At 35.7% G+C, this 72,089-nt stretch overlaps 4 protein-coding genes across 4 annotated transcripts; 2 read left to right on the forward strand and 2 right to left on the reverse strand.

Moving 5' to 3' along the window:
- The first annotated feature begins 1,190 nt into the window (after positions 1 to 1,190).
- Positions 1,191 to 6,805, forward strand: LOC145072148 (TPR repeat-containing thioredoxin TTL1-like). The gene is made up of 7 exons (XM_079018534.1): positions 1,191 to 2,394; positions 3,096 to 3,291; positions 3,387 to 3,574; positions 4,911 to 5,244; positions 5,391 to 5,595; positions 5,686 to 5,792; positions 6,290 to 6,805. Exons 1-7 carry the CDS (start codon positions 1,529 to 1,531, stop codon positions 6,440 to 6,442), a joined length of 2,049 nt encoding a protein of 682 aa, XP_078874660.1. The 5' UTR covers positions 1,191 to 1,528; the 3' UTR covers positions 6,443 to 6,805.
- A 28,049-nt stretch (positions 6,806 to 34,854) lies between these two features.
- LOC145074547 (ubiquitin-conjugating enzyme E2 36-like) lies at positions 34,855 to 37,044 on the reverse strand. Its single transcript, XM_079020901.1, has 8 exons — positions 36,890 to 37,044; positions 36,728 to 36,755; positions 36,298 to 36,384; positions 35,685 to 35,743; positions 35,522 to 35,563; positions 35,354 to 35,427; positions 35,153 to 35,250; positions 34,855 to 35,056 (listed from the first exon to the last, which is right to left on the reverse strand). The coding sequence occupies exons 1-8, from the start codon at positions 36,923 to 36,925 to the stop codon at positions 35,019 to 35,021; spliced, it is 462 nt and encodes a 153-aa protein (XP_078877027.1). The 5' UTR covers positions 36,926 to 37,044; the 3' UTR covers positions 34,855 to 35,018.
- A 2,798-nt stretch (positions 37,045 to 39,842) lies between these two features.
- Positions 39,843 to 42,121, reverse strand: LOC145077213 (AAA-ATPase At3g50940-like). Its single transcript, XM_079022971.1, has 3 exons — positions 41,993 to 42,121; positions 41,402 to 41,553; positions 39,843 to 41,301 (listed from the first exon to the last, which is right to left on the reverse strand). The coding sequence occupies exons 1-3, from the start codon at positions 42,022 to 42,024 to the stop codon at positions 40,034 to 40,036; spliced, it is 1,452 nt and encodes a 483-aa protein (XP_078879097.1). The 5' UTR covers positions 42,025 to 42,121; the 3' UTR covers positions 39,843 to 40,033.
- Positions 42,122 to 43,057: 936 nt separating this feature from the next.
- Positions 43,058 to 46,199, forward strand: LOC145076324 (protein FAR1-RELATED SEQUENCE 5-like). Its single transcript, XM_079022245.1, has 7 exons — positions 43,058 to 43,175; positions 43,432 to 43,500; positions 43,726 to 43,831; positions 44,053 to 44,508; positions 44,571 to 44,829; positions 44,907 to 45,332; positions 45,582 to 46,199. The coding sequence occupies exons 1-7, from the start codon at positions 43,058 to 43,060 to the stop codon at positions 46,197 to 46,199; spliced, it is 2,052 nt and encodes a 683-aa protein (XP_078878371.1).
- Positions 46,200 to 72,089: the final 25,890 nt, after the last annotated feature.

The following is a 72,089-nucleotide window of genomic DNA, read 5'->3' on the forward strand; positions in this document are numbered from 1 at the left end:
AAGGCCATTTACTTTATGTTATATATATATATATATATATATATATATATATATATATATATATATATATATATATATATATATATATATATATATATATATATATATATATATATATATATAAAATGATCGCCAATCACCACCAATCATCAATCACCATCACCAATCATACCAATCACCACTCACTACCATTCACCAATCACCAATCACTAATCACTACCGATCCCCACCAAATTAACCATTACCATCACCGGTTACCACCACAAAACCCTTAACACCCACCACCTACTTGCCACACCAATCAATATCATCACTAATACTAACACCACCATATCACCACAAGCCACCTAATGTTGTAAAACTACCACAACAATCATCATCACCACCTCCAATTTCAAAATCCCTAAAAAACTAACCTTAAATGTGAATGAAAACCATACCTTCTAAATTAAATCAACATCAAATGAAGGATGAATGACGACATCTTGGTTGGAGCTGCAGGGGATATATATATATATATATATATATATATATATATATATATATATATATATATATATATATATATATAGATTACCGGGTTCCATGGGGTTGCCAAGGCGATAAACAACAATCGTTATGGCCTATGAATGGAGAAAGAAAAAGTTTATGTGTGAGGAAAAAAAAAAGAGAAACTTACAATAGAAAAGCATAGAGAGGAGAAGAGAGAGGTGTTAGAAGTCAAGAGAGACGTTGGAGGAAAGAGTGAGAAAGATAGAGTCGTAGAGAGGTTGAAGCCTCTTTGTGTTGATATTTCCAATAATTTACAGAAATGGTCCCTGAATTATCAATAAATGTCAAAAATAACTAAGAAAAAAAAGGGGAAATCTCGTCATTTTACACCTATTTAACGGAGCATCTTGGACGGAGTTAGCCCCAGGGACCACCATTGCAACTTTTGGAAACTACATGAACAACTATGTAAAAATCCAATAGTAGGACCAAATGTGTGAATTTGGGAAAACCATAGGGACCAAATGTGTAATTTACTGTAACTTTTTTATAACATACATGGATGTCGACTAGTATGAGACATCAATAAGGGAAGGATGCTATTTTTTATATTTCAGTAAGAATAGAGATACATTATATACAATAAAATTAATAAAAAAATATATTTTGATCGGATATTTTTGCATTTAAAACTCTCTTTAAAAGCTAAAACCGGTTCGCCGTGAGCTGGTGTCTGCCGGAGTTATCTCATCTCCATTCTCCATCTCCCTTCCCTTTCATTCCTCCCTGTAATCTCTCTCTCTCTCTCTCTCTCTCTCTCTCTCTCTCACACACACACACACACACATACATTCTTTTAAATCACGAGATCCTCTCCCTTTCTTCCATGGCTCTCTCTGGTGTATCACTATCCCATCCTCGGTGGTTGTATTTTAATGGCTATCACCCACATTTCTAGCATCACCACTTTTACATACTTCCTCTCTCTGCTCTGCTGCTTTTAATTCTAAAGAGAGGAAGAGAATCAGGCTAAAAAATGGCGCATTCCGTTAAGCGAATATCCGATAGCCCAAAATCAGTTACATTCGACGTCGGCAATACCAACAAACCCGACTTTCGTGAACTCAATTTGGGTTCACCTGTTTCGCCCTTAAGACCTGGACCAGCGGCTAGCAGTAGCTCGAGTTCATCCGGGTCAGTATCAGGTCGGAATGAAAATAGAATTCACTTTCGATCAGCTTCTAGAAGGGCAGATTCAGGTGGTAGGATTAAAAACCACTCCGGCGAGTTGTCGGTTAATAGTTCTCCGAAAGCTTCAGCAGGTGGAAGTGGCTCATCTGCATCAAAAAAATCGGGTCACACCCGGTCAAATTCCTGTGGAGGAACTAGCGGCCACCCACCAATCAACTCTGGTGGAAGCTCCGCTACTTCTCCTGCCGGGAATGTACTTCCAACCGGCAACATTTGCCCGACGGGGAAGATATTAAAGACGGGTATGATGACATCCCGGAGCTCCAAATCAGACGTATTAAGTCTCGGAACCAGCAACTACGGCCATGGCAGCATATTGCGAGGCGGCTCCACCACTAAACCGGCCGGAATTGAACCCCCTGTTTCAATTATTTCAAATTCCAATACTTCAAGGAGATTATCGATGGACCCTGAAGAGCTGAGAAAGGTAGGAAACGAACACTACAAAAGGGGAAACATCAAAGAGGCCCTGAGTTACTACGATCGCGCGATAGCGATCTCGCCGGAAAAACCTGCCTACCGTTGTAACCGTGGAGCCGCATTGATGGGTCTGAATCGGTTGAATGAGGCTGCGAAAGAATATGAAGAAGCCCTTAAAATCGATTCTGGATACATGAGAGCTCATCGTCGTTTAGGATCTCTTCTTATTAGGTGAGAATTTAAAAACAATCAATCATTTTCATTATGCGTAAATTATCAAGAAAGTTCTCTCATCTCCATTATTGCTCACTAATACTATTGTACTTTTCTTGTTTAAGCTCAAAATTCGCCTAATATAGAACATGATTGAATATTTGAATCACATTAATTACAAACAAAAAACATAAATTCTCAAAAATCTTGAAATTGTTAGTAAATTAAAGTTCTCATGACATCCACATCGTCGCTTTGTTCTGTGAATGTCTTTACAGTTGTTCAATCAGTTTCTATTATTGGTTTTTTGCATAAATCTGGATTAAAGTTTAATTCTGTAAAAGGATGCTGCTTTTTTCTTTGGTGGGGTTGCTTTAGATTTTGATGTATGTATATATGTCATAATCTTGATAATTGGTGTTGTTATTTAATGTTTTTCCATTGTCACCTTATGTTATTCTTGATCTTGAATTCATGAAAATGAGTCGGCAGTGAATTAATGATTAATTTCTAAAAAGTTTAGCGCTTTAGGAAAGCCTCTTTTTATAGTAATGACTTTTTATTTTAACTCATTCTTTCTACATTAATTAATAACTTTCTATCTTTAACTCGTTATTAGTAAAATAAAACAACTGATTAAGTCGTTCTTTTTATATTAACTCAAAATTAAACAACACATAAAAAAGAAAGACTCTGATTTATATAAGCAATAATGACAGTTTAGGGCAAGTGGAAAATGCAAGGAGACATCTTTATTTTCCAGGGTTTCAAGCAGATCCAAATGAGCTGAAGAAATTACAAGCAGTTGAAAAACACTTAAATAAGTGCACAAATTATAGAAAAGTTTGCGATTGGGGTAATGTTTTAAATGAATGTGATGCTGCAATTGATTCTGGAGCCGATTCTTGTCTTCAGGTAATTAAAAAAAAAAAATACTTTTGAATAAAATTATTAATCTTAAATTTATGTTTGGATGTTGAAACTGAATGTGTTTGAAATTGAATTGACAGCTATTTGCATGTAAAGCGGAAGCATTGTTGAAGGTGCATCGATTATATGATGCTGATGTCAGCATGTCTTATGTGGCTACATTTGAAGGATCTTGTAGTCTTTCGTGTCCCCAAATAAATTTCTTTGGGATGCATCCGGAAGCATACCTTTTGTTTGTTCGTGCTCAAATCGACATGGCAATGGGAAGGTACCTAAGCGTTTCTTAGTAGGGGCAAATTTGTAAAAACAAAACTATAACCAAATATTTACACACTAGGGGCAAAATTGGGAATTGGGTCAAGGGTCAAAATCTTTTCTTATGTCAGAGGTCTCATATAGAAGTAGCTTGTTCTAACCTCCACCTTAACCCACAACCATGTGGAAATTTGGGTATATAATAAAAAGTTTACAAAGTTGGGGCAAAATTGGAAATTGGGTAAAATCAAATATTTACACACTAGGGGCAAAATTGGGAATTGGGTCAAGGGTCAAAATCTTTTCTTATATCAAAGGTCTCCTATGGAAGTAGCTTGTCCTAACCAATGTTTTAAAAACCGATTTTTTAATTGAACCGGTCGGGTGACGTTTTCCGGTTCAACCAGATGGTTAAATCGGTTCTATATTTTTATATGTTTTTAATTACCTTGCATACATTAATTACAAAACTTGTCATCTTTTTAGTATTATAAACGTAAATAGAATCCAACATATAAAAACAATCATTATAAAAGTCAAAATCAAACAAGAAGTCCAAAACAAACACAAAAATCCAAGAATGTCCGGTTCAACCCGGTCCATTCGGGCTCAATTCAACCGGTTGAACCGGTTTTTTACCAAAACCGGCCGGTTCAATCCGGTCAGGAAATCATTATAAAACCGGTCCAAATTGAACCGTCCTCACCTCCGGTTCCCGGTTCGACCGGTTCAACCGGCCGGTTCGAACCGGTTTTTAAAACACTGGTTCTAACCCCCACATTAATACATTATACACTACTATGTGAAAATTTGGGTATAATAAATTTTTTGCAAAGTAAGGGCAAAATTAGGAATCGGGTATAATCAAATATTCACACACTAGGGGCAAAATTGGGAATTGGGTTGAGGGTCGAAATCTTTTCTTGTGTTAGAGATCTCCTATAGAAGTAGCTTGTTCTAACCCCCACCTTGTCCCCACTACTATGTGGTAATTTGGGTATAATAAATTTTTTACAAAGTAGGGGCAAAATTGGGAATAGGGTATAATCAAATATTCACACACTAAGGGCAAAATTGGAAATCAGGTCGAGGGTCGAAATCTTTTCTAATGCGGTGGTCTCCTATAGTATTTGTTCTAACCTCCACCTTGTCCCCACTACTATGTGGTAATTTGGGTATAATAAATTTTTTACAAAGTAGGGGCAAAATTGGAATAGGTTATAATCAAATATTCACACACTAGGGGCAAAATTGGGAATTGGGTGGAGGGACACAATCTTTTTCTATACCGGAGGTCTAGAATTGTCGTAAAATTGTCGTAACCATTTGTTTCTTTTTTCTTGTTAAAGATTCGAGAACGCGGTTACAAGTATTGAAAAATCAGGACAAATTGACCCACGAAATGTCGAGATTGCCCTTCTGCTTCAAAACTTTAGGTCAGTGTCTAGAGCTCGGGCACGTGGGAATGATCTTTTCAAGTCAGAAAGATTCACAGAAGCTTGTTCGGCTTATGGCGAAGGGCTTCGGTTTGATCCTTTGAATCCGGTTCTTTATTGCAATCGGGCAGCTTGTTGGTTTAAACTGGGGCAGATGGAAAGATCTCTTGATGATTGTAATCAAGCGCTTCTTATTCATCAAAATTACACCAAAGCACTTCTTCGTAGAGCTGCTACATATAGTAAGGTATACAACAATACAATTTTTTTGATTTATGACACGAAACATTGGTTAATTTGCGTTGATATTTAATAGAGGTAAGTACGTTGCAATTATAGGTATTTTTTTTTGTGTTTTCAATTTGTGATCATGAAACCTCTTTGATACAACAGCTTGATCAGTGGGATGAATCTGTGAGAGATTATGAAGTTTTGAGAAGAGAGCTTCCTAACAACAACGATGTAGCAGAATCTTTATTCCATGCTCAAATTGCTTTGAAAAAATCACGTGGTGAAGAAGTATATAACATGAAATTTGGGGGTGAAGTTGAGTTAATTACAAGTCTTGAACAGTTTAAATCTGCAGTTGCTTCAACCGGTTAGTTATAGTAAATCTTTTATGCTGTTAGTTATATTTTGATTCATCAATTCAAATTTTATATTAAATCTTGAAATTTATAAACCACAGGAACTTCTATTGTTCTTTTTAAATCATCATCCGATATACGATGCAAGCAGATTTCAACATTTGTAGACACGTTATGTTCCCGATATCCATCCATAATATTTCTCAAGGTAAACACTAAATTTTTTTTTTTTTTTTGTTTTCTTTGGATTTTAGTTGTTTCATTAAAACCCTATCTTTTAAAACATAAACAAGAGTAAAGGGTATCCTAAAGAATCAAAAAGTTTAAAACTTTTTCACCATCTAAAGCTAAATTACAAGAGTGAGGCCATGTTTGAGAAAATGAAGACACATTTGGTGAAATGGAAGGAAAAAATAAAAGTAAATTTGTAAAAGGTTGAGACTTAATGGGTCTATTCTTTTTCTTTTCACATTATATACAATATGGACAATGTGTTTAATGGATAAGTGATGTGTAGGAAGTCTTTTATGAATAAAGACTGTTCTACTTTTAGACTGAATGAACTGGCTAGATGAGTGTAAATGGCCTTTTTACCCTTCTGTGTCTAGAAGGGATGCCTAATGAACAATGACTATTTATATTTGTGTAGAAACGCTATCTTTGAATTTGAATGTTTACTAATCTAACACTAATTCATATTAAAAGGTTGATGTGGAAGAAACTCCACTAATTGCAAAAGCTGAAAATGTAAGTATTGTACCAACAATCAAGATTTACAAAAAGGGTAATCGTGCAAAAGAAATGGTATGCCCGAGTAAAGAAGCAGTGGAATCGTCGGTCAAGCACTACAGTTCATAAGATCTTATCAATCAAAAAGATTTTCATATTCTATTTTGCATAAAAGGCATGATAATTTAACCATTAAAGCGCCAAAGTTTAGAGCCGATGTGAAGAGGAAAGTGGAAATGGGTAGGTTAGTTGGAGTTTTGTAGTAAAAATGTGTATTCATTTGTTAAACAACATCGTTATGTTGTTGAGTTTCATTCATTTATGGGGTATTATAAGTGGGATGTGTAGATGTATATGTATGTGAAGATGGTGATAAAAACAACAAAAAACTGCAACTTGGGGAGGGGGGGATATGCGGTTGTGGGGATTATTTGTATGCGGTGATATTTTAGAGTTTTTGATTTCATCAATGGAAATAACTTCTTCGTCTTAGTTGTATTCTAAACAACAATATACAAATCCTATAGAATAGGATAAAGGAAGACGTAAAATGCAGACAATTGAACTTCGAGTTGAGGGTAGAGAGACGACTTCTACTAAAGATGTCCTTAGTAAGACATGAACAAATTGATGATATATGCCATGAAAAAAATACAAGTTTGAGATAAACTGTTCAAGGTCATCCGACTTTATCATTGAATCTGGTATATATATATATATATATATATATATATATATATATATATATATATATATATATATATATATATATATATATGTTAATGTTTATGTACGTGTATATGGACATTGTAAGATCCATTCCTGGTTCGATCAGCTAAAGACTTTGAGATTTATAGAATGAGGTTTTGGGAAAAACCTTATGTCGTGGTGCAGTTTCTTGGTGTCCACGGCACAACCACGCTAATTAAATGAAGATTGCATTTGTTTGATGTCTGCGGCGCGGTGGCTACCACATTCTAAAACACTAGGTCTTGGGCCTTGGGCCCTATTTAACAAATGTTTGTTTAGGGTTTTCTCATTTCCTCCGACCTCTTCCTTCATAAAACCCTCTCCCCGAAACCCTAGCCTCTTCTTACTCCTTTTTTCCTTCTTTGGTGATTTTAGTGTCTTGGGAAGCCTTGTTGTGAAGATTCAAGAGTTGTTGTTCTTAGCTTTGACCCAAAATCCATCATCTTTCTTGATCCATTATGGACCTCTATAAGTCTTGAAGATTACAACTTTATGCTTATAGTTTAATGGATCTTGGTTTATATTGTAACACCCAATTTCCAGATCGGATCAATTTAAGGCTTTAAGGAGTCAAGGGCATAGTTTTTGGGTAAAACCAAGGCTCGCGACGTGACCATAGAAGGGTCACGATGTGAGGAGTGATTAAATGAAGATGCTAAATTATTCTAAACTCACGACGTGAGATGTGCGACAGCCTAAGCTCATGCTCTTTTAGGGTTTCCTTCGTATTTTAACCCCATAAACTTCATTTTAGGGTTCCGAAACAGCCTCATTCGTTCCTAAGCTCAGTAAAACCCTAACCCTAACCTCTCATTGTGATTCTTGAACTTTTGGTGGAGTTTTGGTGGTTTGAAGAATAAGAGATCACCAATAAAGCAGAGTTTTAGCTTGGAAGTTCCATTTGCAACGTCTAGCTACACATCTGGACCATTGTAAGTAACCACGATCCGAGATTTATGTTCCCTTATTGTTACATCTAAGGTTTTGTTCATATTTATCCACGATTTTAAGAGTTAGAGTGTTGGGACTCCATTAAGTTGGCAACTTTATGGGTCCTTAGGGTCCCTTGGTGCTTGCATGTTATGGATCTGGTTTTTTGGAGGATGTTTGAGTTCATGCTTGAGAATTTATCTCTTTTTCTTCATGAATAACATATTTTGAGCGCAAGTCTTGTATTGGACATACAAGACCTTAAAACATCGATTTTTATGATCTTAGGAGTGTTAGGAAGCCTCCTAGAAAAAATGGGTTAGTAGCTTAATGGATTAAGAAGTTTTTGGATCAAAATGGCATTCAGACTGATCTCACGACGTGAGGATATGCCTGTCATGTTGTGAGGATTATGAGACTCGACTGTTTTGTCCTGTAGTGGCTCACGACATGAGCCATAGATGGTCACATTGTATGTAATGTCTGTTTCCTGGTACGCATTTAATTATAATTTATTCACTTTTGTGGAGCTACTCGACGAGTTGGGAGCCCCAAACTCGTCGAGTAGAAACCAGAATGTACGCGGGATTTTAAGTCACCTACTCGACGAGTTGAGAGCCTCGACTCGACGAGTAGAGCTGTCAGGATGAAACCCTAATTTCGGGGTTTTGCACCTTATTTAAGCATCCTAATCCCCACTTGTTGGCCCCATTTCCAGCCTCCAAGTCCCAAACCCTAGTTTCAGAAACCCTAATGCATTTTTGAGTGAACTTTGTGTGTTTTGAAGCTTGTGGAAGAAGAAGAAGCTAAAGGATTCAAGGAAAAGATTGTAGATTCAAAGACTTCCTTTCATCCTCATCATTTTCTAGTAATCAAGTCTCTAACTTACTTAGTAGTTCTTTAGATCTCCTTATTTTCACTTTATTGGGTTTTTGGTCCAAGAAGCTTGGTCTTTGGGATATGGACGTCCCAAGTGAGTATACCTTCAGATTTGGGATGATAGAGGTCTTTCATGGCATAAAGGTGCAAACTTTATGGCCATTGAAGCCCCATGCAAGCCATAGGATGTCATTTTGGCCTTTTAAGCTCCAAAAGGTCATGCATGGAGTGAAAGGTGGAAGCTTTACGTGTCCATGTAGTGTTTACGGTCTGGATCTCTGTTTGTAGGCTTTAGTTTGGAGTATGGATAGCTTGTAGACCAAGATCTAGGTCCTGAGGAGTTAGGGTTTGAGCTAAACCCATTAAGGAAAGGTATTAATGGGTGAAGTTGGAAACTTTACCCTTAAAAGGACATGTTCAAGGTGTATGAGGAGTATGAAGCTTAGATCTGAAGAGTTGGGGCTTAATCTATTAAGATGGCCCAAAAAGATTGAGGAACTCGGCGAGTCCAGAGAGGGACTCGACGAGTTGAGTCGATTTGTCTCGATTCTGTACAAGGTAGAACTCGACGAGTCTGTGAAGGGACTCAACGAGTTGGCTCATGTTATCACGACTATGAGTAGCAAGAGAACTCAGCGAGTCAGGGGAATGACTCGACGAGTTGAGTCAACTCGAATTGTTGACTTTGACTTTGACTGAGTGTTGACTTTGACTTGGACATTGACTTTGACCAAGGTTGACCCGTGAAAGGGGGTCTTGAAGTAAGGAATGGTAGCTAAGGGTTGTTTTGAATAGGGCGTGAGTAGAGTTGGTTGTGGGAGCATAAACGTTCAGCTACTTCACTCGACATTTGAGGTAAGTTTTCCTCTAGTAGGCACGGGTTGAAGGCACCAAGGTCGGCCCGTTTATGTATGTTAGTATGTTCCAGATTAAGATCCGATGTTGGGCGGGGCCTGATGTAGGTTTATATGTTTTTTCGGATTTCGATCTGATGTCAGGGCGGTACCCGAAGAATGTTAGTATGCTTGATGTCTTTGTGATTCTTGCATGTGTTTGTTATTTGTATGTTTCCGGACTACGGTCTGATGTCGGGGCGGTTCCTGAGAAATACTTGTATGCTTTCGGATTTCGGTCTGATGTCGGGCGGGGCCCGAGGAATGTTTATATGTCTATGATTAGGTAGTTATGCTCATGTTATGTGTATTAGTAGATATGCTAGTATGTATGCCGACTTTTGCTAGATGTCAGGCGGGGCTTGATGATGGATGTGGTCTGATGACAGGCGGGGCCCGATGTCGGACAAGGCCGATGCTAGGAAATGTTCGATGTAGCAGGGAAGGGCCCAATGTATGTTATATGTGAATATATGATTATGTGTATGGTATGTGGTAGTTTAAGGAGACTCACTAAGCTTCATGCTTACAGTTTTTAGTTTTGGTTTCAGGTACTTCCACCAGTAAGGGGAAGAGCTCAGGATGACTGCATGGCACACACCACAACTTTTAGCCTGGGAGGATTCACTCTGATGTTTTGACATATGATTTTGATATATTATATTGACAGATGTTATGATATTTTTAAGATACACGATTTATGACTTTTATATGATGAATGATACTTATGGTTTCTATTAATGAATTAAAATGAATTTTTTTTGGGGGGGATGTTTCATTGTAACGTCCTAAAAATAAGACTCGAAATTTTTTCATTTTTAGATTAATAAAATAGTAAACCATATCATTATCATAGAACCAATGTAAACAAATTCTATCAATACATCAACAATCATTAGAGTAAAACACAAAATGTGGAATCGAGTGGTGTGTGCTCTGCAATCATCCCGAGCTCTTCCCTTTGGAACCAAAAGTACCTGAAACATCAAATGAAAACCGTAAGCACAAAGCTTAGTGAGTTCCCTAAATACCACATACCATACATACATAAATAAACATATAACGGGTGCCGCCCGGCATCGATACCCCTCAGTATACAGATCCGTCAGTCATCAGGCCCCGTCCATCATACATATAAATACATAACACATGCAATAATCACAAAGATACATACCATACAAAATGGTCATTAGGCCCCGCCCGGTAAACATACGAGTAGATAACACATGCAAGAGTCACGCAGACATCTAACTTCCTAACATAACAAAATCATGGGTTGGCATTGGTGCCTTCGACCTGCTAAACATGGTGAGGAAACTCGCCTCACACCGCTGAATCTCAAAGATAAGTCTCTGGCTGTTGGCCCGCTAAAATCCCCGTGCTATCAGTCACAAATAATATCCCATTAATAATTGGATCCCAACTCATAAGATAATTCTAAACCGGGGTAAAAGACCTTTTTTACCCTTTACCCATCTTGGCCCAAATACTAGGCCCAATCCAATTGTCCAAAATCCCAATTCCAAAATAATCACTCCAAACCCAATTATTGCCCAATTTTCCAAATTGGGCCCAAATCTTTTTCATAGGCCTTAGTCCAAAAGTCCACTAACATACCAACAACCCAACAATAGAATTCTGATGGCCCAACAAGGCCCAAGACAACCCAAAGTCTAACATGGCCCAATACCGAGAAGCCCACTGCTGAGTACGCAAGGCGTACTCAGCTTGTACATTAAGCGTACTCGCTTTAGGGCTTGTACGCGACGCGTACGAGCTTGTACGCCCAACGTACTCCCCTGTTTAGCCAACTTTCCCTCTTCCAGCTCTTAATCGATTAATACTCCGTCCCAAACTCAGACCTGACTTCCTTAAGGTGGTTTATCACGTAAAGTTGCCAACTTTATGTGCATGCATGGCTTAATGGGGCTCTTGAGCTCAAAATGGCTTAATATATGACTTAACACATGCATGAGACCAAAACCACCATAAACTTTACACCTTTATGCTTAAGAAACTCTTAATATGCCCAGATCTAAAAGGATAAGCCCTATAAACGACTTAACTCACCAAACCAACCCAAAAAGGGACCAAAAAGCATAAAACCATAACATGAATAGATTTAAGCATATAAAGATCAAGGTTGAGGCTTTATACCTTCTTGCAACTGAGGAAGGTGTCTAATTGCTGGATCCACAAGCTCAAGCTCCAATAAATCTTCTTCACCAACTCCTTCTTCTACCAAAAGCACCAACTAACCAAAGATACACCCCAAAAGGTCAAGAACACTCAAAGATGCTATTAGGGTTCGAGATTAGGGTTTTAGAACAATGGAGGCTGATAAAGAGGCCAACTCTTGGGACTTAAGGTGGTTATATAGGGTGCAACACCCTAAAATTAGGGTTTCATTAAACCCCTCGTACTCCCTGCATAACCCTCGTACGCCCAGCGTACGAGGCTCGAACCCGTGATCCATTCTCCCCATTAGTACGCTAAACGTACACATATGGCACACCCCACGTACTAGTTTCTCAGGTAGTACGCTAAGTGTACCCTATGGTACGCCCCGCATACTAACCTCAAAGACCAAAAGTGAAATATTCAAAATTACAAGGGAAAAAAGGAAACGTGCCCATTCAAGTGTTACACATGTCGTAGGTGTCTGTGGACTGTTGAATTTTGTTGACCGTTGACCGTTAACTTTCTAAAAAAGTTTAAATTTGGGTCAGACTTGACAGTTTTGGGCTATTGATTGAGATTCTATCTGGTTCTGGTGTTATTGGATTCGTGGGAGCAAGCGGTGCCGAAAAGGGATCATATCGCAGTGTTTCAGAGTTCTATGATTCAGGTGAGTTTTGCCTCATTGTACCTGTGGGTCGAAAGCACCAATGTTGGCCCACTGGTTTTGGTTATCTTTAGTAGAGGGATGTCATAGGTATTGTATATATTCATGTAGGATAGACTGAGGACTATTGATCTAGGATTTCTTGCCCATTCCTTGTTTGGTTGTGGCTCTAGAGTAGGATCACCTGTCTAGGTGCCTATCTCGCCTCTAAGTATATACGGTTATGTATTCCTTGGATTGTTGGTATTTGGTATGTCGTTATGTTGTAGGGATCTGTTAGATCTGTATCCTAGTATATAAGATCTTGTTATTCTATAATGATATGTTAGATTTGTATCCTGGTATATAGTATGTTGTTATGGGGTAGTGATCTGTAGATTTGTATGTTTACATGTACTTGTTGGTTATCATCTAGTTGAGTGTCATAGGGACTGTATTTGGTCATGTAGGATAGCATGAGAACTCTTGATCTAAGCTATCTTTCTTTTTCCGTGTTTGGTTGTGGCTCTAGAGTAGGATCATCTGTTCAGGCGACTATTGATGGGTTTTGAGCACTACAGCATCCATATGGTGTACATGCAACCCTAATGTTTTGGATCTAAGTTTTTCTCAAGTTATACATGCATATAATCATCCAAAGTATAAACCCTATAACCAGCATACACAATTTCGAAATTCACATGTAAATTAGGGTTTAGTTGTTATATTGTAATAACAAGTACAATTCTTGCTTGATCTTGATTTCTGAAAGCCTAGTGCCCTAAGTGTTGCACCTCTAATGGAGTCACAAATACCCAATACAAAGGATGTGTTGGAGAGAGGTGGATTTTCGGCTAGGGTTCTTCTAAGAAGTATAGAGAGCCAAAATCCATAGGTTAAGGGAGTTTATATAGGGCTAGGTTGCTTAACCTTTAAGCTGGAATTGAATAAGGAAACCCTAGTTCCTAACTTCAGCCCAAAGAAAACCATGGACCTCCATAAGATGCCTTGGACGAAATATTATGAGCCCAAGCTTATAAATTTCGTCCACTCCCATCAAGGAGTCCTAAGCCTAATTTTGCAACTATCAATGATTTGCAAAACCAATCCCTCAAGTATTAACCAGTTCATTTAATCCCAAAATTAATACTATATTAATTTCTGATTAATCACTAATTAGTAATATGATTTCCAGATAATATACTAATCACATAATAAATTACTAAAACCATCTTAAGTACTAATTTATTATTTTATTATTCATATAATAAATCCTACTCTCTCTCCACTAGTCGTCCTATCAATTTGCATGAGTGAAGGCAACCCAAAAGGACCATGCTCATAATCAAATCCAGTACATACCAAATATAGTTATAGGCTTAGTGTAACATACACGTTCAGTTATCGTGTTTTGTTAGTTTAAAAATTAATATTATTAAATATTATATGGTTTTGAGCATTGAGTTCTAACAAGATAGTTTTATGAGATTTGAAGTAAAACTATGCTTAGAATCATTCGGGAAGTATTGGAAGTCTTATGAGATTCCGATCAAAAGTCATTTATCAAAATTAACGAAAATATAACATTTAAGTTGGAAATAAGTAAAACTAATGTTATTGATAGTTGTAAATTATCTCGTTAGAAACGTTTAGGCGAAAACCTCATTGAAATCCGAATTATATTGAAGAGTTATGACTTATCAAAGTTTCATGACATAACCGGCGGACGCTGTATGACATAAAAAGTGAGTTTTCGATAAACTACTTTTTAGCTTTTGTGATCTAAATGAAAGTTGTAGTATTCGCTAAACCGAGAACTTTCATAAACAGAACGTCCAAATCTGACTTCGTATAAGGAAGTTATGATTTTTCTAAAATTCGGCATAGCAGTGTGCAGCTCGAAATTCGAATTATAGATTGAACAATTTTTAGCTGACACAACCTAAACGAGAATCAAAGGTCTCGTCAATAGTAGTTCAACGGTAAAAAGACAGACGAAAATGAACGTCAGATGAAGAAGCTATGAATATTTTACAGACTTTTCATGTCCTGCCCTGTTAAAAATATAATATTAAAAATGAAGTCAAAATTATCCGACGAAGTCTAAACGAAAGTTGTAGAGTATAATTTCACCTACGCGTGGATATAAAGAACGTCTAAAACGGAGCCCGTATGCGAAAGATATGAATTTTTGAAGTTTCAGACACAAACTTCGAGGAGGTCGTACGCCCAGCGTACTTAAGTTACACCCCGCGTACTTAAACAAGGTCCGAAATCAGCCACGTTGCCTCTTTTTCGGATGGAGGACACCTATCTTGCACAATTGACACGTTGATGACACTAAGCTCCTACGCCCAACGTACGAGGGTACGCTTAGCATAGAACATCATATGACGGTACCCCCCGCGTACGCGAGGATTACGCCCAGCGTAACCTGGGGCTTCGGCCACTATAAATAGAGTGCAAGGATGTCCGATTTTGTTTACAGAAATTTACACTTTTACACCCTAAAACATCTCTCAAACTATCCTTACACCCCCTCCCCTGAAGCCTAGAGAATCACCCCAACACCCGAAGCAAGTCCCGAAGCCCTAAAGACCCCGAGAAAATAATCTTTTTAGTTAAAACTCTGCCCTTGTAAAGCCTGGTATTCAAATAAAACTCCCAGTTTCGTCAAAGAAAGTCATTTACATAAACTAAGTGCTGTCCAAATCACCATTTTATCATTCGGTTATTTCACGGTGAGTTCAATATAGGGATAATTGTATGTTATGTGTTATATGTGCAATGTGCTTTCCTGTGTTATTCTGGTATTGGATTTGTATACCTTTGGCCATGTAGATCATGTCTCGTATCACTTTGGTATTGGCTTTATGCCTTTGACCATGTAGAGAATGACTCGTATCACTTTGGTATTGGTATTAAGCCTTTGGCCATGTAGAGCATGTCTCGTATCACTTTGGTTTGGGCATACGGCTAGGTAGGGCTGAAAGCCTGTATATGCTAGCAAAATGATAAGCAGAAATGGCAGTTTCTATGTCTCTTGGGTTGGATTTTTTATGATATATATCATGTTGAAATCATTGTGTCTCATTGGTCGTAAATCTTTAAATCAAATCATTGGTTGATATGGAAAGTATGTCATATGATACACATATGTCTTTGTTGTTCTTTGTTCCTCTTTGCTTCTGTCATATATATATATATATATATATATATATATATATATATATATATATATATATATATATATATATATATATATAGCATAACGTTATATTGTAACTGTTATTGAACTCACTAAGTGTCACCGCTTATCCCTCTCGGTGTTTAACTATTGCAGGTGATAAGCATCCAGTATAGACATGTATTGTTGGAAGATTTAGAATAATTAATACTATTACTTTTGTACTTATTGCTTATATATGTTTATGAATTATAAATTCCTGAGTAGTTATGTAATATATATATATATATATATATATATATATATATATATATATATATATATATATATATATATATATATATATATATAACTTTGTAAAAATGTAACAACATAATTTTCAAAACAAATTTTTCATTTTTCATCAACCAAGTTCACATAAAAATATTCTCAAAAAATATCAAAAAGTAGTTATTGAAACATAACATATCCCAAGATCACAAAAATCAAATCCTCTCTCTAGTGTATACGGGTCACGCCGGCGCCTTTCCACGGTCCTCGCTAGTACCTAAAACACATAACACAACAACTGTAAACATAAATGCTTAGTGAGTTCCCCAAAATACCGCATACAACACATACGCCACTCGAGGCTATAATACGACCCTCCGGTCGATGTGTCTCAGCGGGACCCTCCAGTCCCATGGCTCATTGGACCCTCTGGTCCGGTCATAGCTCGTTGGACCCTCCGGCCCGGTCTGTATCGTTGGCCTCTCCGGTCCGGTCTATAACATCATACAACATACATATAACACATAGCACATAATCTCATACATAATACATAAGACCCTCTGGTCAGCATATAATACCACTCTAGGTAACGTATAGTGAGAAGACTTACCTCGTGTAACTCGGTAACTCGGAAATCTCGAACTCAGAGAAATAAGACCTAGCCTCCGCCTAATCATATGAAATAATCACTTGTCATCAACATAATTTCCAAGGAAAGACCATTTCCTCTAATCACTCTCAGGAGAGGTAAAAGACTATTTTACCCCTTACTTGGCTCAAATACACTAAAGTTGACTAAACCCTAAAAGTCAACCCTCCGGGTTACGCTGCGCGTACCAAACGTGTACACTGGGCGTACCCGGAGCCTTCACGGAATCGGGGTACGCGGCCCCTTACGCCGTGCGTACTGGGATTACGCCCAGCGTAATACCCAGCTTCCTCATCCAACTCATTTAGGTCTTAAATGGTTAAGACTTTCATCCAAAATTCAGATCTGACCCTTCTAACATGACTTAATCCATAAAGTTGAAGCCTTTAAGCCTTTGCATGGCTGTAAAGGTCACTTTATCCTCAAAACACCTTTCCTCTTTCCATAATGAGACTATAACTCATGCATGACACAAGATCTACATCCAACACTTGATTTTTATGAATCTTTAACACAATATACACTAGAAAAGGTCAGATCTAAACTCATGGAGACTCTTTGCACATAAAGTCTCCAACTTTGAACCAAAAACCCTAAAAATGGTCCAAAAAGCAAAACTCATGAAGAACAAGGAAAGCTTTGAGCTTTTTACCTCAGAAGTGATCTCCAACCACCGTAGAACTCGGAACTACACTTGTTCTTCAACTTCTAGCTCCAACAATGGCTCCTTCTTCTCCTTCTTTACCTTGAAAAGGTAACTTCAAGCTCAAAAACACACTTACAAGCTAAAGCACGGATGTCAGCTCTCTAAGGACTCACTCAAGGGGGTATGGTGGCTAGGACAAGGACTACATGTTCCTTTATAGTGCACAAGCCCGAAATTTAGGGTTTGCATCTGGTCTCACTACGCCCAGCGTAACCCCTGGGTATGCCCAGCGTACCCGGACGAGTCCATGTTCAAATTAAGCGTGCGAGTACGCGCGGCGTACATCTCAGTACGCCCAGCGTACTCACTAATCTCACATACAACTTTAAGGGCCAAATCTGACAATTCTCCAAAATAGAAGGATCATAAAGCTTACCTGGATTCCAGGCTGTTACAATTCTCCCCCACTAGAACCAGACTTCGCCCTCGAAGTCTCATGCTGCGAACAACTTCGGATGCTGCTCCCGCATCTCCGACTCTGGCTCCCCGGTCAGCTCGGACCCTCTCCGATGCTGCCACTGGACCTGAACCAGGTGCAATTCCTTGTTTCTCAGAACCTTGACCCTTCGATCCAAGATTGCGATCGGCTTCTTAGCATAATTCAGACTCGCATCGACCTGGATATCTTCTAATGGTACCACCGCCGACTCATCGGCAATACACTTCCTCGGCTGCGACACATGGAAGGTATCATGAATCTGATCCAACTCCGCAGGTAGCTCCAACCGATACGCTACTTTACCTAACCTCGCGATCACTTTAAACGACCCAATATATCGGGGCCCCAGCTTGCCCCTCTTCCTAAATCGGATCACTCCTTTCCAAGGAGATACCTTCAGGAGCACGAAATCACCGACCTGGAACTCGAGCTCAGATCGTCGCCTATCCGCATAACTCTTCTGGCGACTCTGAGCGGTCAACAACCTCTGTCGGACCTGTTGTATCTGCTCTTCCGTCTGGAGCACAATCTCTGTACTACCCATCACGCGTTGCCCTACTTCTCCCCAGCATATGGGGGTCCGACACCTCCTCCGATACAACAGCTCAAAAGGGCATACCAATGCTCGAGTGATGGCTGCTGTTGTAGGAAAACTCAGCCAAGGGCAAATACGTGTCTCAACTTCCGCCGAAATCGAATACACACGCCCGAAGCATGTCCTCGAGCGTCTGAATCGTCCGCTCACTTTGTCCGTCCGTCTGTGGGTGGTATGCGGTACTAAAACGCAGCCTCGTACCCAAATCCTCGTGAAACTTCTTCCAAACTATGGAAGTAAATCACACATCTCGATCTGAAACAATTGAGATCGGAACTCCATGCCGCGATACCACCTCCCTCATATACAGCTCTGCCAGCCTCTTAGCAGAAGAACACTCACTGATAACAAGAAAGTGAGCGCTCTTCGTCAACCTGTCCACAATCACCCAAATTGCATCGACACCTCTAGCAGTCCTTGGCAATTTGGTGATAAAATCCATGGTAATCTGCTCCCACTTCCACTCGGGAATCTCTAACGACTGCAGCTTACCATGCGGACGCTGGTGCTCGGCCTTAACCTTGCGACAGGTTAAACACCTCTCTACGAACCAAGCAACATCCCTCTTCATGTAGGGCCACCAATACTCCTTCTTTAGATCCAAAAACATCTTAGTGGCCCCGGGATGGATCGAGATCTTCGACCTATGGGCCTCCTCCATCAAGATGGTACGCACTCTGCCCACAAACGGTACCCAAATCCGACCCTGAAAAGTCATAAGTCCTCGACTATCGGTAACGAACTCCGATACCTGCCAGATCACCCGCTCCCTTTTGCGGTTCTCCGGTCTCACGGCCTTCGCTTGGGCCCCTCGAATGGTGTCCAACACTGGAGTCATCACTGTCAACCTCATACAAAGGTCTCGAATCAGGGTGCTCTCCGCCCTACGGCTCAACGCGTCGGCTACAACATTAGCCTTGCCCGGATGGTACAAGATTTCACAATCATAATCCTTTACCACATCCAACCATCTCCTATGGCGCATATTCAGGTTGGGCTGATCCATCAAGTACTTCAGACTCTTGTGGTCCGTGTATATGGTACACCGAACCCCATACAGATAGTGACGCTAGATCTTGAGGGCGAACACCACAGCCCCCAGCTCCAGATCGTGGGTGGGATACCTCGACTCATGAGGCTTCAGCTGCCTCAATGCATATGCTATCACATGACCCCTCTGCATAAGCACAACTCCCAAACCGGATATCGATGCATCGCAGTACACCACAAAATCCTCCATCCCTTCCGAGAGTGCAAGCACCGGGGCTTCACACAACTTATGGCGAAGTGTTTGAAATGAGGTCTGCTGCTCCGGACCCCAGGAAAAAGCGACACCGTTACAGGTCATCTTGGTAAGTGGCACAGAGATCTTGGAGAAATCCTTAATAAATCTCCGATAATAGCCGACCAATCCCAGAAAGCTCCTGATCTCGGTGGGTGATCTCGGCACCTCCCACCTCATGACCGCCTCAATCTTGGCCGGATCGACCAATATCCCATTATGGTTGACGAGATGTCCCAAGAACTGAACCTCTCGTAACCAGAACTTACATTTGGAGAATTTGGCATAAAGCCTCTCTGATCTCAGAACTCCAATGATCTCCCTCAAATTCTCCTCATGTTATTCTCTAGACCTCGAATACACCAAAATATCATCAATGAATACGATCACCGACCGATCCAGCATCGGCCTGCACACCCTGTTCATGAGATCCATGAACGCAACTGGTGCATTGGTGAGCCCAAAAGGCATCACCACGAACTCGTAATGCCCATAACGATTTCTGAACGCTGTCTTCTAGATATCTTCATCCCGAACCCTCATCTGATGATAACCCGACCTCAAGTCTATCTTGGAGAACCAAGACGCCCCCTGCAACTGATCAAACAGATCATTGATCCTCGGCAACGGATAACTATTCTTGACCGTCAACTTGTTCAACTCCCGGTAATCAATACACATCCGGTGTGAACCATCCTTCTTCTTGACAAAAAGGATCGGAGCTCCCCAAGGTGAGCTACTCGGTCGAATAAACCCCTTCCCCAACAGCTCCTGAAGCTGGGAGGATACCTCCTGCATCTCTGGCGGCGCGAGGCGATAAGGCGCCTTGGTGATAGGTGCTGCTCCCGGAACTAAATCGATACGGAACTCCACTTGCCTCTCGGGAGGCACACCCGGTAGTTCCGTGGGAAAAACATCCGGAAACTCACACACTATCGGAACCTCATCAATCGAACTTGGCCTCCCAGCAGCCACTCGTGTGTCCGTCACATAGGCTACGAATCCACTGCAGCCTTGCTACAAACTCTGCCTCGCCTTGGCAGCCGAACAAAACACTGACCCACATCGGGTTCCCTCACCGAACACCGTAAGTACTCCCCCACTAGGGTCTCATATCGTCACCAATTGACGCTCGCAGTCTATAACAGCTCCATATCGGCTCAACCAATCCATGCCCACTATAACACACACATCCCCCATCGCAATTGGAACCAAATCTATCGGAAACTCCACACCGAAGATCTTAAGGATACATCCTCGAAGCATATCCGTTGCATACATTGCTCGCTCATCAGCTATGGAAACTCGCAGAGGTCAACTCAACGCCTCTCGACGGATACTAATGTGCTGACTAAATGCTACGGAAACAAACGACCGACTCGCACCCGAGTCAAATAATACCAAAGCAAAAACAGAACTCACAAGAAAAGTACCTACGCATATCATCATATAAGCACAATAACTCAACTCAAATAAAAGATAAATACAGAATACATACCAGCCACAACATCGAGCGCCGCGCAGACCTCCTCTGCAGTCAACTGGAAAGCTCTCCCACGAGCCTTCAGTGCCTCGGCCTTCACTGGACGAACCTCGGTAGCCCTAGCAGCAGGCGTAGATCCCTGCGCTGATCCCTGAAGTAGCTGAGGGCACTCGGCCTTCCGATGGCCGGTCTGGTTGCAATGAAAGCAAACCGAAAATCCCTTGGGGAAATCTCTCGCTATATGCCCCTCCTTCCCGCACTTGTAGCATACTCCAGCCCTGCACGACCCATCGTGACTCTTGCTGCACTTCCCACAAGTGCGGCCCTTCGCGCCTCCAGATCTCGAATCAACGGGTCTGGCCCGCTTGGCTGCCGGCTGAGACTGAGTCGGCCGCCGATCCACCCTCTGTGACTCGGCCTCCTCCCTGGCCTGAGTCTCCAACTCAATCTCCCTCTTCCGGGCATTTTCCTGGAGCTCAACAAATGTCCGGTAAGTCGAGTTCGCCACGAACTCTCGAATATCTCTCCTCAGAACACACAGATACCGGCTCATGCGAGCCTGCTTAGAAGACACCTGCTCAGGGAAAAACATCGCCCTCTCATGAAACTTCCTGGTAATCACTGCAACAGAATCAGTACCCTGCTTCAGGGTCAAGAACTCCTGAATCAACCGTTCCTTCTCCACCGGGGGAACATACTAGTCTCTGAACATAGCGGTGAACCTCTCCTAGGTCACCTCAGAAATCTCCTCAAGAGTGAAGCTCGTCGTCACGAACTTCCACCAATCCTTCGCTCCCAAGCGGAACTGGTTCAGAGCGAACCGTACTCTCAAGTGCTCTGGATAAGAACATGTATAGAAACACCCCTCGATGCCAGAAATCCATCTCATCACAGCAATCGGGTCATGCGTCCCATCGAACTCTGGTGGCTTCGTGTTGCTGAACTCCTGAAACAACAACGAGTCACCTCCCTGAGGTCTGGCAGTAGCAACAGCAGCAGTAGCTGCAGCAGCCGCAGCCTCAGTCACTGCTGCATACTGCTCATCAAAGGTCTCAATCAATGTGGTCTTGATGTCCCCAAACATCTCTGGAATCTCAGCCCGGATGGCAACAGCCACCTCCTCATGAATCAATCGACGGATCTCCTCGTCGCTGACACCACTGCTCTCAGGTGTGTGTCGAGTCCCAACCATGATGCCTCTGAAATACAACATATAAATATCAGAGACTCGATCGAGCATACTCGCACTCGATGACGCAACCCTACTCGTCCTCCGATGTCCAAAGGATTCTTACTTGGACTGCCCACTGATCCGGTGTCTTCAGTAGTATGGGACCTATACTACTGACCACACCGCATTAACATCCACACCAAGTCCTCCTCCTTGGATCCCAGATCACAAGTACTCTACTCTCGCTATGCATTGGATACCCTTCGATAGACCTCTCATGAGCTCCTAACTGCTACCTACCCGCTCTCAAGGCAACTCAGCAGTAGAAATCTCCTAGGCTAAGGCATCACAAATCAAGCCACTCTAGTCCTAATTTGAATACCTAGCCTACTCTATCATGCATAATATAGCATAGCATATCTCATAACACATAATGTAAGGGTACTTTGGGGATTCACCGTTCGGGCGCTGGCTGACCGTACGCACTGCTCTGTTCTGGTTGTCTCAAAACCCCTTGCTCTTTTAGAAAATTTAGTTTTCATCGTTGAAGATTTCTCAAATCCTCAGTTTGAGTTCAGATACGCCTAAAGGTGCATCCGAGTCCCTCAAACCAAGGCTCTGATACCAACTTGTAACAACGTAATTTTCAAAACAAAAATTTTCATTTTTCATCAACCAAGTTCACATAAAAATATTCTCAAAAATATCCAACAGTAGTTATCGAAACATAACATATCCCAAGATCACATAAAAATCAAATCCTCTCTCTAGTGTGTACAGGTCACGTCGGCGCCTTTCCACGGTCCTCGCTAGTACCTGAAACACATAACACAACAACTGTAAGCATAAATGCTTAGTGAATTCCCCAAAATACCGCATACAACTCATACGCAACTCGAGGCTATAATACGACCCTCCGGTCGATGTGTCTCAGCGGGATCCTCCAGTCCCGTGGCTCGTTGGACCCTCTGGTCCGGTCATAGCTCGTTGGACCCTCTGGCCCGGTCTGTATCGTTGGACTCTCCGGTCCGGTCTATAACATCATACAACATACATATAACACATAGCACATAATCTCATACATAACACATAAGACCCTCTGGTCAACATATAATACCACTCTAGGTAACGTATAGTGAGAAGACTCACCTCGTGTAACTCGGTAACTCGGAAATCTCGAACTCAGAGAAATAAGACCTAGCCTCCGCCTAATCATATGAAATAATCACTTGTCATCAACATAATTCCCAAGGCTAGACCATTTCCTCTAATCACTCTTAGGAGAGGTAAAAAGACTATTTTACCCCTTACTTGGCTCAAATACACTAAAGTTGACCAAACCCTAAAAGTCAACAAAAGTCAACCCTCCGGGTTACGCTGCGCGTACCAAACGTGTACACTGGGCGTACCCGGAGCGTTCACGGAATCGGGGTACGCGACCCCTTACACCGCGCATACTGGGATTACGCCCAGCGCAATACCCAGCTTCCTCATCCAACTCATTTAGGTCTTAAACGGTTAAGACTTTCATCCAAATTTCAGAGTTGGCCCTTCTAACATGACTTAATCCATAAAGTTGAAGCCTTTAAGCCTTTGCATGGCTGTAAAGGTCGCTTTGTCCTCAAAACACCTTTCCTCTTTCCATAATGAGACTATAACTCATGCATGACACAAGATCTACGTCCAAGACTGGATTTTTATGAATCCTTAACACAATATACTCTAGAAAAGGTCAGATCTAAACTCATGGAGACTCTTTGCACATAAAGTCTCCAACTTTGAACCAAAAACCCTAAAAATGGTCCAAAAAGCAAAACTCATGAAGAACAAGGAAAGCTTTGAGCTTTTTACCTCAGTAGTGATCTCCAACCACTGTAGAACTCGGATCTACACTTGTTCTTCAACTTCTAGCTCCAACAATGGCTCCTTCTTCTCCTTCTTTACCATGAAAAGGTAACTTCAAGCTCAAAAACACACTCACAAGCTAAAGCACGGATCTCAGCTCTCTAAGGACTCACTCAAGGGGGTATGGTGGCTAGGGCAAGGACTACATGTTCCTTTTATAGTGCACAAGCCCGAAATTTAGGGTTTGCATCTGGGCTCACTACGCCCAGTTTAACCCCTGGGTACGCCCAACGTACCCGGGCGAGTCCGCGTTCAAATTAAGCGCGCGAGTATGCGCGGCGTACATCTCAGTACGCCCAGCGTACTCACTAATCTCACATACAACTTTAAGGGCCAAATCTAACAATTCTCCAAAATAGAAGGATCATAAAGCTTACCTGGATTCCGGGCTGTTACAAAAAACCTCGTTAGTCGGTTTGTATCCAGTCTTTTGTAATAAGACCATATATGTAATGGATATGCATGTAGCATGTTTGGAGTAATAATGTTAAGTATGAAAGGGGTCTTTCAATCATGGTATCAGAGTAGTAGTTTAAGTGAACTAAATACCACGGACTGGTATTTTGACTTAAACTGTCGGAAGTTCAATATATGAATGGATTCATTATGAGTATATGGATACAAACCATAGGAAAGACTTAAGTAGGGTATATGCCTTAATTGAATTTTATATGCTAATTGAATTGTTTATAGCATGCCTTAGATTAAATACCTCACTTGCTATAATGTACACTAGCATACTTTAAGGGAAATGCCTTATATGCTAATATGTACTAAAAGATAAATAATATGCTTGAAAGTGTGAGAACGACTTGGAGATACGTGGTGCCCCTCTTTCTCTTCCAAAGCATCCACGTATCGAAAGAAATGTTTATGTTTCTTCTATTCCATCGGCTCGATCTGATCCTAGCAGACAAGTACAATCTCATAGTACATTTCGTGGCCGCGGTCGGTCACAATCTTTTTCTCTTCAGTCACCATCGTGTCGGAAATGTGGGAAGAGTCACCAAGGTCAATGCAAAACAGAAAGGACCGGTGATTTGCTATGGATGTGGAGAAACGGGTCACACGAAGCCCGTTTTCCCGAGGAAGAATGTTACATGCTATGCTTGTGGTGTTACTGGCGATAGGAAACATTTCTGCCCTACTCTTATTAGCCAAATGGTGGGAAGTCATGCTTCCATTCAACAACCGATGGGTACTTCAACTAAAAAGGAGGAGGTGCCAAAAGCTAAAGGCTGTGCATTCCAGATTACCGCAGAGGATGCACGCGAGGAACCGAATGTTGTGATTGGTACATTTTTTTCGTCAATTCTAGACCTGCTCACATCTTATTTGATTCTGGTACCTCATATTCTTTTGTGTCTCATGAATATGCACGTTCTATTCAAATTGCTTACTTTGCACTTACCCAACTGTTTCATATAAATATCGTGGAAAGTGTGTCATTACTTGTTGGTAAAGTCTATAGAGATTGTGTCATAGAAATAGAAGGATATCATTTTCTTGTTAACCTGATTCCTATATCCTTGTCCAACTTTGATATCATTCTCGGCATGAAACTTTTCAAGGTGATAAGGAGACTTATGATAGTTGACATTGATAACTTCATAAATAAACGGTCAAAGGATATCGTAAAATAAAATCTATCAAGCGATACCGTAAATAGTGTATTAATACCTATAGAGTGGTGTTGTACATTCAAACTATGTTTGATGAAATAATAACACCTTTAGAGGAAATTTTATGTGTTTAAAGTACATTTGGATGAGATGAATGTTTTGGTGTAACCCATGAAGTTGTTCCACTGCTGACCAGATTGAAGCAGTGATTGCTTACGAAGTTAGAAGAGTTGAAAATGGTGATAAATACTTCGGTGATATCAAAATTATGGTTTTGCAAGATGAAGAAGAATTCAAATAAAGATTAAAGAAAAGGAATACAGAGTTTTCAGACTTAATAGGCCAATACTTTGTCTAACGTTGTGATGTAGTATGCAGTTCGAGTGGTATGGTAAGAGTTGATCTATACCTTATACAGGATGCTTGGACTTAGTATTAAATATACAGAGTGACAATTGATTTCTATCACATCCTTATGAAATTTCTATAGTGTGTTAACCCGAATTTAACATACAAGATTAGGGTGGTGAAATAAGTCATTGGGTGATACAAGGGTGAGAGAAAGAGTTATCTTAAGCTTTTGGTGTGATTTTGCAAGGAAGGAGAAGAGTTCCAGCAAGAGGGACCAAGGAAGGTTATTGTTCTGAGTTATTCAAGCAAGGAGCTTCATTCTGAGGTACAAAATCGAACCTCTTTCCTTCCCTATTGTGTAGATTCTATTTTGGGGTTAGGGCTTTAATCACTTCATCTTTGGGGTTTTGAATGCCTTAAACCCCTCTTGCAAGTTTGTGTTATAGATCTGGACCCTTCTAGGTATAGAGAGCCGAGAGTATGAAGTTTTAGTAGAGTAAACCTTAGGGTTTGAAGCTAGGAAGCATTAATGGGGTTTCTATGGTATATAATGCAAGATACACCATGCATGAACACCAAGATCAGACCTTTACGTGATTTTTGGGTGTTGGAAGGCCAAATTTATATGTTAGAGAAACAGATCTGACCTTAGAAGGTCAAATGAGTAATGCCACGGGGGAAACTCGCCGAGTCCATGAGAGAACTTGATGATTCGGATCGGGTTGCCCCGCGATTCGTGACTAGTGGTAACCCGTCCAGTGAAAGGTTAACTCGACGAGTCGAGTGAGGCCTTAGGAGGATTCAGAGGACATGCATGGACTCGCTTAGTCACCCGAGTGCACTCGATGAGTCTGGTCAAAGATAGACCGTTGATTGAGTTGATTTTAGTTGACCTTAGGGATGGTCAAACTGATTTAAGAGAGGTCAGGGAGGGGTAGAATAGCCTTTTACCCATTCTTAGATAGGAGGATGTAAGGAGTGTATTGATGATATTATCATTTTGATAGGCGGAGGCTAGATCGGGGATTCGAGCACGAGAGTTTTCTAGACATCTTACGAGGTGAGTCTTCTCACTATACATCACCTAGAGTGGTATCTATGTGCAGATCGGAGTGCTCTTATGTGTATGTGTATGACTGAGATTTATGTGCATTGTGTTATATGTATGCTATGTGTTATATAGACCGGACCAGAGGGTCCAACGACTCATGAGGCCAGAGCGTCCTCAATCAGACTGGACCGAAGGGTCCAACGAGCTAGACCGGACCGGAAGGTCCAACGAGCTACGGGACTAGAGGGTCCCGCTGAGACACATTGACCGGAGGGTCATACCAAGTTATAGTCTCGAGTGGCGTATGTACTGTATGTGTATTTTGGGGAACTCACTAAACATTTATGCTTATTGTGTTATGTGATATGTGTTTCAGGTACTAGCGATGATCGCGGAAAGGCGCCGGCATGATTTATACACACTGATAGAGGATTTTGTATTTAAGATTCTGGGATATGTTTTATCGTGATAACATTTGATACACTTAAGTTTTGAGATGATTTGTATGAGACATGTTCTGTTTGAAAAATAAAAAGAAAATATTTAAATTTTCATGTTGTTACAGATACCACAAAGACCATTTTTGAAGATTTGTCTTAATTAATTAATCCTATAACCCAAAATGTGGCATTGTGTCTCTCTCCCTCTCAGTAAACGGTGACACTAAGACCCCCTACTCTCTAGCCTTTAAGGAATATCATTTTTGTGTTTCTTTGGTTTCTTATATGGATACCTATGAAGGTTTTCATCGCTTTGAACATCGTTTCTACATCAACTATCATCATCATCATCAAAAAGATATTTCTTGAAACCTCTATGGTTGTGTTATAGTTTAATTGACTTAATTGTATCTTTGGATATGAAAATTCGAATTTTTATAGAAATATTTAGTTTTGAGATATTTTATAATTTCTTGTAAAGTGCTTTAAGAATCCATGGATTTCCTAACACAATGAATGCTGGGGTTGTCTCAATTTTTTGTAACGACTGTGGTGGTGCCTACTCGACTTCTCGAGCACCAACCATGTTTTAAGATTTTTCATATTTTCTCTTATACAATAAAATTAATGGTTGAAGGTTCTTCCTTTACTATTGAATCATAAAGTACAATTATATCTAAAATTTGACTCAAATTCATAAAAGGAATCCTAAATTATATCAACTCAATTATATCTAAAATTTGACTCAAATTAACAATATAAGCTCAATCGTTTCTTCATTCTTAACAATGCTCGTACTCGATGCATATGAAATGTCAACTACAATTGAAGAAAAAAATGGTGCTTAACTTGAAATAAAAAAAACATATACTATTAAAAAAAGATAATAGACATTGTGAATCATAAATTAATAATAATAATAAAAATACATGTATTATGGTTAAAAGCTAAAAATAAAAGAGAGAACAACATCAAAACAATAAATATTGTATGTCAAGCACAAACAATAAAATGAACACAACAATAATTTTATAATGGGATAATGACTTAAAAGGGTAACGAAGTTTCGACTTTTATCACATTTAGTCACTAAACTTTTTTTCGTTATCTATTTGCCATTGAACTATTGAAACTGTTCACATTTTACCCTTATGACCGGCAACAGCCGGTCATCAGGGTAAAATGTGAACAGTTTCAATAGTTCAATGGCAAATAGATAACGAAAAAAAGTTTAGTGACTAAATATGAACAAAATCGAAAGTTCGTTTCCCTCTAAAAAGTTCAATGACTAAATGTGAACAAACTTCCTCTTGTATTATGTTTTAGCAAATTATTTATTTTTGTTAAATTGTAGCAACATTTGTTGATGAAGAAATCTATGAAATTAAAAAAAAAAAAAAAAAAAAAAAAAAGAAAAAAAACCCTGAAAATATATTTAAAAAAATAAAAAACCAAAACCGAAATAAAAAACCAATGGTTTGACATTTTCCAAAATCAAAAATCAAAATTTCCAATCTGATTTTGGTTTTACAAAAAAATGAATCATTCTCACTGATATGAATTATGACCATTGGTTTGGCATGCGAAATTTGTGACATCCCATGAATATGTAGTTACAACATCGTCTGAACTCGTAATTCATAGTAAGGGGTTAGAGTATCATCGCATGAATACGTAGTTACAACATCGACTGAACTCGTAATTCATCACCTACAGGTTATGGGCCTGCTGGTGTTTCCACTCGGTTGTCTAGAATAGTCCGTGGTCGCCATCTATACTCTGGTAGATAACTATATCGCCACATTGCTGGTTAAGGTTATGGTATCTCCTTTCATCTTACATCACATATTCATCATCATCTATTTACCTAATTATCATCGCCTTTCTATCATCACTTATCTCTCATCATTTTATTTGATCACACACCAACTATTTCATCTACCTATTTTTCATCTGCAACATATTTTTAGATATAAAATAAATATACCGTTTAAATCTCTTCTTTTTGTCCATTCTATGTGATTTAAGTTTCGGTTACAATTGTTTCAAGAAATGGGAATGGATTCATCAAATAATATGATACGAAATGAAGAACTTTATTTATCGGGTAATCATATTTTCCATTCCAATTTAATGAACCCCTCAACCCAACATAGCACGTAATTATATAAAATACTTCATATATATGTGTAAGATGAAAGTAACTATATAGGGTTTCTGCCAACAGCGCGGACTCGTCGAGTCGCCTCACCGACTCGTCGAGTCCATTCATTAATCCGAGTCATCAGTCGCGACCTTACTCGACGAGTTGAGGCGTCAACTCGTCGAGTCTTTCTTCTTAACTCAAAAGAAAAATACTTAAATTATGATACCTAGAAATCCGGATGTTGCATTTTGTTTTTTTATTTCATAGATTTCTTCATCAACAAATGTTGCTACAATTAAACAAAAATAAATAATTTTGCTAAAACATAATACAGTAGGAAGTTTGTTCACATTTAGCCATTGAACTTTTTAGAAGGAAACAAACTTTCGATTTTGTTCACATTTAGTCACTAAACTTTTTTTCGTTATCTATTTGCCACTAAACTATTGAAACTGATCACATTTTACCCTTATGACCGGTAACAGCCGATCATAAGGGTAAAATGTGAACAGTTTCAATAGTTCAATGGCAAATAGATAACGAAAAAAAGTTTAGTGACTAAATATGACAAAAGTCGAAAGTTCGTTACCCTTTCAAGTCATTATCCCTTTTATAATTGCTACATACATTTTGGTAAATAAAAGCCACCTCTAAAAGGTTTTGTCCTTCTTTCGGTTTTAATGTTTATGGTTAATAAATAAATTTAGAACCAGGGTGAATTCAAGAAATAAAAATATATTTTTATTTATTTATATATCACAACATTCTATTTTTATTTTATTATTACAAGTTTGAACACTAAATTTTCATTTTTTTTTTCTTATTAATAAATAATCATATTTTGAAAGTTTATCCAATTAACATTGTACTTTCATTGTTGGCTTTCTTTGACTATTTGGAGGTTTGTGTGGGACTGTCGGTACCTATGCAATAAGAATCTATGTTTTTCAAATATGCTACTATGACAATTTGACATCTTTTAGGTACAACTTTTTTTTAGTGTTTCATGTAGTCTTGTATATCCAACCATATAATTCCATGTGTCCCTTGTCAAGAACTTTTTTCTTTCTTTTCTTAAATCAACGCCTATAATATTTTACAAATGATAATATGATATAAACTCTTTTTAAAAGAAACTTGATATATACGTTGGAAAAAAACTAGTTCCTTATGTTAACTTTATAGTTCTATTAAACAACAATAATTTTTAATCATTTAGATTGCAATGATTTTGTAAGACATGTGAAATATATAATGAGTAATCTATTAACATATATTCAAAACTTTAACATACTCAGCCCCCGTGGTCATAAAGACTCGTCTGTAGTGACTCTCGGACATGAGACATAACCTCATGTTCGTATCAGAAAATTCGTCAGTACGTGAAAACTGGTCCAAAAACCCTCATTAAGAAAGTTTCTTTTAAAAAACACAACAGTTTTTGTTCACCGACTGCTTACTTATATGTAATGCATCCAAATATGCAAAACTCTTTTTCCATTTTGAAATCCAGGACCAAAAAGGCTAAAAAGTTGTTTGTAGTTTTGGTAGAATGATCATTGATCAAAGCAATTTTTATAACGAATAAAATGGAAAATATGATTCATTGAATGAGGATAGGAGTTGGTTTTAATTTAAACATGTTAACTTGCCCCACAATGTAGTAATGTGGGGTGTGCAAACATGTGTTTGCCATAAATTTTCAAACTCCCATTTATAATCGTAATGTACTTCACCCCCTTTATCAATTACAAAAAGGAGAAGAGGCCTCATATGAATGTATTAATAATTACTAGAAGCTACGAATGTATACAACTTTATTGATTGATATATTTTCATATAATGTATTAACTCATTTCTCATGCATTTGAATGCCATATACATATTTAGAACATAGTTTGGTACCTCAATGCAGGTGCTTCTACTTACCCTTAGCTTGTGTAGGTTAGTTGTGATGGAGTCATAAAAAAATGCAATATATTTTCAACTTTATATATGAAGTCATTATTTTATATTTCCTTTTAGAAAAAAGAGATTGATTTTTTAAATATTAAAAGAAAAGCATTATGACATGAGGTCTCCGTTAAATGCTAAACATAAATTTATGGATAAAACCATTAAGTTTTGTATCTATTTTCAGAAAAATCATTACAATTTAAATATATTTATTATTATTAATATTATTCATTGCCATTATTGTTATCAGTTGTTGTTGCTATTATTATTATTATTATTACAATTGATAATAATTGTTTTGTTTTTGAACAACCAAATGAAAAATATGTAAATAACACTAGTAATAAGCTAGAAAAAAGCAAACAATTGAAAAGGGATAGCTAATAAATGGTTTTGTATTCAAGTAACTCAACTACTGACTTTAAGTTTGTTATTTCTAATATCAAACCAATTAAAATAAATAAAACGATTCTATTATCAAATAGAGAATGTATATGCAACCTTTTAGCACCAAAGAGTCAAAGACTAAATTATTATAATAACTCGACAACACCCAAATAGTGGTCCCAAAAAGGCATTCATCCTCGATCTTTTTAATTATATACATTTCTGGAATCCATACACGAACATAAATCACCAATTGCCGTTTCTTTTAGGTTTCATTTAATTGTTCGATTTTTCATTTACATATATCATTTAAAAAAACGACTCTTTTTTTCGGTTTCATTATCCGTTTATGTTTTTTGTGTTTTTATAAGATTATTTGTTTTTTCAAGTTTCTCAATTTCTCGATTTTGTTTGTTTTCTTGTAAAAATAATTGTTCGAATTTATAAAACTATTTGGTTTCGGTTTAATTTATTTTTTATTTTGTGTGGTTTATCATTAACCACATAAGTAAATACATTTGACAAAAATGTAAATATACACTTTATTTAGTGTTCTACATGTTAAATTTTAGCTGTAGAAAAATTTTGATACTTGAATTTCTGAGAGTTTTATAGCATAAGGCGAAGAAAATACATTGTTTAATTAATATTTACTTGATAAATTAACATTCGGGAAACTATGGTATGCGATTAACTTAAAATAAAATATCAAATCAATTTTTATTATATGGCGTATACACCATGACTAAAGATATATTCAAGAAACATATTAAAAAGATACACTATGATATATCTAACCTAATAAACTTCCACGGTAAAATATATATATTTTTTATGTGTTTGATAAACTAACTGGTATCTGATAGTTGGTAGGCAGTAGCTGATAGCCGGTAGTTGATAGATATAGTTTTTGTTTGTTATATGAATGTTTGATAAAAATAACTCAACGTTTAGAACAAATAAAATTACATAAAAATACATCTTTGTAACATATAAAATAGAAACATAATAATAAAAAATTAATTGCCTAACCTATTCTTTTTTAAAATTGGAAAATTTTCCATAACTAAGAACTATTATAAAATCAAAAGTCATGCAACAACATAAAAAATATAAAAAATATGGTAATAAAATCATCGATGTCAAGCATTCCATATTAAAGTAGTAATATCATTATGGACACGCTTCATATTATTAGATAATTTTTAAAAGCCTTCATTGTTTGTGTCATTAACAGGGACATCACGAAGTTCATCATTTATTATGCAATCAGGATGTTCAACAAAATTAAAAAACATATCTTCCTCTTACGATAAATGTAATTATACAAAGCAAATATGGCCATAATAATGTCGATATGAGTTTGCACACTAAATTTTAGCATTCCATTGATTATCTTCCATCTACTCTTTAAAATTTCTCTAGGATCAAAACCATATGAAAAATCAACTTTGAAATCGATTTCGCATGTTTTTTTTTTCTATTCATATTTTGGGTTTAAACATTTCGGCATTTTTTATTTTTATTTTCTTTCTCATAACTAAAATTTCAAGTCTCTTGATATGAACTAATATATATATATATATATATATATATATATATATATATATATATATATATATATATATATATATATATATATATAGGTTTTGAAAACCGGACCGAAAATCAAACTGACTATCTTACTGATTCAATGGTTTAACACTTTAACCGATCCAAGTAGGACCGGTTTAAAAAACCAGATGATATCATAATTACATTGTTATTAATTTAATTATATAAAAAATACAAAAAATGAAAAAATATATATACTTTTTTTAAATTCCAGTTTTACCGGTCCAATTGTACCGGACCGGTGTTTACCGGTTCACATTACAAACGTTTTGTGACCTGGAAAAACTAGATCCTGGCTCCCGATTAAACCGGTCGGTCTAGCCAGGTTTTCAAAACATGTGTTGAATATTATATTATATGCCTTCCCGTGATTGGAACCTAGTGTTAAGAAGTAGAATTTCAAACCGGAGGTCAAACATTCAAACTCTAATACATTTAAAATACTGCTAGTGTTCTGCGATTAATCTTCCATATAATAGGATAGGTTGACCTTGGTTGCTCAGATGGTACGCTTTAACATTAAATGGTTATGTTTAATATTTTTTGGTTTTTGTATAAAGCTAAAGCCAAACAAAAATGTTTGACACGTTTTCTAACTATTACAACTTACAAAGTGAATTACATATTTGGGCCTTATGATCAAACGCTTGTGTTAGATCTTTTTGAATTTTTTGGTTAAAGTTAAGCCAAGCCAGAGTTTTTGATGCATTTTTAAAACAAGTTGTATGATTGTTCCAAGTTGAGTCAGATATGACTACGACTGATTAACATTTTATCATCAATTGTTCTGATTCATTTTTATGCAACTTTCATTTGTTACTGTAAAAACAACAAAGACATAACAGATTATACTGTGTTTGACATACATTCGACCTGTTTGAGAAAACTAAACTGTGTTGAATGATTCCAACCGAATGGTTAAGAAAAGGTAGGGTTCTTAAACCGTTAAGAGGTTTTTGATTCGTTCAGAGGTTATCAAACATCGCATACAACCAACCAATGTCTAACAAATAAAAAATTACAATTTTCCTTTGTTCCACCCAATGAAAAATATAACATGAGAGTAATTTATCTCGAAATAAAATAAAACTTTTATCCCTAATGGAAATTGTGAATTAAAATATCTAATTATACATATTATTTTCTTGAGAGAAAAAAAAAACATGATACCTGTGTTAGGCTCCACTAGCATACATATGGGTCCATTCCTTTGCTGTGGGTTTTACAGATAAAATTATAATATCATTTTTCTTATTAAAAAAAACAGAATTTTTTAAATTTAAACAAATGAACAAAAAAGAAAAATTACCTGTTTCAACAGCTTCAGCTTCATTAGATTTCCAGTGTTTTGCTATGTTTTCAGATAATGGATCATCTGGATTTGGAGCACTCAAAAGTGCTTGAATACTAAAACATAAATTGCAAAATTTCAAGAAACGAATTTATTTTATAATTTATTATTTATATTATCACCTAATTATGAAAAATCATGGATAATTAATAATTTTACCTTAAGAGTACAGTGCGAATTTGAAGAGCAGGGCTCCATTTATCTTTAAGTATATCAAGACATATTCGGCCAAGCTGTATAGAAAAAAATAGTATTAAAAAATAATAATAATAATAATAATAATTTAAACAATTATTAAAGTTAAACAAATTATGCGAGTAGATAAACCTTGTCAATGTTAGGATGATATATCTTTGTGAGAAATCGAACCTGTTAGAAAGTTTATAACAAATAAAATACCATAAAAAGTTAAATGTTGTAAAAGAATTATTCAAATAGGGATATGCTAAAAGATGTTTTTTTTATATAATTTAAATGTATATATTTGTACCTTGGGGGCTGCCATTGGATATTCTTCAGGCAAAAATAACTCCAATTTGAAGACTCCTCCTATAGAACAACAACCACAAGCAACATGAGAAAAAATATATATATATATTTAGTAAATAATGTAAGGTTATTGAATTAGAACATAGGAAATGATTTAATGCAATCTTGCTTCATAAGATAACATGATTGAAACTTAATAATCACTTCATTCCAGAAAACTAGCTTTAGTTTGATTTTGAAGGATAAAATTGACCATTTTGAAGAATATATTGTTTCTTATATCTTAAGTTTTTGAATCTTTTGATAACTACATTATTGAATTCACTCATTCAATACACAATCAATATAAGAGTTCTCTTTGATAAGTAGTTAAGTACTTTAACTACTTTCACATCACAAAGTTTCAATATGTTTTAAAATAAAATGAGAAGCATTTGGCAAGATTATATAGATCTGCAGTCTATGTTCAAGAGATGTGAATTCTTTCTTCACTGAGGAAGAAAGTAAACAGCATATAACTTATAAGCATAGTTTTTAAACAAAAGAAGCAACAATAATAGCTCTATAAGCCAATAATAGAAGAAGTCAAGAACAATACAAGAAAGTTAATTTACCTTCATAAGGAGATTGTGATGGACCAAGGATCATGACATTGAAATAACGCATATTCTCTTCTGATGGTGATGCACTTATCCCAGGAGCTACACAGCAAATTCATGAACATCAAACTCAAATCCCTTCTTTTTTCCTTTTGAGTTGTCATTGAGTTAATGTATAAATGAGCCCTAATACAATATATAAGGGGGTAAATTCCTAGGATTTAAGATCATGATTAGCATCATTCTGCAACTTAGGCTAAATCCGTATTCCAATCGATCTTCACTCATTTCTGCAACTGTACCTTTACGCTCCTAACGATCTCGTTTTGTTAATATCTTGCATTACAATTAACAATACTCCAACAAAACAATTTTATTAATCGGATTGAAATTCCGAGTAACAAACACACAAAATTAACAACTAAGTAATAGTGTTCAAGTTCACCTGGTTCGCTAAGCAACCGCTGTGTCTCCTGAACGAAAACAACAAAATCACAAGCTCAGTTACTGCTTTCAATTTACGAAACTGATCGGAGGAAAAAACAATAGAAAACGAGATATGCGAAATCGAGAAAGCGCGAAGAAAATCGCTTGTTGAGGACAGTACCTTGATGATTCTTCGAGGTAGATTACTGTTCGCCATGGAAGGAGTAGAAGTTACGCTAAAGGAGCTTTTGGATTTTTGAGAAGAGAAATAGAGAGGGGTTTTAGAGAGAGAATGTGAAGGGGGTGCTTTTGGATCTTCACCTCCGTTTACGGGTCGGAAAAAACCCGAATTAAAGAACTAAAATAATTTGGGAACTGGGGACCATTATATTATTAACTAATAAATATTGATAAATAATTATATAGAAAAACAATAAACAATTAAATATATTTGTATAAGTATAAGATAATATGAATAAAAATTAAAATATTATTTTAAAAGCAACATGACATATAAAAATTATAATCACATTATTACAAAAATATACCAAACAATACATAAACATGCATACGGATTATTGGTTGGTTCATGTTTTTATTTTGAGTTCAGTTTAACTTAGTAAATAATATTAGAATAAGCTCAGAGGTAAGTGTTGTACTATGCTTTACTGTTGATTTTTTAACAATAAAATACACAGTAAACATATTTAAAACCAATGTTGTCAAAATCGGAATCTTATGTAAAATCGTTTTATGTTTTACAAAATCATAATCATAAGATCATAATGGGATCGTAAGATCCTACCAAAATGAACTCATATTCAATTTTTTATTTTTAGGTACCGGGTGTGCAATATACATTACAATTTGATGTTGATTAAGATGTCGATATGGAGTTAACGTGACCTTTTCAAACACAAACCATAATTTTTATTGTTGCAAACCGTAAAAATTAGAAAGTAAACATCTTAATTGCAAAAAAAACAAGATCATTATGATCATATACAACTAAAGGCTTAAGATCACAAAGGGAGTATCATGAGTATGATCCGCCCAATTCGAAATAAATTAGTGAAACTCTATGAGGCTTCTTGAAAGTTGTGATGTTCTATTTCAAATTGAAGAAACAAATTTTTAAGGCTAGACTATATCATAAAACTAGAGATATGAGATCGGATTGTTTTAATATCTCAAGATCCTAGCTGATATTTTAAGATCTCACAACTTTCCTAGTGAGATATTTTAAGATCTCACTATAAATCTTGCTTCACATAATTCCTAGTGAGATTTGAATTGTTTTTGGCTTGTAGAATCTTAAAATCATATTATCATAAGATCTTAAAATCAAAATCGGGATCTTAGAAATCAATCTTTCAACACGTTTAATATGTCGAAACAATGATTATAAAGTAAATTACATGAATCGTTCATGTTATTTGGGTAGTGTGAATGTATTTTGTCTCAATTATTTTTTCACTCAAACTGTCCTTATATGGTATTATTTTGTTACGATTTTAGTTTCTTTAACAAACATAAAATGACAGTTATCTTTCTAATTTTTTTACCTTTTTTATTGGTTTCGATTTTTATAATAAAATTAATATATGAGACTCACCATATACCTATCCTTTTCTGTTAGATACATCAAAAATACATCACTAAACCGTGGCTTGTTTTTTCATTTGCTCTCCAACAATATTTTAATTGACACTCTCAAGCATAAATAAACCATTCGATCCTATATTCATTTTTCTCACTCACTATTTGATGGTTCTTAGAAACCACAAATCAAACTAACGGTACATTCAAACCCAAAATTCAAATCTATAAACTGAACTCAAAAATCAAATCTCCGACAGTACTCTACTCTTGATTATATATAGAATCATTTGAGGGAAATTTATGAAAAACCTTTTTATACACATTGAGCAATGAAAATTACTTGAACGTTCAAATTCAAGTCCCAATCACTAATACCATGTTTTTGACTTTTCTTAAGGAAGAAAATGGGAGCAAATGTGTCTTTTTGCATTTTTTTTAATAATCTATTTTAAGGAGGAGAATGGAAGGAACCGAATATTCTTGATTTTTTTTAAGGAGAAGGAAAAGAAAGAAAATCAAATGTGTTTTTGAGTTTCATTTAAAAAAAAAGAATAAAAAGAAATTGAATGATTATGAGAGAAGAGAAAACTCTAATTTTTCATCAAATCTTTCCTCCTATTGGGATGATTATGGGAGAAATGTGGAAAACAAAAATAAAGGAAGTAAAAGAAACTTTTATTTCTTTCCTATCCATTTTTCATAAAAAAAAATACCTCGAAAACTTAATATAAAATAGAATGCGGTATTAACCTAAATTTTATTTTGAGTTTTTTTTATATATCTAGTCATCGAAACATATCTTATTTATGTATTTGGTTAAGAAACAACTTGATTAAAGAATTTACATATTATATTATATGAGTTGATTAAAACAAAATATTAAATACATAGGAGTAAACTGAAAGTTTGTTTATATTTGAAATTTGAAATAAGCAAAAATTATAAGAAAAATATTTAAATAAATAAACTAAAATTGTGTGTTTAGTTGACAAACCTGTATACTAAACAAGTTAAATATAACAAAATGTTAAATAAATTTATTAGAAATTAAAATTGAAATTTGAAATTTAAAATTAATATACTTATTATGATATATTTAATTTATGTAAACTAAGTTAATGATATATTGAAAAATAAAAAATAAAATAATTACAACTAACAAGAGGAAAATATATATATCCATAAATTATCACAAATTGACATTTAACAATTTAAAAAAAATAATGATACATGACAAAATTATTTTTATTTATTATGAATGATTAGTTAAAATCAACAAAATACAAACAATATGATTAGTTAAAATCAACAAAATACAAACAATCATCCTTATATTTTTTGCAAATATCTCATTTTTATCAATATACTTCGCACATGATTTAGTATATATACTTCGCACATGATTTAGTAGTATCGTACTTTGTTAATTTTACATTAACATAATACTTTGCACATGATTTTTGTATTTTGTATTAAACCAATGTATTAATGAAATAATCCAAGAAAGTCAAATTGTTTTCAATTATATCGCCTAACCGACCTTTTTTTAAAAAATAAATAAATACAATAACTAGTTATGTACGAAAAATACAGAACAATTGAGCAAATAAAAAATGTTAGTATCTTACGACATTGTCCCATAAAACTATCGTTTTTGTATGTTGTAAAACTACTAATCGACTATATTCACATAACACGACATATCGTAGTCAATAGGCATGTGTCACATGTTATAACCTTGTTTTTTCTCAAGGTAGGCAATAAGTTTCTCGAGTGACATAGTCACATCCTTTTTGTACTTCATAAGCTCTCCCGCAATTTCAGCAGGTGTGGCGTTTACACTTTGCAACAACTCTTCGACTCTTTTAAAGAGTCGATGATCTTCGAGCTCCAAATAGTTAAAAGCCAGCTGTTTGAATGCTGAAAATGTGCAATAAGACATATGAATATGCATGTCCAATCGTCCTGGACGAAGTAATGTGGGGTCAAGTGCACTTATAGATTTGGTCGTGAAAATAAAGATTCGTTCTTCTCCACAACACGACCAAATCCCATCCATAAAGTTAAACAATCTCGAAAAAGTCTTTTCTCCTATTTGATTTTTAAGTTGATCGAAATCTTCAAACACAAGTATCGATTTGCTAGGCATTTCTAGCAAAATGTTTTTAAGTTGAGAGTCTGAATCAACCTCTGTAAGATCTATGTCGTAGATATTGTAGTTTAAATAATTAGCCATGCATGCAATCAAGCTGGATTTTCCTGTGCCAGAAGAACCGTAGACCAGATAACCTCGCTTCCATGCCTTACCGATCCTTCGGTAGTATTCCTTTCCATCTTTAAAATTGTTTAAATCCTCCATAATCATCTTCTTTACCTCCGGCTCAATTGCTAGGGTTTTGAAGGTCATCGGGTTATCAATAATGACAGTTTTTGACTCATTATAATCGGCGTCGATCATATGAAGCTTTAATCCACTTTCTTCGGATTTAATCTCATCAGATCGCTTCAAAATGAACGGCAAGTATGACTCAAGGATCTTGCATCTATGTCGATTGTGGAAAGTTAACTCGTAAGATTTCAATCCTGTTTGTACATTACCTACTTCGGTTTTTGTTGTAGATCTCCATTTAACTTGAATCCCATCGAATTCATCGATGATTTCTTCATCTTCGTTCATAGTAATAGTCAATGCTTCCTTGTTTTTGCACACATTAACCTTTCGAATACATGATTCGTTCACTTTAGTGCCTAAATAGGTTTCAACTGCTTGATACATTTCATCTGCGGTGTTGGATTGTGCTTGATATTCGTCTATGACAATTGTGAACTCGCTATCTTTGTTACGGATGATCTTTTTCATTTCGTGGATGTAGTAATCTTGATACTCTCGTGGGATGAATTCGTCTGCGAGGGTACGTAGTTCTTTACCGACGGTTAGAACATCATTCGCGACACTTCGAGTCAGCATTGCAAAAGCAGCAAAAGAAGCAACTGTCACGAATAGAAAGTGTTTAGTATCAAAATGTTTGTGGATTAATATATGGTTTGACATTCGAACTTCGAAGTCAGAATAAGATTTGAAACGTCGTACCATATGAAGAGGCGCGATGACTGGCGTGGGGGATTTGGACCCGGTTTTTGTTGATGGATCTCGGATTCGGGTTCGGATTTGAGTCAAGTGAATTTAATGGCGTTGATGTCCCTAAAAACAATCGTGATGGGTTCGACACATGGGTGCACTCACTACAATTGCAATGCATATATTTAATTTGATTAGAAGTTAAGCTTTACTAATTACATTATAAGCTCTAAAACATCATCATCAACTTTCAACAAGAAATAAACACTAATCAAAACTTCAAATAGCACAAAACAACTCATAGCATCGTTTCAAGAACTCTAGCTTATCATCTATATATAAACGACACCATGAGTACAACAAATTTCCTTTAACAAAATACGTAAAACACATATTAAAAAAGAGAAAATCTTCTCGCTATTCAAAATTCGAACTCATGATCACGGATCATCATGATGTTATCCTGAATAACTACCTCTTGATGATCATCAATTGATTATACCAAACAACTATGTATCTTAAAACGTATAAGGACTTAACAATTAACGTACATGTAATTAAGTTGACAAAATTTGACAGGTAGTTCTAGAAAAAGTATCAAACCTGTTCATCATCTTCATGTAAAAGAAAGCCATAGATCATAGATGAGATAACACCTTAAGTTCTTCTGTTTCTGTTTTCTGTTTTAATTCTATTCTAAAAATAATAACTTTGCGTTTACTTATATAAAAAGGTGCCCGTAAAGGTTTAGTGCAAGTAAGAAAAAAGAACAGAAACAAAACTGAAAAAAACAGAAAGCATTTAAAGGTTGATTGCTTCCTCCTGAGAGAAAAGAAACCCATACGTAACAATTACTTTATAATTAAGTTGTCAAATTCCCTTTTTTGGCATTTATATATCTTGTGTGTTTTAATCATCAATATACATATCGATTTCTAATATTGTGCAATATTTTCATTAACATAATCTAAAATGTTAAGAATCTAGTAGCTAGCTAGTAAGTAGTAAATCACGTCACGTTGCTTAAATATGATAAGTAAGACCCGTCTGTGTTGTTTCACCAAAATGGACAAGTTTTTAGGATAAATTATGAGTTAAAATCATATATTAATGTATTATTGGATGAATTAATGAAGACGAAGAACAAGGTTACTGTCTTGCTGGGTTGATAAGTTTGGTGTAGACACAACGAAGAGACTTCGCGTACACTTTCTTGTGTACGTGTGTGTAATAGAAGTCATCTTATGGTCACAATACGTCAACAAATATAGTATATGAACAACCCTTATTTTATAATTAAAAAATCCCTTTACGACATGCAACTTTCTCCAGTCACATACATACATGCATACAATATATATATATATATATATATATATATAGGGGAAGGCTCATGCAAAAATACAAACTATATGTGAAAATGAAGGAACCAATCATATATTGCCACATCAATATTCATGTTTTCTTTATTTTATTACTTAAAAATATTAATAAAGGGTAAGATAGTAATTAACAGAAATTAGTGATTGAATACGTTCTTCATATAAATAACCGCAAACAAAAACTGACATATTAATATGAAATTAACTTCTTCTGTATGTTTATGATCGACAATATCAACTCAATTAAAATCATTGATTGATTTACTTACAACATCAAATTGAAGAGATGTCTAGTAAAGAATATGAAGATATTTGTTCTAGTTATTTAATTGATAAAGCAAAGGAATCTTCCCAAAATTTAACTATCGGAAATTCATTATCAACGTTAGATGATGTTGATAAAGGCAAGTTTTCATTCTGTATAATTACTATACTTTTGATTCTAATATTCAAAATTTATAAATACCTAACATTACACTATTATGTTACACATTCATTACATATATTTTTACAATGACACTGAAAGTTAATTTCAACCTTCAAAATGATGTTCATGATCCGAAGAAAAAAAAATTAATCGTATGATTAATTAGTTTTCATTTACTACATATTTACATATAAATACTTATTTCAATATTAATCTTTCTGAATATTGGACAGGAAGTAATGAATCGGAAGACTCTTTCAATGTTTTAACTATTGAACCTTCAAAATCAACATTCAACAATGGTGATAAAGTCAAGTTTACTAAATAATAAGATAAATATTTATGATGTTATTATTCAATAATTAAATTTGACATAGAAACTGACTCTGAAGTTCAACTTTCAAAAGAAAATACAAGTTCAGCAGCAAAAGAAAAGGATAAAGACATATTTACCTACTTTATATTAAATACATAATTATGAAAATATTTAATATATTTCAATATTGAGCTTTTTGAATATTTGACAGGAACATCTTATATAAATCAAGATGATGTGTACATTCCACATGTTGCTGCAGATATCATTCCAAAAAAAAGACAAATTGTGTCCACTTTAAATGAAGGAATTGAAATGTACAGAAATCATGCCAAAGCAGCTGGTTTTGGAATTAGATTAGAAACAACCAAATACGGGGATCAAAGTCTAAGGAAAAAACAAGTAAGATGCAACAGATATGGAAATCCAAAAAAAAAAAAAAAAACATTGATACTCTTACATCCAAACGTCTGAAAAAACAGGAAAGGAAATCATATTCTAAGGTCACATGATGTATGGCAATGATTGGTTTTGACAGAAATGCTGCAACAAATAAAATCACCGTATATGCATTTGAAGACGCACATAACCATCCACTTACTGAATTTAATGAAGAAAACATCTGCTCTCCAAATCATCGTCTTAGTATTTTTGATCAAGAACTAATTGTTAAAGCTTCAACTATCAATATTGGTGCCACAAAAGCACACAAGTTAAGAGCATCATTAAAGGGAGGATATGATAATTTGCCAGCAACAAAGAATGATTTCAAAAACTTTTGGAGAGATTATACAAATATTGTTGGACCAAATGATGCTCAATGTGTTGTAGACCAATTGATAATTCGCAGAGATAATTATCAAAATTTCAATTTTCAATATAAGTTGGATGATGATGTGCTAAATGCTATGTTTTGGGTTGATGAAACAGGAAGAGAAAACTACTCTAAGTTTTCTGATGTTATATCAATGGATGCTATTTATAGAACAAACAGGCAAAATTATATTTATTAAATAATATTACATAAAAAGGGATACATTTTACAAATATTTTCAGGTACAATATGATATTTGTTCCTTTCACTGCAATAAACAATCATGACAAGACAATCAACGTTGGAGCAGGACTAATATCTGATGAAACAATTGAATCATACTCTTGGTTATTAGAAGCTTTTTTGTCATCACATAAGAAGAAACCAACAATGATTCTGTCAGACATGGATGCAGCATTATCTTGTTCAATATCAAAGGTGTTTCAAGGATGTACTCACAGATTATGTATGTGGCACATAATGTCAAAAATGCCATCAAAGGTAACAAAAAAATTTAATTTACTGAATTACATAAAGCTTATGAAAATATACTAATAAAACCAAATTTAACATGACAGATTGAAGCTGACTTAGTTTCAAATTCAGATTTCAAGAAACGCATAAATCAACTAGTTTGGAATATGAATATCAAACCATCAGAATTTGAGAACAAATGGGATTTGATGTTGAATGAGTTTCATTTGAAGGAAAATAAATGGTTGGCTGATATGTTCAACAAGAGAGATAAATGGATTCCATCCTATTTCAGAGATATACCAATGTGTGGACTTATGAAGACTACATCAAGATCTGAAAGTTCTAATTCCTTTTTCAATGTTTTCTCAAGTCCAACCAACTTACTTGTTAATTTTATGTTCAACTTTGACACTGCACTTTCAAAGCAACGTTATGAACAAAAAAGATTAGACATTGCATCAAGAGATAGTTCTCCACAACTGCTATTTCCAAATGAAAATTTGAAAATAGAAAAGCATGCATCATTGGTATACACACGAGAAGCATTCATAAAAGTGCAAAAACAAATAAAAAAGGCATTCTATCAGTGTTTTCAAAAAAAAATCGGTTTTGATTGATGGTCGTCAACAATGCACAATTATCTACAAAGAACTAAAATCAGGCAAGCGACCAGAATTCAAGGTATGCAATTATGCTACTTCATTATTATTTTAATTTAACATTATTTAGAATTTATAAATAAATTTTTGTAATAAAATTTTACTATTACTTCTCAGGTTTCTTTTGATGCAAAAGATGAAACAATTGAATGTGAATGTTTGTATTTCACATTTTTTGGAATCCTTTGTAGTCATGCTTTCAGAATTCTTATAGATTATGACATTCCCATGATACCTGAAAAATACATTCTGGATAGATGGAGAAAGAACATAGTGGATATTGGTTTTCAAAAGATAAACCAAAAATGGAGAGTGTGCAGTACAGAAATTTCAAATCTCTTGCAGGATGCAACTTCTTTTTTTGAGAAATGCGTTGAATCGGTTATTCATGACAAAGAAAAACTACAAGAATTGGTGAACTCTCTTCAACAATTAAGTGAAACTTGTGGAAAGGATGTTTCTACAAGATCAACTTCAATTCCAATAAAAGATGTGATTGAAAATATCATCGGAGTTCCAATTTCAAGTGATGTGAAAATCAAAGTACCAAATGAGATAAAAACAAAAGGAAGTGGAAAGAGGAGTCGAATCAAAAGTGCTGCAGAAAAAGCAATAGCAAAATCACTTAAACCAAAACGCAAATGCAAAGGATGCAACCAATTAGTCAACCATGATGTAAGAAATTGCCCATTAAATCCTTCAAATGTGCTTAGGCCTTTCAAAAAACATCAGTAATTTAGATTTGAATTTTAGATTTGTTTGTTGTTATGCTTCTCTGTATTAAAAATATTACTATTAGTGATGAGATTAAAACAATCTTTAATCTATGAAGATCGATTAGATCTTGAACAAGTATGTAAATATAAAACTGTAAGAACGCAATAATAAGAACAAGACAAGATTGAATCAAACGATTCGAATGATTAAAACAAAATCCTCAGAAGAGCTCGATTAAGAACATCAACTGTAGAGGATTGGAAGGTTACAAGAACGATTAAAGAAACCTGCAATGCTATCGTTAAGCTCTAGAATAATCGCCAAAAAAATCGTTATGAATCCTTAATCGTTAACCTAATATGCATGCAAGCATATTCTTATATATAAAACATAAAAGGCTCTCGGTTGGACAGGCCCAAACCGGAGTACAAGATAACTATACTATCGAGCCCAAAAGACGCAATCTTCAAAATAATCGTCAGCCCAACAATCTCCCCCTTTGCGTCAATTTGGAGCGAGACCTTCACTTGTTACTTGGGCCAGCAGCTGAAGCAGGTACCTTCTTCTTCACGGTGCTAAACAGACATTTGGTGATGGAGAGAATGGTCTGTCTAAACCGGATGTACCAATTGATCATGTCATCAAAATACTTGACATCATCAGCCGAATTCTCTTTACACCGTTTGATGATCGATAACACATGCTCCAAACAAGCTGTGGTGTAAAGGTGTTTGTCAGCTAAAGCGAAGAGACATTTCTGTCCTTCAGCTCTAGTGAACATAACCGAGTTGCGTCTCGGGTCGATCTTGCCCATTTACATTTGGTTGAGATCACTGGCCGATCCCACAGGAGCTATCTTCGGTTTCTTCTTGAAGACTGTGGCGACCTCCTGATCCATTAGGGCAACCTCCATGATGTAGCAGGCTAACATCCTTTTGACATGGTCTATAATGGGACCATATTCGGCTTCATCAGTCAAAAGGATATTATACAGGACAATCCAATCATGAGGATTTAGATTCGGTAGATCCGCTAGGGAGATAAGATGAGCAGTTCTTGCAGATCCTCGAATGAGCTTGAACTTAACGTTTGTGAACCTCCCTACGGCATAAGGCTTCAGCACCCGAACGTTCACAATCTTCTGGGCGCTCCATGTAAGGTATTGAGGACGAGCAGCCGCCAGATAGAAGTCAATGAGCTCCCTGTCAAGCTCAGCATTCGGATGTGGGACTTCAAATATGTTAGAGAAGGCGTGGAAGATGAACGCCTTTCGAGTCAGCGGCATATCAAACTGCGAGTCGACAGTATTGTTGCAGTCGAATGATATAACCGGCTCGAGCCATAATATGCTGGGAGTTTCTATGGCCTCTTTAATCATACGCTCCCTGGTCCAGGCAGGGAAGAGAGTCTTTCGGCTCTCAAGGAGATCGTGGGCTTCCTTTTGCTTGCGTTCGGCTTCTTCAGCCTCTCGCGCCACACGACTGGCATCATCGTCAGCATTGCGACTGTTCTTTCGTTTCAACATGTCAGCAATGGTCTCCTTGTCTTCATCTTCATCTTCATCTTCAGCTATGTTTTTGCCCTTGTTCTTCACACCCGAACCCGAAGCATGACCAGTCGGAGATGGTTCGGTTGTGTGAGTAGCTTTAGAGGAAGGAGGTGGTTTCGATCCGGTTTGCTCATCTCCCCCTTGTTTCGGAATGGACACGAAACTCGGTAGGCCTTCGATTTTGCTGAGAAGGTCCATGGCCGGAGAGAGCTTTTCAGCGAGGGTACGCCTCACCGAATGGTTAAGAATGGGATCGTGTGCTTCCAGGATGTTGGATAATGCTGCGTGGACATCCGAAAAACACGTTTTGATCACCTCCCTTTCGGATCGAAGAGCTTCCAGTTGTTGTTGGGAGTTGGAAAGTTGCGTGCTCTTGACCTTTAGGGCGGTTGTTTTGCTCGCCAGGACGTCCATCAAAGAATTCTCAGCTGCAAGATCCTCTTGTAGCTTAGCGAGGCAGGCATCGATGGAGGCACGAAGGGCCGAGTTGTCGTCGCTTATGTTTTGGCGTAGGGTAGCGAACGAAGTCAACTCCGTTGAGACGAACTTGGCCAATTGTTGAACAATCGGTTCCAAAGTTGTCTTGGTGGCGTCGGCGCTTTCCTGCAAGGACTTCAGCAGGACAGAAGCGTCGGAGAATAGTTTATCGACTTTTTCGGTCGCTGCCTCACAGGCTCTGGTGGAGGCATCAATCGCAGCAGTGGCTGAGGCTACCGAATCATGTTGAGCCCTGGAGAAGGCATCAACGATTTTCTGAAGGGCAGCTTCAGAGAGAGAGGACTGCTGGTTGGAAGAGGAGGCGAGAAGTAGATCAACCTTCTCATGAAGCTCTTTGAGATGCTTCTTTGTCACTGGAGCATCATCCTCCTCGTCACTCTGAACTTGAAACGGACTATAGTAGACCGAATCAAAGTTCATGTGTTCACCACCAAGGTAAGGGTTTTCGCCATCGGAGGCATTTTCTGGAGATGGAGGGGGTGGTGAAGCTGGGGGTGTTGTGGTTGGGGTATTTTGAGGTTGATTGTGGGGTGGGGTAGTTTCGGGTGGTGGTTGAGTTTGGGTTTCGGTTTGTGGTGATTCGGTTACGGGAGGGGTTTCGGTAACTGGTGGTGTTTCGGTTGCAGTGGTGAAAATGGGTGGTGGTATAGGGAAGGATGTTGGGGGAATAGTGGTAGTGGGGATTATGGTCGGAATGGAAGTAGGAAGAGTTGGTGGAGGGGAAGGAGCTGGGGAATTATGAAGTTCCATTTCTGGGGTAGGGGACCGAGGTGGTGTGTTGCCTCGTTGAGGAGATTCGTCTCCTTGAGAGCCTTCAGAACCCGAACTCTCACCCTCAGAGTCACTGGAAGAAGAGGGAATTACAAGCTTTTGCTTCTGTTGAGTCTTCCTCCTCTTCGGCTGTGGGGACTGTGCAGCCTTTGTCTGTTTCCTCTTCTTGGGAGAAGGACCCTTTGGAGCTTTGATCGCTTGCTTCCCTTTTTCAGCCTTTTTGCCCCTGTTGGTCGGTTTGTCTGCATCGTGAATCGACCTGAGCATATCCGGTGTCAGATCCCTAGGACTAGTTGGCCTAAACTCCTTGATTGTCCGAATCAATCTGCTGTCAGATGGCACGCCGCCATACATTGTCTCCGGGATGGAGCCAATGAAGGAAAATTTCGATGCATCTGAGACGATGATCTTCTTGGTATGGAAAGTACCAACAGAAGACATCGATGCACCGACAGCAGTGGGAACATCAAACTTGTCCATGGCCCATCTTGTAATCAGAATCAAGAACCGTGCCAACGACACCTCAGAGTGTCGGGATGATGAAGAAAGGCTCTGGATGAGCTGTTGCCATAGGACCAACCCATAGTCCAGGTTAATCCCGTTGTAGACCCCGTACATTATTGACAGGAAGAGACGACTTGCACCGTCAGATCCTGAGCTCCTTTCCGACAAGCCCTTGAAAAGGACTGTAAATAGGCCATTCCACTGTGGCGGCAGGCAGGACTTCTTGAATTTTGCAACAGAGGTTTAGAACCTCCGTGTACCCCATGTTGTAAAACATGCTAAACAGCAGCCCAACCGGAATCGTCTCCGGATGGACTCTTGAAGGATCAACAGCAAACCCCAGCATGGTGCAGAAACGTTGGCGTGAAACGGAAGTCTTGTGTTCTGCAAGCTCGAAAAACACCCGGTCGACGGCCTTGTCGTAGTAAGCAGTCGCGTAGACCTGCGATAGGGCCACCATTGGCACAGATTCGATTCTTGAGAGTGCAGGAGCAAGTTGGGAGTACTTCAAACATTCTATGACCGGCGACATGTAGGAGTCATACGCCAGTGGGTTAAGATCAATAACCAGACATTGTTGTGGGCGGATGGGGAGGATCTGTGAAGTAGCATGAACGGAAGAGGATTCAGCCATTTTAGTAGGTATGAAGAAGATGATGAACAGGAAACGGTTTGGGAGTATTTGCTCTTTGGAAATTTTGGATGCAGTAAAGAGGTAAAAGGTGGTGTAGACGGCTTTGTATAGTGGGTGATAGGAGAGAGAAAAATCGTGTCAAATCTCTTATGGAAATACGAAACGGGTTCTTGAGTGACAGATGGATGACAGTTGAGGCGTGCGATGATCACGTAGGAGAGAGAGTGTCAGTTTCCTCGGATCACGCCGCCCAACAAGCGCCATTTCAAAAGAAAATCGCTTCAAATCCGCACGCGCCTTTAATTGCCAGAGATATGACGCTTGGATATCGCACACGTGTCCACAAGTGTCAGTAAAAGCACGGCCGTTTCAAATTCACACGCGCCCATTTTTTTTTTTTTTTACCGTCGTTTGAATTTTAATCCTTTGAACTCCCGCCGAGTCAGCAACCTTTTCGTCTTATCCTTTTAAATGACAGCTTTTGAATGAAATAGCCACGTGGATTGTTTTTTACCACAACTTCATAATTAACCACCAAGTAATAATACAGCCTGTAAAAGTTAGTAACGGAATTTTGGAAAATCAAAGATTTTCGTGCAAAGAGTGTAAAAGGAAAAGAAATAAAGCAATTCTTTTAAGGATATTCTGTGATGTCAATAATGACACGAAACTGATGATCCCGGGCACGAATCTCTTCCTTCAAGGTCAAGAGAGACCTTAAAGTGCTAGTGTGGATTCCCGTTGAATTACGATCAAACATTTATTAAGAAATGTTGAAAGGCTTCTTTTAATTAGGTTAAGTAAGGGTGGCTTTCGCTTTGATTCATCAATTCTGTTCTTGAAATAAGAAAGAAAGTGAACAAAGTACTTGTGAGACCGGTGTAGCCTGTTGAACAAGTAGGTAGGAATTTATTTTGTATTGGCTTGGATTAATATAAAATCTCAGAAAAAAAATTTAAAATTGGATCCCTTGGGAAGAAATGTTATGGTGTGTAACAATTTCATAGGAATCACACAAAATAAAATTTGAGATTTCATGAAGGTACATTCGTCAATTCTTTGGTGAAAACCTGAGCAAATTAATTGTTCACCGTCAATTCATTAGGTGTTGAATTTGGGGTTTCACTCAGCTCGTAGTGACACGAAACTAAGATCATTAACACAGATGTTGTGTAACCATAAACCTCAGTGGTAACGTTTGAGAGTCTCAAGGGTTACGATGATGAAACGAATGTAATGGAGAAGTAAGATGGAGATGGTGTAAGAGAACAAAGTACCTCTGCTGCGAAAATAAGGACCAAGCAGGAAACCCTTAACTCATGTGAGAAAAGGTTGAGGTAGCTCACGATTAGAATAAATGTGTTAGCCTTATTGGGAAGACAAGGTTTGTGTGTACCATGTCATGAAGGCTATTATTCAAAATCTTATGAGGCTTGGGACACATACAACAGCATGCTTCTAGGGACACTTAAGTAATTCATCAAATATATCCCCATAAGCGAACGAACATACAAGAAAATAGGAATAATAAAAAAAATATTTTTGGAGTTTTGGAGATTAAAAAAATAAAAAATAAGTATGAAAAAAAATAAGATAAAAAAAACTTTGGGAAGAATATGAAAAACCGAACCCGAACGTTCGGTTGGTTTCGGTTGGGAAAAAGTTGAAAAACCGAACCCGAGCGTTCGGTTGGTTTCGGTTCTAGAAAATTTTGAAAAACCGAACCCGAACCTTCGGTTGGTTTCGGTTCAACAAAATTTTGAAAAACCGAGGAATGTAGACATGCAAGTGAAAAATATTTTTAACACAAAGAAAAATAAAATTGTACAAGAAATATACAACAGAGAAAAATTACCTTTGAAGTAATGAGCGAGTCAGATGGTTGAACCGAACCCGAACGTTCGGTTGGTTTCGCTTCTTACGTTTGAGGTTGAGAGGTAGTGTGAGGTACTGACTCTGATTCCATCATACCTAGCCCTTGCAATATTTTATTGAATGATGCTTCAGGAAGAGCTTTGGTAAAGACGTCAGCCAGTTGATCAGTGGTTCTTACGAAGTGAACTTCGACGTTTCCATCTTCCACGTGATCTTTGATGAAGTGATACCTCAGTGCTATGTGTTTGGTTTTAGAGTGTTGCACTGGGTTATGACAGATCCTAATTGCACTTTCAGAGTCACCATATAGTGGGATCTTCTTCATATTGAGTCCATAGTCTCGAAGTTGACTCTGGATCCAAATCACTTGTGAAGTGCAGGATGCAGCGACAATGTATTCCGCTTCGGCAGTAGACAACGACACACACGTTTGTTTCTTGGATTGCCAGCTGACCAATTTCCCGTCAAGGAATTGACAGCCACCAGTTGTGCTTTTTCTGTCTAGTCCACATCCTCCAAGGTCAGCATCAGAATAGGCTTGAACGAAGAAGCCTGAGTTGGATGGATACCATAGACCTAAGGAGGTGGTTCGCTTGAGATAGCGTAAGATGTTCTTCACTGCAAGCATGTGAGGTTCGCGTGGGTTTGCCTGAAATCGAGCACAATAACACACAGAAAACATGATATCAGGCCTGCTAGCAGTTAGATACATCAGTGAGCCTATCATTTGACGATAGAGCGTGATATCGACAGCCGGTTTGTCAAGAGATGGGGTAAGCTTGGTGCCGAATGCCATTGGGACTTTGACTTTTGAGTCTCCCATCATGCCAAACTTCGCTAGGAGAGTCTTTGTGTAAGCTTCCTGATTAATAAAGATGCCTTCGGGTCCCTGTCTTATGTTTAAACCAAGGAAAAAGTTAATAGGACCCATTGAGCTCATTTCAAACTTAGTCTCCATCAGCTTTCTGAATTCAGCTGTTAAGCTGGGATTCGTGGAGCCAAAGATGATGTCATCGACATAAATTTGAACTATCATAAGGTGGTTACCTTCCTTTTTGCGAAAGAAGGTTGGGTCAACCGAACCTTGTTTAAATTTAGACATCTTTAAAAATTTTGTAAGCGTTTCATACCAGGCTCTCGGAGCTTGTTTGAGGTCGTACACAGCTTTATCCAGAATATAGCAATGATTTGGATACTTTTCGTTCACGAACCCAGGAGGTTGCTCCACATACACAGTTTCTTCAAGTTCCCCATTGAGAAATGCACACTTGACGTCCATTTGGAAAACCTCGAAGTTTTTGTGAGCAGCATAAGCCAGAAATATTCTAACAGATTCTAGCCTAGCTACTGGAGCGAAAGTCTCTTCATAGTCTATCCCTTCCTCCTGACAGTATCCCTTTACCACCAGACGAGCCTTGTTCCTTATAACATTACCTTCCTTGTCCATTTTGTTCCTAAAAACCCATTTGAGACCAACAACCGAAGCATCTGGAGGAGTTGGAATGAGGCGCCAGACTTTGTTCCTTTCAAATTCGTTCAGTTCGTCTTGCATTGCTTGAACCCAATCAGCGTGATCGAGGGCAGTGTTCACTGTCTTCGGTTCAACTTTTGATACGAATGAGTTAAACATACAAAACTCAACCTTTGAAAATAAGGATGTCTGTTTTGCCTTCAGTTGTGATCGGGTCAGAACCTTTTCAGATACATCACCAACTACTTGAGAGATAGGATGATCTCTGGTCCATTTGGTAAGAGGAGGGTAATTCGGATCAAAGGTTGGATCTAGTTCAGCGTTAATCATTTCTTCTGGCTCAGATTGGCTATCGTAATCAAGCGTCATATCATCATGTTCCCCCTCAATTGATGAGCTTTGAGAAACATGAGGTTCAGGGGTTTCTTGTGGTGCTGGATTTTCAGGCGTTGAAGCACCTTCGGTTGGAGAGGCATCTTCGGTTGGAGAAGCACCTTTGGTTAGAGAAGCACCTTCGGTTGGTGAATGACCTTCGGTTGAAGTTGTAGAACTTGGCTCCCCCTGGACTTGTGAGCTTGACTCCCCTTCGTCATGAGAACTTGGCTCCCCCTCGACTGAAGCATTGTTGGATGGAGAGTCATCAGTGGGCGATTCTCCTTCATGCATTCTTCTTGCAGCATCTTCGACAATCCGGTTCATATGATCAACTTTGTTGTCAGCTGCACCTGCTTCTGAGAGAGAAGCTTTTTCCGGTTCGTCAAAGAGTTCCAGAAATTTCTCGTATAAATTGGTGATAGAGACTGTGACTTGGCCAGTTTGAGGAAAGATTTCCCCAGCGGTGTCTTCTTTGGCCTGTAGCTTTTTGACATAGCTATCGTCAAAGGTCACATAGTATGTCTCTTCAATCTTTCTTGAACGCTTTTTTAGGACCCTGTATGCCTTGGATGTGAGCGAGTAACCCAGAAAAATTCCCTCGTCGGCTTTGACATCAAACTTGTTGCGGCGTTCTTTACAGTTAAAAATGAAACACCTTGAGCCGAACACATGGAAAAATTTCACATTGGGCTTTCTGTTGTTTAGTATCTCATATGGTGTGAGCGTGAATCGCTTGTTGAGATAGGACCTGTTCTGTGTAAAACAAGCAGCAGAAATAGCGTCAGCCCAAAAATAAAGAGGTAAGGAAGCGAAACTTAGCATAGTTCGGGCAGCTTCACACAAAGATCGGTTTCGTCTTTCGACTATTCCGTTCTGTTGTGGTGTATAGGGAGCTGATAAATTGTGACTAATTCCCTTTTCTGCAAGAAACTCTTCAAACTCCCTGTTCTTGAATTCAAGACCATTGTCGCTCCTGATGTTGCGAACAACCTTCTTGAGCTGTACTTCAATTTGCTTGATAAACACTTTCAGCTTTTGAGTCGCTTCAGATTTGAGCTTTAGAAAGAACACCCATGTAAATCGTGAAAAGTCATCAACAATAACAAGAATATACTTGCTACCACCGATGCTTTCGATAGATGAAGGACCACACAAATCGATATGAAGTAATTCGAGTGGTTCAACAACTTTTGTGTTGATTACAGATGGGTGACTTTGACGACTATGCTTCCCCATTTCGCATGCAGCACACAAATGCTCTCTGTCGAACTTGAGCAATGGAAGACCTCTAACATGACCTCCAGTGACAAGTCGGTTGATATCTTTAAAGTTGAGATGAGAGAGTCTTCGGTGCCACAACCAGCTTTCGTCGGATTGAGCTTTAGATAACAGGCATATGGCTGGGTTTCCTTTGATGGGTTTCATGTTTAGAGGAAACATTTCACCCTTTCGCTCTGACTTGAGAATCACTTTCTTTGTCTTTTTCTCTATGATTTCAGAACCTTCATCATCGAATGAGACTTTTAGACCAGTACCTCCAACAAGCTGAGATACACTAATGAGGTTGTGTTGGAGTCCTTCCACATAAGCCACCTTCCTTATAGTAAAGTCCCCATTTGTTATCATTCCGTATCCCTTTATGGTGCCGAAAGAGTTATTTCCAAACTTGACGTTGCCACCATTTGCAAGAGATCTGTATTCCCTGAGCTTCTCTTTCCTCCCTGTCATGTGACGCGAGCAGCCACTATCGATGTACCATTCTTCGTCGAACTGCTCGTCACTTATAACCTGCAAAAATTAAGCAGATTTAGGAACCCAAAGTTTCTTGGGTCCACGTGAGCTTTTCATGGGAACTGGAACAGTAAGAGAGATGTCAACTAGATATGTTCGTTTTATGAGAGTTGTTTCATCTTTCTTTTTAATGGTAAAAACTTTTATTTTGTTAGGATTGGGTGTTTTCGGTTTGGACTCTGGTTTGGATTCATTGACCTTCTGCTTTCCCTTTTGTTCAGCTGACGAATGAGATTTTTGAGAATGAACAGAATTAGCTTTAGAGCAAGATGGAGATGAATTGGTGGAAGTAGAAGAATTAGAATGAGTGGATTTGGATTGAGAGGACTTCCTGGCTGGAGACTCTAGGTGACCCTTTTGCTTTTGATCATTGGAGGGACTGACCTTAGAGTGTTGTTCTCTTTTGACTTCAGAACCGAACCTTTGCGTTCGGTTAGAGTTGTTCTTGGAACCGAACCTTTGGTTTCGGTTGAAGTCTTTTTCAGAACCGAACCTTTGCTTTCGGTTGGTATTTTCTTGTGAACCGAACCTTGGCTTTCGGTTGTTGTGACTTTCAGGTTTTCCTACAGGATTGTTTTCATACTTCAAATTCTTGTCTTGATGTGAGAAGTATGCATTCTGGGATTGCCAGAATTGTTTCCTTTCAGAAAGGTTCTTCCTGTATCTTTGGTTTCTCTCTATCTTCTTATTCCTCATCTGCTTTGGTTGATGATGAACATTCGCTTTCGTTTTTGGTTTCTCCTTGGCTGGTTCCTTTTGAACTGTAGGAGTTTTACTTTGAGCTGAAGAAGTAGAGGGAATGTCTGAGGGAGTTTCACTTTGAGCTGAGGAATCGTCTTCTTTTGCTGAACGTTCATCCTTCTGAGGAACATCTTTCGTGCCACTGGTGCTTGGCTCATCGAAATTATCCGGCTTATTCAAGGGTTCAGGTATGTATCTTCCTTTACTCATCCAGGAGGTTCTTTCAGATAAGCCAACGGTTTCGTTTGCATTATCTATTGGAGCTTCCCAGAAGTACTCATCACAGCCATCAGCATTGTCTTCGTTTACTATAGCTGTGAGTTCAGCTGTTTGATGTTCGATTACCCCAGTCACCTTGTATACTTGATTTGGAGTGGTCCTGACCTTTTGATACACAATTGCTTTCTCAACTAATATCGGGGACTTTTGTTGGGACAATCAAGCGAACTCTACTGAATTTTCAGAAATAAGATTCTTGTGGTTTTCAGGTTCGCTTTTAACAAATTCTGAGCAGTCAACCGTGTCCTCTACAGAAATTTCACTCATGTTGTCGTCCTCGTTAAGCTCAGATGCATTTTCAACATCAATTTTGTTTTCTGAGCTTACATTGGCGTTTAAAGAGTCAAATTTTTGTATGGTTTCGGTTCTCAGTTTAAGTCTATCATTTTCATCCAAAAGATTTTTGAGCATGTCCTTGTGGTCCTTGGATTTAATGAAGGACTCAATTTTGTCCAGTCCATACATGTAGGTCGGATTGACATCATCAGACGATATCACACTCTCACAATTGTAGGCTTCAGCATCGATTTCATCCTCCTTAAACTCTAGGAAGGGCAAAATCATGCGATGGATCTTTTGGCCCATTTCACAATCTAAGTGAAGCTGAGTAATATTAGAATAAAGGCGTTTTGCAATCAAACAAAAAACATTCCGCTGTTTCAATAATTTCAAATTATCTCTTTGCAAGTAAATGTTTTCATCTTTAACTTTAATTAATTCAGACTCCTTCAACTCGATCCACATTCGCCGCTCCTCACTCTTCGACGCCACCCTGCTTAATTGATCAGTTAGGTTAGAATTGGTGACTCGAGTTTGAGTTAAACTACTATGTAGATGAGAAATTCTTGTATTAACGTTTTTTAGTTCTTTCTCATATGAGGATCTTGGTACTTTAGATGAAATAAAAACCGATTGTACCTTCTTTATCAGTTCATCGAGCTCATTGAATTGCTGGCTGAGTGGTTTGGCCGTAAAGCACATGTCCTCCTGCACCTTCGGTCCATCGCTTCCACCATCGGTGTTGTATCCCCTCATTTGAGATACGTCAGTCACCATGAAGCATCTTCCTCCACTACTTTCCTCCGTAGCCACATAAGCCTTTCCATGGGTAGGCTTCCTCACTTCATTGTCTTCTGAGTCGGTAGACCAAACTTCCGTGCTACCGAACTCGTCATCATTAACCGAACCCTGCACAATAAGAGCATTAATAGAAGGGTTAGCGGTAGACTGCTTCTTTCTCAACTCATCCAGTCTCTTCTGCAACACAGCTTCCTCATCATTTCCATCATCCTTTTCAGCCATCTTCTTAAGAACACAGTCCTTAGCATAGTGGTTTTTCCCACCACAGTAGAAACAGCTTACTCCGGAATCGCCATCCACCTTCTGTTCCTTCTTGGGCTCCTCAGCCTTCGGTTCATTGTTCACCTTTTCAGAGCTGTAACTCCCCTGCCAGTTTCGGTTTTTGTTGTTGGGGAATCTCTTCTTTATGAACCTCTTGGGATTGGACACCATCATGGCATAATCATCAGACGTGAGGTCATATTCCTCCAAGTTGAGGTCTTCATCCTCCATCACAGCTTTACTTTTAGATAAGAGGGCCAACGAACCAAGACTCGAAACGACGTTCTTCTCTTGCAGCACAATCTTCTCTTGGGACTTGAGAATACCCACCAGTTTCGCCAAAGAGTATGATTTAAACTGTTCATGGGCTTTGACTGTGGAAACCACTGCTCTCCATTCAAACCTCAGTCCATTCAAGAAAGTAACCTTCTGTTCGATGAGCTTCCTTTCAATATCGTGGTTGATCATCTTGCTGAGAAGATGATTGAAGCGATCAAACGTCTGGGTCACCGTTTCTTCGGCCCCTTGCCTGAATTCTCCAAACTCAGATAAAAGCAAAGTTTGGATAGAATGTTCAAGATCCTCGTCTGTAGAATACAGTTCACGAAGTCTATCCCAAACTTCCTTTGCCGTCGTGCATGAGCTGACCAATCTGAATGTGTCGGACTGAAGGGCGAATCTGATCAACCTTAACGCCTTAATATTGCACTGGAATTTATCCTTTTCATCTTGTGCAATATCCTTCACGTCCTTTAGCAGATCATTGTACTCCTTTTGTGTCTTAATGATTCTGGACGTTGCAGAATGAGAAAATGGTCCATTGATGATAGCTTCCCATATGAGGTACCCATTATCCTCAGATCCAATCACGTAGTCTTCGAAGTGATGCGCCCATACTTCATAGTCATGGGTGTATAAGATTGGAATCTTTGTCGTCGAACCGATGCTGTTGGAAATATTAATAGGGTTTGATTGCGTCTCGTCCATTATGATCGTAAAAACCTGTTCAAAGATCAGACTTGTAATAAAGCAGATTAGGGCAAAACAATAAATATCAAGATACGTCAATAATGAGATGACGGCTCAATAAATATTATTAATTGCGGAAAAAACCCTAACTGTAACCTTCTCACAGAAAAGATGTGTATCGATTACACAGTCTCCTGCTCTGATACCAATTGATGAGATTAAAACAATCTTTAATCTATGAAGATCGATTAGATCTTGAACAAGTATGTAAATATAAAACTGTAAGAACGCAATAATAAGAACAAGACAAGATTGAATCAAACGAGTCGAATGATTAAAACAAAATCCTCAGAAGAGCTCGATTAAGAACATCAACTGTAGATGATTGGAAGGTTACAAGAACGATTAAAGAAACCTGCAATGCTATCGTTAAGCTCTAGAATAATCGCCAAAAAAATCGTTATGAATCCTTAATCGTTAACCTAATATGCATGCAAGCATATTCTTATATATAAAACATAAAAGGCTCTCGGTTGGAAAGGCCCAAACCGAAGTACAAGATAACTATACTATCGAGCCCAAAAGACGCAATCTTCAAAATAATCGTCAGCCCAACAATTAGTCGCTTTAAACGATTCATAAGTTTATTATAATATTTATTATGGATAATATAATATTTTACTGTTTATATTTCATATATAAAAAGATATATGAATTTATTATCACACATAGAAATACAAAACACAAATAAAATATGCTTCAAACGACATTACAATTGAATATATAAACGAAAAATTATTTCAAATCATTCAAATAACACAAACCGCACTTTAACTTCATAAAATATTCTAATAATAACAAAAACATTCTACTCTCAATCATCATAAACATAATTCTTTTCATCATGAAAACCAATCCTTTTGAATTACATACCAATTCTTTTTCCTTCAACATCTTCTCTGCAACTCTTTTGAGCATGTCTTTTGACAAATGTACAATTTCTATAATCATGTTGAACCAACGTATTTCAAAATTTACACAATCTCTTTGTTTTTTATACATATTATGTTGATGAAAAATATACATTATATTGCAATATATATTTTTAGTTATAACTTACACACACACACACACACATATATATATATATATATATATATATATATATATATATATATATATATATATATATATATATATATATATATATATATATATATGCCACTAATCTTCCGAAATATATGATAAGAGTTAAGACTATTTTAAATCATCAACTACATATTCAGAATCATTTTAATTAAAAATATTAACTCTAATGAGATTGAAAAATATAATATTAGATATTACACATGTATATATACGCAACTAATATTCAGAAATATATAATACTATATTACCTAATAAAATCTTTCATTTATTGCTTAAATGTATTCAAAATTAACAATTACAAAAAAAAAATAATAATAATATACAAGTCAAATCGACTTAAAGACAATAAATACATACAACCCTTTCACATACAAACCTTTTCATCTAATAGTGACTTTATATTTAAAACATGTACATACACGCAACAAAACTTCAGAATTATATAATACTATATAACCTAAAAAAATCTTTCATTTATTACTTAAATCTATTCATAAATAGAGAAGTCAAATCAACTTAATTACAATAAATAAAAACCATTCTTTCACATAAAAACATTTTCATCTAATACTAACTTTATAATTTATATTTTAAAAAAAAATTTAAAGAAAAAAAAATAATGTAAAAACTATAAAAACCTTTTCATCTAATACATTATTTTGACATGCATGTGTTTAGGTTAGTACGTAGCGGTTGTTGGTGACATTTGGAAATCGATTAGCTTAATGACTTATAGAACACCATACAGATGTTACGTTTGAAATGGCTAAGCAAGTTATCTTTGTCTCATTTGTTAATTATGACACTCTTATCATATCCTTTTTGATAACGTACTTTTGGATTGGTAAGGGAATAAGGAATTTGAAATTATGACACTTTTTTCGAAATTTATTACTTAAATGTTTTCAAAAATCTTTCATTTATTACTTAAATCTATTCATAAATAGAGAAGTCAAATCAACTTATTTACATCAAATACAAACCATTCTTTCACATAAAAACCTTTTCATCTAATACTAACTTCATAACTTATATTTAAAAAAACTTAAAAGAAAAAAAATGTAAAAAATATAAATAATAACAATACTATAATCACATTATAACATACAAAAAAAAAATTATTTTCTATATATCACATTAATAAAAAATGATAATATACACCGTTTGGTTTGATAAAATTCAAAAAAAAAAAATTCAAATTCATACCAAGATAAGGATTACCATCTTCAATGTATAGATAACATGATTAGCTAAACCTACAACCGCCAAAATAGACTATAATACTTATTGAAGCAAATGATGGCAGAAAATTAATTACCTCCTCTACTTACTCCGATTGTTACCGCTATATATTCCTCCTCAACATAAACATAAACTTACGGAAGAAAAAATATACATTGATGGCTTCTGAATCATTCCTTTGGGTAGTTCGAAAGTCCTCGGATTATCTTGATCTTTACGACATATATGGTATGTTCTTATTGTTAAAATCGTATTCTATTAATACTTATATAATCTTCTTTTCAATATTCATTCAGGGTGGGAAAACAAAAAGTACTTCACGATGATGCTACATCATGGAGGTACTTTCGAATACTACCCAAATCACGAATACGATGGAGGCAAGGTTGACTATGTAGACTTCATCGAGGTTGAAACTTTCTCCCCAGAGGTATTTCATAGCATCTTAAGTTCTTTTGGTTATGATGTTGCGACAACATATGCATACTCTCTAGTCTCGTTTGCTCCCTTAGACGTTGGTCTAAATAAGCTTGCTTATTGGAATGATTTCATTAACTTTGTCAAAAAAGTTAAAACAGAAGGTTTTTTTTGTGTTCAACAAGTTTATTTGGAGCATAATCAAACCACTGTTACAAACTTCTTCCCAAAAACTTTAAACTTTGCAAGCAACAGTTATCTTTCCACGAAACTCTATTCAATAGTTGCATCAAATCCAAAAATTACTGTTTGGGAGGCCAGGATCATGCTTTTTGACAAATTCAACTTTTGGATAAATGTTGATAAACTCATTGAAGCTTTGGATTACACCAAATATCAAGTGAATCTTCTGAGGAAGTAGATGAAGCTGGAAGGTGAAATGGTGGGAATTTGGGTTTTTTGGGTTTTTGGGTTTTTAGGTTTAAGTATATGGTGTTAGTATGAATATTTGGACTTTTATATAATATGTTTATGTGCTAAAACTTTTGGGATGACTGTAATGGGGACTGTAATATATTTTTAAATATTATATATGGTGGTTGTTATAAACTTATATTGTTAATATTATATATTATTGTTGATATGTTACTCTGAAAATTTTAAATATGATGGTTTTAAAAATTATAGATATTATGTATTTATATATGTTAATATTATATATGATTGTAAATATGTTAACTTTATAAAAGATTATACATATACAATCAAAATCAAAACCAAAAAAAACGTAGCCACACATTTCATATATTATTATAAACTTATGTTTGAATAAGTACATTACATTCAACCAAAACAACAACAACCAAAAACAAACACACATTTAAAAAACTTCATAACAAATTGTTCTACTTACTCATTCATAACCATTACTATGAATACTTCTAAATAAACATAACGATTTGAATTTTACTTCAACAAAGATATATCAAGGACCAAAAGCAGCTAACCTAGCTGCTATATTGATAATGCCTTCATGATACATTACACGCCTGTCATTTGAAGAAAGCTTTTGATAATCAACAAGAAGTTGCTCAACTTCATTTTTCATTAGATTTACTTCACTCAACAGAATTTTCATAGAATATCTTCTTCGAAGATTTCTAAGTTGCAAAATCTGCTCAACACTTTCCATTTTAAAACCACATCTCCATTGAGCTAAAGGACCACCTTTATAAGTTTCCATATGACGCATCAAAAAAATCCCACAATCATTACTGTTACCTCTTGTTTTTCACGTCATATATTGATCAACAAATTCCATTTCATACATAACTGAAAAAGCCATAAAATGTTTTATGTCTTGAAGATATCTACCAAACATATATTTCTGCATTTACATATAAACAAAAATTCAATATAAATTATAAAAACAATATATATAACTCATTAATATACATAAACATTTAAACAAAAAATACCAACAAACTTACCAGATTTTGAGTTAGATGTGGGTATGCTTTTTCAGAAGATCTATATAATATGTTGTCTAATATGACAGCTTTGCGGTTTTTAAAATCAAAAACAAACACAAAGTAGTGACTATTTGCACATGTAGGAAAGAACACCTACATAAACATAAACAACTTCATAGTAAGATACAAAAACAAAATGAATAAAATTTACAAATAAAAACTAAACTTACCAAATCAATTCCTTTTAAATTTCTTTGTTCTTTAGACTCTCCCAAACAATGAAAAACATTTTCTTTAAAATTCTCGTACACATCATCATATTTACATGCTTCACTATGCATGTATGCAGGATCCTAAATACAAAACAACAATTCATTTAACATCATAAAAATATACTAACAAATACTATACATACCAATACTGCTGTCTTGAAGAAGAAACATGAAGGAGTGTCCAAATTCCTAGCTCTCTCATCATAGTTCAACACTTCAACAAAACAATCAATAGTCCTAGAAAAAAGAAATTCTCCTGGATATAAGCTCTCAAACATGTATCTTTCCCCACGTTGTCCATTTATGCTATGAAAAAGATCATCCCTATTAAAATAAAAATAAAACACATTAAATTAAATATTATTTAAATATAAAAATATATATACATATACACAACCACATTACGTTGGATTCCCACATAAATTGAATAGCCAATTAGACTTGATATTCTCCTCCTTCGTCAAATTACTATCAATCTCAACAGCTCGTACAACAAATGGAGACCTAAGCACTGGAGGTAACGTTTGACTTCTCTTTAGTCTCGATGAAATCATATCTTTCTCAAGAATTTTAACTTTTTTAGTTTCATCGCGAGACTTAGGTTCATTCCCTTTGACTGAATCAGAACTTATTCCAACAGAAACAGAATTCTTACTAACATAACTATCAATACCTGGATTCACTTTTGGAGGAGTATACATATCATCCTCAATTACTAAATTAAAAGAAGGAATACCCTCAACTACAGACTTTCCTTATGACCACCCTCTCAATCCATAGGCAACTTAGTTTCAACAAATCCAGATTTCCCAAACGAATTTGCCGATCCATATTTATTAACAACAATACCTGGACTCACTTTTGGAGGAGTATGCATATCATCCTCAATTCCTAAATTAAAAGAAGGAATACCCTCATCTACACACTTTTCCTTATGACCACCCTCGCAATCCACATGCAACTTACTTTCAACAAATCCGGATTTGCCAAACGAATTTGCCGATCCATATTTATTACCACCAACGCTGTTGTTAATAGACTGCCCAGCATCTCGAAATTCATTAGACTTATCATCACAACTACTGCTTTTTCCAGATGACTGAAAAGCATATTCGCATTTATAATTACTATGACGAAAAGCTTTATATGCAGAACATAACTCTTTCAGCTTCAATCCATAAAACTCTACTATTTTCAAATTTCCATGCGTTTTAAAGGCTTTATCCACTTTCTTAGACATATCTACTAAACACCACTTCATTTCTGAATGAAACTCCTGATAACAATAAAAAAACATAACAAAGTATAATTAATATCTAAAACTTAAATTTTAAACATAAAAACAACATACAAACAAAAAAATCATTTTCACCTTCAAAAATACACAATTAACATTACTTACTAAAATTGATCCTCTAGAAACTTCATCAACACTTTCCACTGTAGCAGATGGTCTACCAAAACCTCCATTAGAAATTTCATTCATTTCTCTCACTTTCAACTGCTCTAAAGTCCAATTATTAATTACTGGATATCTTCTAACCATTAACATTTGCCTACATTGAATCCTATCAACATATAGCAACTACAAAAAAACAAAAATTAATAACAAAATATAAATATTTTAAATATTTTAAAAATATTTACTCAAGTAACATTAAATGACATACCGTTAGAAAGACACTAGGACCATTGAAGAAAGTCTTAATATCACTTCTACCCCAAATCAACTTTTCCTCTTTTACACAATTTAATACATATGTACACCAATCAAAATTATCTAACTTATATGATTCAGACAAATATGATAGAAGCTTCAAATTGCATGCACCTTGTTTGTTACATGATCCAAAACATGTACATACAAGAATAATAAAGTTTGCAACAAACACCATATCTGCTTCACATCGTTCTATTATCTTGTACACAACATCATTTGGAGTAATTAAAGACAACGGCTTCTTGAATTAATCTTTCCATATTTCATACCATTCCTCATTACCTCTTAAATCAACACTATTTAACTGACCAACCCCCATAGGCAGCCCTAACACCCTATTAACATCTTCCCTTGTAACCAAAATATTAGAAACCTAGGTTTTAATAACCATCTCTAAAGGATCAAACGAATCAACAACAAAATAACATAATTTTGCTGGAATACTTTGAGTCTTCATGTCTATCAATGATCCAAACCCCAAACTCCTCACACATTCTTTTTGCTTATGATTCATTGAATTCACAAAACCATATATAGAATGAAGAGAAACACGAGAATACAATGACTTTATTTTAGCACAATTCAACTCCATTTTCTTTTTAACTTTCTTATCAGCTATCTTATCCACCCTCTTCACACTACTACTGGAACCATCCTCAAAATCAGAATCACTAGAAAACTCTACAACAAAAATATCAACATACCAACGATGTAAAATAATATAAAAACATTAATAAAACATAATCAATAAATACATTACACAATAAATAAGTAACATTATATTTAACTTTACCTTGTTCGGAGACAAATGTTTTACTAACTTTTCTAACACTTCTGTTAACCAACTTCTTGCTCCTTGTAATGCTCCGAACTTCAAAATCAGAATCACTTACATAATCTAAATTATGTCCAACAAAAAAAATTATAATCTACATTAATAATAAACTTAAAGAATAACCACATTATAAACACTAACCTTCTGAATCAGATGATTTTGAATTTAATCGACCAAACAAATAATGTTTTCTCTTTTTCATCGAACTATAATCAGACTGACAAACATTATTCCTTGGCTTTTTCTTTTTCCAAGAATTACTAGATGAAATGTCAATTGTCTTCTTCATAGAATTACTGGAATACATCTCAATTAGACTCTCATCATCTACACATGAAGTCATAACAAAATCAACCCGAAAATAATGATAACATAAGTCAATTTGAAAAACATTAACAACAACACATCATAACTTACTCTCCTTCTTAACTTCAACAGATAGAAAAATTTTCCCTTCTAATACTTCATCATCATCTATTTCTATAGGATTATCACGAGAATTAACCATGCAATCAACTTTCACCAAATTCCCATTTAAATAACCCTTCTTCCTGGAAACCATTCATTGTGATGCAATTGTAAATTTCTTCATGAGTTCGAATTCGAACTTTGCCTATTCCTGTTCACCTTCGCATCTAACAAAGCTTTAAACGCAAACATTATGTTGAATAATGTTGAAATACATAATCTAATATAGATAAAATTAAAAGAAAACCCTGAGAATAAAATTTCAAACAACAGAAACGTAGACCATCAAACAATTACGCATAAACGGTTACATCAATTTGAAAAACCGACAACTTACTTCTCAATGACAGTTAAACTCAAAATATATAAATTACATTTATAACCTTTTAATTAAAAAAAATATAAAAAACAAACGATTACGTGTGAAATAAAAACAACAACTACTCTTATACACATGGTTGTTTCCTGTTGGTTCTTACCTTTTTCACATCTTACACTCATTTTTACACGAACCCACTTATATATATATATATATATATATATATATATATATATATATATATATATATATATATATATATATATATATATATATATATAAGAATAGCTCTTTTGCCATGTGTCACCATATTAGACATTTTAATTAATGTGTTGCCACTTGTCAATCTATTAGTTTTCTATTTTAAATTTATTAGACCTCCTCATTAATGTGATTCTATTTTAAATTTTAAATTATTGTTTTCATTAATTCACAAATAAAAAATATCTAATATATATTAAAAATATCTCTTAAATTAATAATTTATTTAAAATAACTTATTAATAATTTTTAGTTTTTACTATAAAAGTTTGATTAATTTTATAACTGTGGTTCCCACGGGTTATAAACTAATATATATATATATATATATATATATATATATATATATATATATATATATATATATATATATATATAGAGAGAGAGAGAGAGAGAGAGAGAGAAAGAAAGATGTTCAAATGAGAACCATAAAAGATTAAAAACTCTCATTTTTTTAAGTAAATATATATTGGGAATACTTATTAAATATGTTAAAAATCATGATGTTTTTTTTTTGTAAGAAAATAGTAAAATCGTAATTTTTATAGTCTAATATTTCTATTTATACATTCATTAATATTTAACATACAATTTATATAAAACATAATGTAATACAGTCTATTTACAATTTAATATATAAAATTTACAATTTAATACAATCTATTTTACTCTAATTTACATATTTAGAGAATTTAAACCAAAACTTTTTCACCACCACTATATATGTATACAAAGTCATGCATTTACAACTTAGACATTTCATTCAAAGTTTAATAAACTTATTTATTCACTCACTTTGAATTTAATGCAAAATAATTATCTAAAGACTAATACATTATCATATACTTATACAACACAAAAATAAATATATTCACAAGAAAATTCAAACATAATATTTTAACACAAAACTACGTAAAAAATTCACAACTTAATATAGTCAATTCACGACTTAATATAATAAATTACAGTTTAGTACACAAAATTCACAACTTAATATAACAAATTCATAATTTAATACAGATAAATGTTATATATTCTTTTCTTAAAACTTTTATTTATAATTTCATATAAACATTTACAGTTTAATACATAAAAATGACAATTTAATACAATAAATTAACAGTTTAATACACAAAAATTATATATTTACATTCATATTCTCAATTTAAAACTTATATTTATACATTAATATCTTGAAGCATTTATATATATTAAAATATAAATTTATTATATTAAACTTAAATACTACATTCATAAAAAAAAAATAAAAAAAAAACATATTAATTCACTCGTTGTGAATTTAATGCAAAACAATTATCTAAAAACTAATACAATCTTACATACTTATATAGCATAAAATAAATATATTCACAAGAAAATTAAAACAAAAATTCATACATAAATCATTAATGTTTCAACACAAAATTATACTCAATATAATCAATTCACAATTTAATACGATAAATTACAATTTAATACACAAAATTCACAACTTAATATAGCAAATTCATAATTTAATATAAATAAATGTTATATATTCTTAACTTAAAACTTATATCTATAACGTCAGATAAAAAGTTTACAGTTTAATACAGTTAATTCACAATTTAATACATAAAAATGATAGTTTAATACAATAAACTGACAGTTTAATACACAAAATTTATATATTCACAGCCATAGTATCAACTTAAAACATATATTTATATCTTCATATCTTGAGGCATTTATATGTTTTAAAATGTGAATTTATTATATTAAGTTGTTAATAAAATTCACAGGTTAATATACAAAATTCATAGTTTAATACACTACAATCACATCTCATTTACATGTATCTAATTCAGATCTGGATAAAAAATTAAAACTCACAGTTTAATAATACATTTCAAATGCTAATTCAAAGCTTAATTAAATATTGCAAAAAATTTCATAACTTAATGCGTAAAAAAATCAGAATTCATAGTATAATACACACTTCAAACACTAATTCAGAGTTTAATACAAAAAATTTAACACTTATTCATAGCTTAAAAACTTACAGATCTCGTTGAAGCATTTCATCAAACATTTTGTGTGCATATTGTTTTTAGATCTGATGTGATTTACAAATTTGAGATTGTCATGTTCCTTAAAGTCTTCGGATATTCAAGATCAGAGCAGATCTAACCAGATATAAGAAACCTTTGCACCTTTGACTTTAGATAAAAAATGTTGATGGCAGTTGATGAGTTTTCCCGCAATCTAAGGCGAGGAGGTGGTGGTGGTGGATGAGATCTGATACGGTGGTGGTACCACCGGTGGCCACCATGAAATGTTTCATACATACAAGGTCTATGCCCGAAATTACACCAAACACATCAGATTTGACTAGATCTAACCAAATCTAAGAAATTTGTACGTTTTTGCTTTATATCTAAAACGTTAATGACGGTTGATGACTTTTTCAGCATATTTGGTTTCAGATCTGAAAGGTTGAGTGAGGCGACACGACGTTTTGTGGTGATTTGGAGAGGTTAAAGGTCGGAAGGTGGTCAGAAATGAAGCACAACTCACAAAACTGAAGTAATAGAAAGATGATGTTGAAGATGAGGGCATATCTGAATGCGGATGTTATAGATCTGAAGTTAGTGACTCCAGATCTGAAGGTTGGCGGCCGGTGGTTCCAAGATCGACGTCGATAGCAAGAGGTTTTTGTGAGGGCGATAAAAGCATATTTGAAGGAAAATGTTCTAGATCTAAAGACGAATATTCTAGATCTGATTGGATTTAGATAGATCTGGACTAAGAACACCACCTAAAAAAAACTACCAGAATGTTCTAGATCTAATGAGGGCATATCTGAATGCGGATGTTATAGATCTGAAGTTAGTGACTCCAGATCTGAAGGTTGGCGGACGGTGGTTCCAAGATCGACGTCGATAGCAAGAGGTTTTTGTGAGGGCGATAAAAACATATTTGAAGGAAAATGTTCTAGATCTAAAGACGAATATTCTAGATCTGATTGGATTTAGACAGATCTGGACTAAGAACACCACCTAAAAAAAACCACCAGAATCCTTCAGATTTCTTGGAAGTCGCTGGAGAAGGACGTAACAACGGTGATAATAATTTTATTCGGCGGCATGAGACAACGACATGGCGGAGATGGTAGATGGTGATGGTGGATAGTCATCGGAGGTTGATGGCGGTGGTGTTGTACAGTCACCGGAGTTAGATGGTGGTGGATGTTGTAGAAGAAAGAAGTGTTTGAAAGTTGAGAGAATTTGAAATCTTATGAGAGAGTGTTTAGTGAAAATGTTTAAATATGATGTTAAATGATAAGAAAAAATATAGATTGACAAAAACACCTTTAATGGAGTGGTTTCTTAAATAGAGAAGTTTTCAATAGAGAACCATTATTAACAAAGAACCAAGAAACTAATCGTGAGTGTCATAAATTATAATGACCAATGACCAACAAAATGGATGTACACTTGTATATTGGATGCATATATATCGGATTATACTATAAACCCCACATCATTACTAAAAAAGTCACCTTTTTTTTGTTAAATTTTTTTAAGTCATGTTTTTATCAAAATATATATATATATACTGTTGTTCATGATTTTTCGTTCTCTTTCCATAAAGATCAATGTTTATATACATATATATGTGTGTATATATATATATATATATATATATATATATATATCGAAAAAAACTCATTTCATTTTGTTTTTTTTCAATATTTAATTTTATTTTTATCCAAAACACTAAATATAGAAAAAATCTCAATTTTTTGTCCTCTATTAATAAACATCATCATCGACTAAAAAAACTTCATCGATTCACAATGTGAATCCGACTTACCATTTCAACTATTTGATCATTCACAAATTAAGTGAAATTAACATATAAATCGAAATACATTTCCATATAGTTTTATAATATTTTAACAATTTGATTTCTCGTAAATTAATTTTGTAAAATCAACAAATGGATATTTATTCATATTGTGAATTTGGACTGTATATAATTTAGTTTTCAGAGTTCATAATGTGAATCTGACTTACTATTATTCACACTATGAATCTAAGCAGATTCACAATGTGAATTTTAACTGAAATTTCAATTTTTTTAAAATATCATCATGAATCTATGTTTAAAGAGTACCAAAAAAATACGAATTTTTATATATTTTATAATTTTTTTTGATAAAAAATAAACCTTAACTTTTCAAAAAATAAAGAAAATGAAGTGGGTTTTTTTTTGAAAACAAAAGTTCATTTTTTATATATCAATATACATCTCTATGGAAAGATGACGAAAAATAATGAACAACGGTATGTTCGGGTTTTTTTTTTTTTTTTTTTTTTTTTTTTTTTTTTTTGATAAAAAACATGACCTAATTAAACTATAAAAAATGAGTTTTCTTATGATACGGTGCATCTACGTCCATTGTAAAAGTGTAATACATTTTATAATGCAATATTCTAAAACATATAATAATAGAATATTACACATATTATGTAAGAGAAATTAAATATCCTTCTACTTTCATTCCTATATATCTTCCTACCCATTTAAAATGATGACAGGTGTAGTAAAATATCATTGATCTTATCCAAAATATGACACATGTCAACATTTTAAATGGTTAGGAAGATAAGTAGGAAGGAAAGTAGAAGGATGTTTAATTTCTCATTATCTAATGATTCTTTTTTTTAAACTTCAAAATGTTTTTTTAATATTTTTATGACTTTACTATAGATAATTCACATATGTGCCAAGAAGAGGACGTGCATAGATTTTCAGGTCTGCAGTCTTCAAAAAAAGAAACAGACTGCGAAAGTTAATGTTTGTGTGTGGTCTAGGTGGTGCAGACAGAAGAGGCAAGAAGATTTGCAGACAAAAAACAAACAACACCTTACTTGTTTCATTAGGAAACCATACTTTTGATTTATTTCTCA

The sequence above is a fragment of the Lactuca serriola genome, chromosome 9, assembly GCF_051521515.1.
Source record: "Lactuca serriola cultivar US96UC23 chromosome 9, Lser_US96UC23_V15, whole genome shotgun sequence".
In the NCBI taxonomy this organism is placed as follows: Eukaryota; Viridiplantae; Streptophyta; class Magnoliopsida; order Asterales; family Asteraceae; genus Lactuca; species Lactuca serriola.

Coding starts and splice junctions, on each gene's coding strand:
- LOC145072148 (XM_079018534.1), top strand. CDS start 1,529: ATGGCGCATTCCGTTAAGCGAATATCCGATAGCCCAAAATCAGTTACA. Junction 5,245..5,390: donor GAGCTGCTACATATAGTAAG/GTATACAACAAT, acceptor TTGATACAACAG/CTTGATCAGTGGGATGAATC. Junction 5,596..5,685: donor ATCTGCAGTTGCTTCAACCG/GTTAGTTATAGT, acceptor TATAAACCACAG/GAACTTCTATTGTTCTTTTT.
- LOC145074547 (XM_079020901.1), bottom strand. CDS start 36,925: ATGGCGAACAGTAATCTACCTCGAAGAATCATCAAG. Junction 35,744..36,297: donor ATCACAATCTCCTTATGAAG/GTAAATTAACTT, acceptor GTTGTTCTATAG/GAGGAGTCTTCAAATTGGAG. Junction 35,428..35,521: donor ATCATCCTAACATTGACAAG/GTTTATCTACTC, acceptor TTTTCTATACAG/CTTGGCCGAATATGTCTTGA.
- LOC145077213 (XM_079022971.1), bottom strand. CDS start 42,024: ATGGCTTTCTTTTACATGAAGATGATGAACAG. Junction 41,554..41,992: donor TACATGAAGATGATGAACAG/GTTTGATACTTT, acceptor TTGCAATTGTAG/TGAGTGCACCCATGTGTCGA. Junction 41,302..41,401: donor TCATCGCGCCTCTTCATATG/GTACGACGTTTC, acceptor TATTCGTGACAG/TTGCTTCTTTTGCTGCTTTT.
- LOC145076324 (XM_079022245.1), top strand. CDS start 43,058: ATGTCTAGTAAAGAATATGAAGATATTTGTTCTAGTTATTTAATTGAT. Junction 43,501..43,725: donor AAAATCAACATTCAACAATG/GTGATAAAGTCA, acceptor AATATTTGACAG/GAACATCTTATATAAATCAA. Junction 45,333..45,581: donor TAGAAAAGCATGCATCATTG/GTATACACACGA, acceptor ATTACTTCTCAG/GTTTCTTTTGATGCAAAAGA.